The following is a 60948-nucleotide window of genomic DNA, read 5'->3' on the forward strand; positions in this document are numbered from 1 at the left end:
TGTCACCAAAAGCACTCACAAACGTCTACAGATGCACAATCGAGAGCATCCTGGCGGGCTGTATCACCGCCTGGTACGGCAACTGCTCTGCCCACAACCGTAAGGCTCTCCAGAGGGTAGTGAGGTCTGCACAACGCATCACCGGGGGCAAACTACCTGCCCTCCAGGACACCTACACCACCCGATGTTACAGGAAGGCCATAAAGATCATCAAGGACATCAACCACCCGAGCCACTGCCTGTTCACCCCGCTATCATCCAGAAGGCGAGGTCAGTACAGGTGCATCAAAGCTGGGACCGAGAGACTGAAAAACAGCTTCTATCTCAAGGCCATCAGACTGTTAAACAGCCACCACTAACATTGAGTGGCTGCTGCCAACACACTGACACTGACACTGACTCAACTCCAGCCACTTTAATAATGGGAATTGATGGGAAATGATGTAAATATATCACTAGCCACTTTAAACAATGCTACCTTATATAATGTTACTTACCCTACATTATTCATCTCATATGCATACGTATATACTGTACTCTATATCATCGACTGCATCCTTATGTAATACATGTATATCTAGCCACTTTAACTATGCCACTTTGTTTACATACTCACCTCATGTATATACTGTACTCAATACCATCTACTGTATCCTGCCTATGCTGCTCTGTACCATCACTCATTCATATATCCTTATGTACATATTCTTTATCCCCTTACACTGTGTATAAGACAGTAGTTTTGGAATTGTTAGTTAGATTACTTGTTGGTTATTACTGCATTGTCGGAACTAGAAGCACAAGCATTTCGCTACACTCGCATTAACATCTGCTAACCATGTGTATGTGACAAATAAAATTTGATTTGATTTGATTTGATAGCTACTATAAATTGGACAGTGCAGTTAGATTAACAAGAATTTCAGATAAGTCTATGTCCTGGGAAATGTTCTTGTTACTTACAACCTCATGCTAATCACTTTAGCCTACGTTAGCTCAACCATCACATGGGGAGCCAACGATCCTGAATAAGTTTTAAATAAAGTTGAAATATTTAAAAAAAAATAAAGTACCTTTGAACAGGGTATGATAGTAGGTGCCAGGTGCACCGGTTTGTGTCAAGAACTGCAACGCTTCTGGGTTTTTCACACTCAACAGTTTCCTGTGTGTATCGAGAATGGTGCACCAGCCAACTCGACACAACTGTGGGAAGCATTGGAGTCAACATGGGCCAGCATCCCTGTGGAACATTTTAGACACCTTGTAGAGGCCATATGCCGACGAATTGAGGCTGTTCTGAGGGCGAAAGGTGTGGGGGGGAGGGGGTGCAACTCAATATTATGAAGGTGTTCCTAATGTTTGATATACTCAGTGTATATGTCATTAGGTAATCTACTGGCATTTAAACAAGATGTAAAAGACTGATGACTGGACATACTTAATCAGGAGTGGACAATCTTGGGGGGGGGGGGGGGGCGTAGTGCAGTTAATGTGTGTGTTCGTAATGCAGTGTGAGTTGGCTAGGTGTCTGTAGCCAACTCCATTGCTGTCATTGTCAAGCCAAACCGTTGGCATCACCGTGAGTGACAAGGAGTTGGCAGGATGGCACAAACAGACTGGGAATCAGGCTAAGGTCTGCAGCAGCAAGGAATGTGTGTGAGAGTGTGTGTGTGTGTGTGTGGAAGAGCATGTTGTGGCTAGAACAGAACAGTGGAAGGTATCTCTCCTCCTCTTTGTTGCCATAACTTCTTGCCCCTCAGGGGAAATATTTCGGACTAGATTAAGAATTTCTACTCCCCGTCAGTCACATCACTGATTTATTTGACTAACCTCTTATGTTAGAGCAGTGACTCCCAACTCCAGTCCTCCAGTACCCCCAACAGCACACATTCTTGTTGCCCCGGACAAGCACACCTGACTCAACTGGTCAACTGATCATCAAGCCCTCAATGAGTTGAATCAAGTGAGTTTGTCCGGTGCTTCACCAACAATGTGTGCTGTTGGGGATACTTGAGAACTGGAGTTGGGAAACACTATCATCCAGAAGGTGAGGTCAGTACAGGTGCATGAAAGCTGGGACCGAGAGACTGAAAAACAGCTTCTATCTCAAGGCCATCCGACTGTTAAATAGCCATCACTAACCGGCATTGGCTAGTGATGAAGCAGGTTACGCAACCCTGCCCCATAAACATAGACTTGGAATCACTGACCACTTTAATAATGGAACACTAGTCACTTTAATAATGTTTACATACTGCTTTACTCATCTCATGTAAACACTGTATTCTATTCTACTGTATTTTAGTCAATGCCACTCCAACATTGCTCAATCTAATATTCATTGGATATTCAATACATTCATTGGACTATAAAGGTAAAAAACGGTGCCCACAAACTGTTCAAGCCTACATAAAGCTGCCCCAACAGCAGTGTCCCAACAGCAGTCCCAACACCTTACCACTGTTACACCTGGTTGGTGGAGTGCTGCAGATATGGATGTCCTTCTGGAAGTTTCTTCCATCACTACAGAGGAACTTTAGAGCTCTCAGAGTGACCGTCAGGTTCTTGGTCACCTCCCTGACCAAGGCCCTTCTCCCCCGATTGCTCAGTTTGGCCGAGCGGCTAGCTCTAGGAAGAGCCTTGGTGGTTATCAACTTCTTAATTTTATTTAAGAATTATGGAGGCCATTGTGTTCTTGGGGACCTTCAATGCTGCAGAGATTCTTTGGTACCCTTCCCCAGATGTTTTATAATTCATGCACACGTTTTAGTAATTTGTGAGCATGGTTTATAATTTGTGAGCTCGTTTTATAATTCATGCACACGTTTTAGTCATTTGTGAGCATGGTTTATAATTTGTGAGCTCGTTTTATAAATCATGAGCACGTTTTATAATTTGTGAGCTTGTTTTTAAAAAAAACATCTCAGTCAATGTCACCTCCAGGGCGCAGTACATCTCTCATTTATTAAATTATGTGTCTAATAAATGCTTCGTCGGTGAGTAAACTACTTGAAAGTAAACAACTTGGGAAAATATCACTGTGGTAATTTCTGCTATTTGAGATTAATATGTTCATAGACAAAGTAATATGCATTCAAACAAGAAATTACTGGAAAATGTACTTCCTACCATTGATTTCATTCAGAATCTCTTCCAAAAAGCCAATGTGTGAATTATTGCATCATACAATGATTACAGTGGTGTTAATGTATTACTGCTGATCACACGGTCTCACACACTTCTAAAGACAGGTTGGTCCCGTCATCTTTTCATCTTCAGGTGTGAGTGTGCACTGCCTCGTTTCTTGGGCCTTTCATCAGCAAATGCTGCAGCAACTGACCTTCCCCTCTGTTTCTTGTCTCACCTTAGAAGAGAGGATATAGGTCAACCTTATTTGGAAAGCATTCATTGACCAACAGAAATTAACTTTGACAAACACTAATAGTACATGACTATTCTGCCATGTCACTCATGTACGCTTTCAGTCTCCTACCTAAAAATATATATTAGTTGATTACACGGTCTCTTTTTGCAAAGCCCAGAATAAGTCAATTATTTCTGTATATTTAAAGTAAACCATATAAAATGAGAATACACATACATGTAGGATCTTAATTGGATCACAATGTTCTAGGAGAACGTGTAGTGTATTTTAGGTTTAAAAAGCCTTTCAGACTTTCCCTTACGAAAAACATATCAATCCCTACAAAAATGTCCATTAATTATAATGCAAATAATAATTCACATTTCCTGTTGCTGCAGGATTATTGTCCTGCTGTAGCAAACTGGCTCAAATTAAGATCCTACATCTGTACCATCCCAAAAGTCCTTGGCTCAGCCGTTTCCATGGTATCATTTACCTATGAAAGTTATTAAAAACCCTTCGGGCTGTTTTCCCACATCCCAGATTAAGCCTTCTGGACTAAAAAGCATGCTCATTAGAGAATCTATTGAAAGTGGTTTTTAGTCCAGGAACAGTGTTCATATGGAAGCCCAGTCTTTAGATGCCAATTATCACTGTAGATATTGTAGAATTGTTGGTCATCTCATCAGATTGATGAGAAGTAAAAGTAAAGATGTAAAATATAAATACATATATTGTGATTTTTGACATTCACCTGTGAATGCATTTTGAATAAAAACACAGCCATGTATGACTGTTAAACATAACAAGGCTTCTGTAAGTGGTTTCATTCTGTGTCGACAAAACAGACTAACTTCAACTGTAGGCATGTATGTCATTTATGACCAAACATGATAATTAAACTAAGAATAAACTACCTTTGGCCATTTGTTTAGCCTCTCTTGAATCTTTTTGATTGCTTTCCTATTGCGTTGACACTTCAGTAGTCCTTTGCTCTCATGGAAGAGACAGTCCACTGTGAGTATTTCATCACCTCTGGTCACTAGTCTGCTACTGTTAGGTACAGTGTAGTCTGGATCGAAGGTGTGATGCAGCACTACCAGGATGACAGGTTTACCAGCTGTCAAGAGAGAGGGGATAACAGTAACATTAATCACGTAAACATACCTGATTAATGATTCATTAACGTTTTGACAATATTCTTCATGGATATTGATTACCTGGAATCTGCTGCAGTGCTGCTTCAATATCAGTCCCAGCACGAGAGACGATGGGACAGAAAGCCAGGATGACATCACTCTCCTCTAGTGACATCACTTCGGTTAAGTGTCTTTTGGAAGCGAGACAATTAATTAATTTCTCATGAGACCCCAGGGTATTCCCAGTCAAAATAGAGAAGAATTTCTTCATCCTTGGTTCTACAGAAATAAAGGAAATGTCCATATTTTAGCTCAGTGGCTAATATGAACATAGACTGGATATTTTTGGGCGGGGACCCTCGATAGCAACTTTATAGCTGTGACACTCACACAAAGCCATGTATTGAATTGTCTAATTGTATTACTTTTTTCAACTTGGGTAACAAATGTATACATTTCAAAAGTATAATCACATAGAAAGTGAAATTAAAGACCTCACAGTGTATTATGTTGTTACATAACTAGTACTTTAGTAATTGCATTGTAATGGAGTTCTTACACAAGTAGTGTTCCTTACGCCACTTGTTTAACAACATAAACCCCTCAACTCCATTACTATGCAATAACAAAGTTATTGTAAAGAGAAAAAACAATTCTGTTTGAGTATGCAAGATTCATCGAGTCATTCAGACCAATAACGCAACTTTCATTCTTGCATATAAAATGCAAATCTAATGCAGTTGTATTGGAGCTGGTGGGCAGGCCCGTGAACTCTAGCCCCTGCCATATCTCTAACTCTGAGTTTTCTATAATCCTGGTCCAAGCCTCATCTGATTTTGATTGAACATTTTATGAATGCTAACTGCCTGTTTTGATAGAAAACATGTGGAACAACAACTTTATAGCTAGCTAGCGGTAACTGTGGTTAGAGGTTAGATTTTGTCTTTTGAATTGGAAATCATTTCACGTATATCCTACCAACGGGACGTTAAAAACTGTAATATCTTATGTTTCACTGAGTCGTGACTGAATGACGACATGGATAACATACAGCTGGCGGGTTTTACGCTGCATCGGCATTATAGAACAGCTGCCTCCGATAAGACAAGGGGTGGCGGTCTGTGTATATTTGTAAACAACAGCTGGTGCACAAAATCTAATAGTAAGGAAGTCTTGAGGTTTTGCTTGCCTGAGGTAGAGTATCTCATGATAAGCTGTAAACCACTATTTACCAAGAGTTTTTAGCTGTCTATTTACCACCACAAACCAATGCTGACACTAAGACCGCACACAATGAGCTGTATACGGCCATAAGCAAACAGGAAAACGCTCATCCAGAGGCGGCGTTCCTAGAGGCCGGGGACTTTAATGCATGGAAATAAATCAGTTTTACCTCATTTCTACCAACATGTTAAAATGTGCAACCAGAGGGGGGAAAAAACACTAAACCACCTTTACTCCACACACAGAGATGTGTACAAAGCTCTCCCTCACCTTCCATCTGGCAAATCTGACCATAATTCTATCTTTCTGATTTGTGCTTACAAGCAAAAACTAAAGCAGGAAGCACCAGTGACTCTGTCAATAAAGAAGTGGTCAGAAGACGCAGATGCTAAGCTGCAGGACTGTTTTGCTAGCAGACTGGAATATGTTACGGGATTCTCCCGATGGCATTGAGGAGTACACCACATCATTCACAGGCTTCATCAATAATTGCATCGATGACGTCGTCCCCACAGTGACTGTACGTACAAACCCCTACCAGAAGCCATGGATTACAGGAAACATCTGCACTGAGCTAAAGGGTAGAGCTGACGCTTTCAAGGAGAGGGACTCTAACCCGGAAGCTTATAAGAAATCCCGCTATGCCCTCTGACGAACCATCCAACAGACAAAGCGTCAATACAGGGCTAAGATTGAATCGTACTACACCTGCTGTTCCAGACGACTGTGTGATCGCGCTCTCCATAGCCGATGTGAGTAAGACCTTTAAACAGGTCAACATTCACAAGGCTGCAGCGCCAGATGGATTACCAGGACGTGTACTCCGAGCATGTGCTCACCAACTGGCAAGTGTCTTCACTGAAATGTTCAACCCAACTGAGTCTGTAATACGAACTTTCACACCTACTCCCGCTCTCCCTCGCTGGTGCCAGGCTGCCCTTCATTACGCACACCTGTCGCCATCTTTGGACTCACCTGGACTCCTTCCCTTTGTTGTATGCCCCCATCTATTACTGTCTGCTCCCCCGTTTGTTCCCTGTGTCAGCATGATGTAGTTATTTTTCCCCTGTCCAGATGCTGTTCCTGTCATGTTTCATGTCCGTGTTTCATTAAATGTTCACTCCCTGTACCGGTTTCTCGTCTCCAGCGTCGATCCTCACAGCAACATGTTTCAAGCAGACCACCATAGTCCCTGTGCCCAAGAACATTAAGGTAACCTGCTTAAATGACTACCGACCCATAGCACTTACATTTGTAACCATGAAGTGCTTTGAAAGGCTAGTCAGGGCTCACATCAACACCATTATCCCAGAAACCCTAGACCCACTACAATTTGCATACCGCCCCAACAGAGCCACAGATGATGCAATCTCTACTGCACTCCACACTGCCCTTTCCCACACCTATGTGAGAATGCTGTTTATTGACTACAGCTAGCGTTCAACACCATAGTGCCCACAAAGCTCATCACTAAGCTAAGGACCCTGGGACTAAACAACTGGATCCTGAACTTCCTGACGGGCCGTCCCCAGGTGGTAAGGGTAGATGACAACACATCCGCCACGCTGATCCTCAACACGGGGCCCCCTCAGGGGTGCGTGCACAGTCCCCTCCTGTACTCGCTGTTCACTCATGACTGCATGACCAGGCACGACTCATCATTAAGTTTGCCGATGACACAACAGTGATCACTGACAACGATGAGAGAGCCTACAGGGAGGTCAGAGACCTGGCCATGAGGTGCCAGGATAACAACCTCTCCCTCAACGTGATCAAGACAAAGGAGATGATTGTGGACTACGGGGAAAGGAGGACAGAGCATGCCCCCATTCTCATCAACGGGGCCGTAGTGGAGCAGGTTGAGAGCTTCAAGTTCTTTGGTGTCCACATCACCAACAAACTAACAACCTCGTGAAGAGGGCACAACAAAGCCTATTTGAAATGGGTCCTCAGATCCTCAAAAAGTTCTACAACTGCTCGGCCTCCGTCCGCAAGGCACTACAGAGGGTACATCCAGTACATCCATGGGACCAAGCTTCCTGCCACGCAGGACCTCTATACTAGGCATGTCAGAGGAAGGCCCTAAAAATTGTCAGACTACAGTCGGTGACTGTTCTCTCTGCTACCGCACGGAAAGCGGCACCGGAGCGCCAAGTCTAGATCCAAATGGCTTCTTAACAGCTTCTACCCGCAAGCCATAAGACTCCTGAACAGCTGATCAAATGGCTACCCAGACTATTTGCATTGTCCAACCACCCCCCGTATTTTACGTTGCTGCTACTCTCTATTTATTCTCTATGCATAGTCAGTCACTTTAAAACTTCTTTGGGATAGGGGGCGGTATTTTGACATCCGGATGAAAAGTGTGCCCAAAGTAAACTGCCTGCTACTCAGGCCCAGAAGCTAGGATACGCATATAATTGATAGATTTGGATAGAACACTGTAAAGTTTCTAAAACTATTAAAATAATCTCTGTGAGTATAACAGAACTGAAATGGCAGGCGAAATCCCAAGGACAAACCATCCCCAAAAAATCCTACCATCCTACCACTTTCAATGGCTGGCACTTTTAGAATAGGGCGAATTCGTGCCCGATTGCAGTTCCTAGGGCTTCCACTAGATGTCAACAGTGAAAGAGTGTCAGGCTGGTTTTTGGAAAAATGAGCCAACATTTGTAGTTTTTCTATGTGGCTCCCATTTTGGTTGTAGTGTTTCCAAGCGCGTCAATGAGGGGAAAACGAGTGGATTATTGACTGAAGCGCGCCAGCTAAACTTTGTTTTTATGGATATAAAGAAGGAGTTTATCGAACGAAAGGACCATTTGTAAGGTAACTGGGACCTTTTGGAGTGCCAACAGAAGAAGATTTTCAAAGTTAAGGCATATATTTTATCGCTATTTCTGACTTTCGTGTAGCAACTCCCTGGTTGAAAATAATTTGTTATGCATGTGTGTGCTGGGCGCTGTCCTCAGATAATCGCATGGCTTGCTTTCGCCATAAAGCCTTGTTGAAATCTGACACAGCGGCTGGATTAACATCAAGTTAAGCTTTATTTTGATGTACTGCACTTGTGATTTCATGAAAGTTTAATATTTCTAGTAATTTAATTTGAATTTAGTGCTCTGCAATTTCACCGGATGTTGGCCAGGTGGGACGTGTCCCACTGATCCGCAAGAAGTTAACTCTACCTACATGTACAGTTGAATTCTGAAGTGTACATACACCTTAGCCAAATACATTTAAACTCAGTTTCACAATTCCTGACATTTAATCCAAGTAAAAAAAATCCCTGTCTTAGGTCAGTTAGGAACACCGCTTTATTTTAATGTGAAATGTCAGAATAAGAGTAGAGAGAATGATTTAATTCAGCTTTTATTTCTTTCATCGCATTCCCAGTGGGTCAGAAGTTGACATACACTCAATTAGTATTTCGTAGCATTGCCTTAAATTGTTGAAAAAAATTGTTGAAAAAAGCCACAACATAGCTGATCACTGGTGCAAAAAAAGGTTGAGAAGCACCCATAGATAACCTTGCCAAATGTCCAAGCCTTATCTTAGGCTATCACGATAAAGACGTTACATGGTTTCTGTTATCTTGATTTGTTTCCTGAACACCCCACTTGATAGGCTACTTTAATGTAATTAAAAACAACTATGTATTTGAGTGAGCAGGCCATTGAACTGGTATTATTATACTGTTCTTTCTTGACCAGTACCGCATGAGAAGGGAACATATTTAGATAACATTCCAGCCACCTGTTTCCTAGTTAGACTATCTTGGCATTGACCTCAAACATTAGGCAACGTACTACATATTACATACTGTAGCGGGCCTGGTTTATAAGGGGGGAGATAGAATCTGCCACTGGAGCATGCTTTGGTGGCACTGTTGATTTCCGCGGGGCCACGGGCCAGAAGGTGGAGGGTTCTCTACCCGTTTCATTACACTGGGTCATTACAATACTATTACACGTACAGTTGAAGTCGGAAGTTTACATACACTTAGGTTGGAGTCATTAAAACTCATTTTTCAACCACTTTACATACTATGTTGACTATGCCTTTATACAGCTTGGAAAATTTCAGAAAATTGTCATGTCTTTAGAAGCTTCTGATTGACTCAAATGATGTTAATTAGCCTATTGAAGGTGTACCTGTGGATGTATTTCAAGGCCTACCTTCAAACTCAGTGCCTCTTTGCTTGACATCATGGGAAAATCAAAAGAAATCAGCCAAGACCGCAGAAAAAAATTGTAGACCTCCACAAGTCTGGTTCATCCTTGGGAGCAATTTCCAAACGCCTGAAGGTACCACGTTCATCTGTACAAACAATGATACGCAAGTATAAACACCATAGGACCACGCAGCCGTCATACCGCTCAGGAAGGAGACTCGTTCTGTCTCCTAGAGATTAACATACTTTGGTGCAAAAAGTGCAAATCAATCCCAGAACAACAGCAAAGGACCTTGTGAAGATGTTGGAGGAAACAGGTGCAAAAGTATCTATATCCACAGTAAAACAAGTCCTATATTGACACAACCTGAAAGGCCGCTCAGCAAGGAAGAAGCCACTGCTCCCAAACCCCCATAAAAAAGCCAGACTACGGTTTGCAACTGCACATGGTGACAAAGATCGTACTTTTTGGAGAAATGTCCTCTGGTCTGATAAAACAAAAATAGAACTGTTTGGCCATAATGACCATCGTTGTTTAGAGGAAAAAGGGGGAGGCTTGCAAGCCGAAGAACATCATCCCAACCGTGAAGCACAGGGGTGGCAGCATCATGTTGTGGGGATGCTTTGCTGCAGGAGGGACTGGTGCACTTCACAAAATCGCTGGCATCATGAGGATGGAAAATTGTGTGGATATACTGAAGCAACATCTCAAGACATCAGTCAGGAAGATAAACTTGGTTGCAAATGGGTCTTCCAAATGGACAATGACCACAAGCATACTTTCAAAGTTGTGGCAAAATGGCTTAAGGACAACAAAGTCAAGGTATTGGAGTGGCCATCACAAAGCCCTGACCTCAATCCTATAGAACATTTGTGGGCAGAACTGAAAAAACATGTGCGAGCAAGGAGGCCTACAAACCTGACTTGGTTACACCAGCACGGTCAGAAGGAATGGGCCAAAATTCACCCAACTCATTGTGGGAAGCTTGTGGAAGGCTCCCCAAATCGTTTGACCCAAGTTAAACAATTTAAAGGCAATGCTACCAAACACTCAATTGGTATATGTAAACTTCTGACCCACTGGGAATGTGATGAAATAATTACAAGCTGAAATAAATCATTCTCTCTACTATTATTCTGTCACATTCTTAAAATAAAGTGGTGATCCTAACTGACCTAGGACAGGGTATTTTTACTAGGATTAATTGTCAAGAATTGTGAAACTGAGTTTAAATGTATTTGGCTAAGGTGTATGTAAACTTCTGACTTCAACGGTATTGGTTAGTAGTATAAATGACTGAATTATTACATTAAATGATGTACTGTTAAATTACCTCTGTTTCATCGTGGTGGTGTAGGAAAAAATAAACAAATATAAATAAAGTGTTCGTTTTTGCATAACAACCAGTGATTGTTTCTGTGTGACTGTTTCCAACTAGAATCTTTCACTTTCACTTTTAGGACTAATCGTAAAAGCAATATAATTTTAGATCCAATTTAGCCTCTTATCTAGGAATTAATGTATTTATATTTCAACGCCAAACTTCAACATTACTTCTTTACAAATGTTTAATTTTTGGAACAGTTCCACGAATAAAAAAATGAATGTTGGATGTTTGAAGGATGTCCACCCGCTTAAAAAAATGTATAAACATTGAACCATAGTCTAATTGAATCGACATTTCCCAGGCCAGTATAACCTGCCAACAACCCTAGACACAGCCTAATGTTTAATAATTGCAGTAACTTTTATATTAATCACTTAGCTAAATATAAATTGGCGGAGTGTTTGAGAAAATGAACATCACTTGCCTTGCAGCTGTTCTTGCCAGTTGATCTGTTTGATAATAAGCGAAACCAACAGCAAGCGTGAGGGAGGAGCTGAGTAGCCAGGGCGACGTTGATTTCATTGCATTCGGAGTAATCTCAAACACACGATTAGACTACAATCAACCCATTAAAAGGTGGAAATAATTTTACCAGTCAAGCCATTCATATGTGTGGTCTTCCTCTCGCCGCATATGTGGTACGTCATTCATTTTGAATGGCGATTCTGAACCACACGCCATACTGTGATTTTTATTTTTTTTACTGAGTGCCCATGTTCACCATAGAAGCCAAAACCAAAATACACTGCTCAAAAAAATAAAGGGAACACTTAAACAACACAATGTAACTCCAAGTCAATCACACTTCTGTGAAATCAAACTGTCCACTTAGGAAGCAACACTGATTGACAATAATTGTCACATGCTGTTGTGCAAATGGATTAGACAACAGGTGGAAATTATAGGCAATTAGCAAGACACCTCCAATAAAGGAGTGGTTCTGCAGGTGGTGACCACAGACCTCTTCTCAGTTCCTATGCTTCCTGGCTGATGTTTTGGTCACTTTTGAATGCTGGCGGTGCTTTCACTCTAGTGGTAGCACGAGACGGAGTCTACAACCCACACAAGTGGCTCAGGTAGTGCAGCTCATCCAGGATGGGACATCAATGCGAGCTGTGGCAAGAAGGTTTGCTGTGTCTGTCAGCGTAGTGTCCAGAGCATGGAGGCGCTACAAGGAGACAGGCCAGTACATCAGGAGATGTGGAGTGGCATTTCTTTGGGGGGCCGCACAGCCCTCCATGTGCCTGACTGCCATTAGGTACCGAGATGAGATCCTCAGACCCCTTGTGAGACCATATGCTGGTGCATTTGGCCCTCGGTTCCTCCTAATGCAAGACAATGCTAGACATCATGTGGCTGGAGTGTGTCAGCAGTTCCTGCAAGAGGAAGGCATTGATGCTATGGACCGCCCGTTCCCCAGACCTGAATCCAATTGAGCACATCTGGGACATCATGTCTCGCTCCATCCACCAACGCCACGTTGCACCACAGACTGTCAAGGAGTTGGCGGATGCTTTAGTTCAGGTCTGGGAGGAAGTCCCTCAGGAGACCATCCGCCACCTCATCAGGAGCATGCCCAGACGTTGTAGGGAGGTCATACAGGCACGTGGAGGCCACACACACTACTGAGCCTCATTTTGACTTGTTTCAAGGACATTACATCAAAGTTGGATCAGCCTGTAGTGTGGTTTTCCACTTTAATTTTGAGTGTGACTCCAAATCCAGACCTCCATGGGTTGATAAATTTTATTTACATTGATCATTTTTGTGTTATTTTGTTGTCAGCACATTCAACTATGTAAAGAAAAAAGTATTTAATAATAATATTTCATTCATTCAGATCTAGGATGTGTTATTTTAGTGTTCCCTTTATCTTTTTGAGCAGTGTATTTCGCATGAGGTTTTAGTTGAAATTCCTGTGTTTCGCAGAAAATAGATTTTTGAGCTTTTGAACGGCAGTGTACTGTGTTCTATTTACAGGCAAGGAAAGTTATTCTAACAACTTAAATATGGCATTGGCAAGTATAGTCTATTTTCGTAGTATTACGTCTTAGCATGATTCTTATAAAAGCCTGCTTGAATTATAACTGACACTTTTCAGGACACTGAAGGACATCTTACATTAAAAGTAAAATCAAATGATTAATCAACAGTGCAAAAATCTAAACTATCACAAATAAAAAGAACCAGACAAAACAGGACAGATAAAAAGAGGATACAAACCCGGTTTAGGGTAAGGGTTTTGTTTAGGGTGTTAGGAATAGGATACGGACCCGGGTTTGGGTTGGGGGGACACATAGGATAGATCATAGGCATACTGGGAACACCGAATGGGGGATAGGACCACCAAACTGAGGCTTCCTGGAAGAGGTGTGTTTTCAGGTTTTTGAGTGAGATGATGTATGTATGGGGGGAGTGCATTCCAGAACCTGTGTGCCAAGCAGCTAAAAGCCTGGGCACCTATGGTGACGAGGCAGAATAAGGGGTGATAAGGAGACCAGGAGAGGGGGAGTGTGAGGGGGCATAGGCAGAGAGGTCAGAGAGGTAGGTGGGGGCCAAATTGTGGAGGGCTTTCTAGGTGGGGAGCAGTATCTTAAAGTTAATAGGGGATTGCACAGGGAGCCAGTGTAGATTGAGGAGGATTGGTGTGATGTGTTCAGTTGATCTGGTGCAGGGGAGGATTCTGGCAGCACGGTTCTGGACCAGTTGGAGTCTATTGATGAGTTGTGGGGATCTGATGAGTCTTACATTAGTCAAGTCTGGAAGTGACGAAGGCATGGATCAGGGTTTCGGTGCTGGAGTGTGACAGTAAGGGGCGGAGCCTGGAGATATTCCGTAGGTAGAAGAATGCTGTCCGGGTGATGGTTTTTATGTGGGAGTCGAATGAGAGGGAACTGTCCAGGTTGACACCGAGGCTTTTGACTTGTCTTGACAGAAGGACTGGGAAACCATCTATGATAATGCTGAGGTTGTGCTGTTTGGAGGGAGTGCATTTGGAGCCGATGAGCATGACCTCTGTCTTGTTGAGTTTGAGGATGTTCATGCTCAATCAGCTCTGGATGTCATGAAGGCAGCTGATGAGGGAGTGGTAGGTTTGGTGGAGAGGTAGAGCTGGGTTCATCAGCATAGCGGTCGGTGGAAGTGACCTTTGATGTCACATGATCTTGCCCAGGGGTAGGAGGTATATGGATTCTTCTGACAATTAGCATTCATTGTTGAGGAAGGTTTTTTCAAATGCATCTGTGATTTACAGGAATGAGGTCCATGGTTTGAATCATAAGTGAAAAGTATTCCGAAATATATTACTTAAAACTATGCGGTTCACTACAAATCACTTATCAATCCATAATCATTCAGCAGCTGTGAGATGAATACCTTATGTCAGTAGAAATGACAGTATATCTACTCACTGTAAATCAAGCTACCCTCAAACCTATATAACTAGTACACAGTAATAAATACAGTATCAACATTGTTCTGTAACATGTTCGCTGGAGTTGTTGTGTTATCTAACAACCAATGCTGTAATTGCATAGCAGTTCTTATCTAAGCACAAAGGGATATCATGTTTCCTAATTAGTTTCCCAGAAAACAGTACAATTTGTTTTTATTCAGCCCAGCATTATCACACATGAGTTGACTGGCCAACAATTCACAAAGTTGTATCTGATGTGCCTGATACAGATTGCAAATAAGACCGCTGATTTATTTTCTGAAGCGCCAATATTTTTCAGTGCCACTATTTGAGATTCACAAATCAATAATCGCCATTGGAGCGCTCAGCAATAATATCACACAATCTTCAGCGCTCATACAATGATCCTATTACCACAATATAGGTATTACCATTCAGTCTCGAATAGAAACAGCAATACATACAAAGTGCATAGCTTTAGGAAGACGAGCCCAGGAAGAACGAGAGCTGTTCCTGGCTGGACATCATACTTTTGCCATACTTACGATTCCACTTACAGGCTGCCATTACTGGAAATCTGGTCTAAGGAACATTCACTGCTCTTGTCCTCTCGAGCCATGCCAACTTTAGCAAATAATGGGAATCTTCTGGGCATCTTCTAAGTCGCTTAAAAGTATCTGACAATTTATATTACTTGTTGTGTGCTATTTTGGGGGGCTTGCACGGCTAAAAGCACTGTCTCCCATAGAGTGGAGCCTGGTGAAACGGATGCTGAGGAGACCAGTGTCAGAGGAGTACAGTGAGCAGGTCGGTATGTAGGGGTGCAGGAGGTGTAAGGTGTGTGGGCGCCAGTCCATTGACTGCTTTGCAGGTGAGCATGAGCAGTTTGATTGTGATCCTGTATTGATCAAGTAAGCCAATAGCTCACGACACTTGTCACCACGACAATATCCTCTTTTATGGTTGACATCAGTATACAATATTGTCATCTCAGGTGACGTGACAACCCTCAGTGGCAGTTGGGGGAGTTTAGGTGAGATGGCGAGGAGGAGATTCCAGAAGATGGCTGAGGAGTTAAGAGATTCAAGGGTTAAAGGACAGATGACTGAAGGCGTTAGGGCAAGAAGAGTATGACTACATAAAGTCGGCACTACTTTTGAGTTTATAAGTGTTTCATAGGTAGTTAATTGGACCCTTGTTATGTATTCAGCAACCCTCCTGCCATTGCCTGGCAGCCGGGGATTGAACCAGTGATCTTGCTCTTACGGCTACAGATTAGTGCCTGATAAGTGTGGGCTTAAATAAAGTGTTAGTTTTACAAATTCCCATGGGGTAAGGCAGGAAGGATGAAAGAAGAGAATAGTAAAATAAAGGTTCAGAGATGAGTTAGACAGAATTATTATGTGTTACAGAAGTTAGTCATTTGTTTTCAGTATAAAAAGTGTACAATTTACTATTTCTTATAAAATAAATAACGTTTGGTTCCTCCTTATGTAGTTTAATACATTTCCTATTAAGTTGTCACATTTTCGAGGACCTGGGGTGGAGGCTGTTGTCCACATCTTGAAGAAACATGGTGAAGAAAAGGAGGTGCAGCATCTGGCCACGAGTGGAGTGCAACAGTTTGTCATGAGGACAGGTAAAGTATTATTGTAAAGCATATTACAAGCCAGTCATTATAATGCATGTTTCACAAGATCTTGGCAAGACCATGTGGTTGCTGTGTTGCTTGTTTTCCTAAGCATATTTTCCATACATGCCAATAATAATATGGGTGCTTATACTTGTTCTAATGGATGTTAAGTTGCATGTCATTCTGCACCATGTTCTTTTAAATGTTCATAGGTGTGAACACAACTGGACCAGAGGAGGGTCGGAGGAGCTGAGCAGATCAAATTCAGGAGGTTAAAGATGTCTTCAATTCTCAATTTGATATGTTTAAAGTGTTTTCCTTTCTCACAATAGCAAACAGCAGAGAAATGTATGCACAATCAATAGATTACAGACTAAATGTACATTTGTTGTTTAGTGTTACCTGTAATGTAGTACATAACGTTTGATTTATACAGTATGTATGGCGATAGGTAGCCTAGTGGGTAAGAGTGTTGGCCCAGTAACCGAAAGGTCACCGGTTCGAATCCTGAAGCCAGCAAGGTAGAAAAATCTGCTGTTCTGCCCTTGGGCAAGGCAGTTAACCCCCAATAATTGCACCCCCGGGTGCTGATGACATGGACGTTGATTACGGCAGCCTCCCGCACCTCTCTGACTCAGAGGGGTTGGGTTAAATGCAGAAGACACATTTCAGTTGAATGTGCAACTAACTAGGCGTCCCATGCCAAGATCTCTCTCTTCCATGTTAGATGAATCTGGTGCCAAGGGTTGGTTCCCCTACTGTTCTTTTCAGGACGGGACCATCATCATTAGATGTCTGGGGCATGAGTTAACCATCAAGATACCGTCATCTTTTGGAATCAAACAGCTGGAAGACATACTGGCCAAGGCAGTGGACTTTAAATTTGAAATTAGTAGTTGTAAATTAATTGTCTTTGTCTCATTCTATCTTGTTATTGATACATTTTCCAATATCCAATTAAATTATTACTTGAGATGACTGAATAGAGATTGTAAGCCAGCCCAGCCCCCGAAATGACTCTTAACAACTATGCAAGACATTTTATTGTGTGAAAAAGAAGGGAAGTGCTGCACAATAATAGATATTTGTAGATAGAAGGTGCTCTTTTGATAAAGGGGTTACTGTCACTCTCCCTCTTTGATCATGCCTATAATATCAATGGCAGTAAAGTCCTGTAACTTGTGGTTTTGCCTTGTTATTCAATGTTCACCTTGGATATTCATCTTTCAGACCTTTCTTGATAGTTGTACCTTTTTTTGATAGTTGTAACTCAACAATAGTCCTCTTGCACATTGCTCCGGTCCCCCCAGAAGTGGCGAGGGCCAGCTGGGCCTCAAGGGACATCCGGGGCCCCCCCAGACCCCTAGTTCAATCTTCAGCTGATCGGACGGTGGGTCTACATTCTCCCCAATCATTTGATGGCCATTTTCAAAAGTCTGTCCAAAATATGCTTCTGCAACCACATTACAACTAGCGAAGACCCCCAACAAAAACTGGGTTATTGACACAAATGTTCAGTTGAGACAAATCATATTTCAGCTACTTTACTGAGGGGTTGAGGGGGCTGAACTACAATGTCGTAGCACCTGCCTGTGAATGCATGGGGAAACGCTATGGGCTATATAACTGCTATGATGTACAATTAGAAATTTCACATTCTTTGTTTCTTTGTGGTTTCTTCTGGGTATCCTGCCTTAATGACTTTTCTGGTGGGTCCATTACTCTTCACACCACTGATAAACAAAAAGGCCATAGTTTTCCTCATCATCCTTGCTGGTTCAGCTAGTAGTCCACTACACCTGTCACTCATATAAACAACCCTGAACCCATTACAGCTCTTTGTATTCCTCTGACCAAACCTTTACTGAAGTAGCACTTGAAGTCACTTTGCGTGTAAAGAATTTGCTGATGTCGAACTGTAACATTTTATTTCTGTATTTTGTCTAACCTAGGAGTTAATATGTTCCTTTTTTTTACCCCTTTTTCTTCCCAATTTCGTGGTATGGAACTGTTTTAGTAGCTACTATCTTGTCACATCGCTACAACTCCCTTACGGGCTTGGGAGAGACGAAGGTTGAAAGTCATGCGTCCTCCGATACACAACCCAACCAAGACGCACTGCTTCTTAACACAGTGCGCATCCAACCCGGAAGCCAGCCGCACCAATGTGTCGGAGGAAACACAGTGCACCTGGCAACCTTGGTTAGTGTGCACCTCGCCCGGCCCCGCCACAGGAGTCGCTGGTGCGCGAAGAGACAATGACATCCCTACCAGCCAAGCCCTCCCTAACCCGGGCGACCGGTTACGACAGAGCCTGGGCGCGAGAAGAAACTATTTTTACGCACTTCAGCACTGCCAGTCCCGTTCTGTGAGTTTGTGTGGCCTACCACTTCGCGGCTTAGCAGTTGTTGCTCCTAGACGTTTCCAATAACAGCCCTTAAAGTTGACCAGGGCACCTCTAGCAGTGCAAAAATATGACAAACTGACTTGCTGGAAAGGTGGCATCCTATGACGGTGCCATGTTGAAAGTCACTGAGCTCTTCAGTAAGGTCAATGTTTGTCTATGGAGATTGCATGGCTGGGGGCTCGATTTTATACACCTGTCAGCAACGGTTGTGGCTAAAATAGCCGAATCCACTAATTTGAAGGGGTGTCCACATATTTTTGTATATATAGTGTACATATTTCCACCCACAACTTACTTATTTTCACCAGGTTATGCTTTTTAGCCATTGCCAAATCAAACCCAAACTCTTATCCAGAAGGAGCCTGCCATTTGCTTTCGAATGGCACTGGAGGCGGAGAGAAGGCCATAAATGCTCACTCTACCACAGTAAACTTTTGAGGGTTTTTGATGACTTTAGTAAGTAAAAAAGCATGTGTTTGTAATATCATAATAGTTTTTGAAATGAGAAAGGGGTGGATGTGGTTTTGCAACTGAAGTCAAAGTCTGCTTACACATATTCTGTTTAGTGTGTTTTTCTTAGAGGCATCAACATTGACCCCCCATAACAGTTTTCTTCAATTTTAAGAGCATGTAGATTCAGATTAAAATCACTTCATTGGTCAATTGCACCCAACACAACTGACTGGCTAAAACGCATTCAGAAGGAAAGAAATTCCACAAACGAACTATTAACAAGGTACACCTGTTAATTGAAATGCATTCCAAGTGACTGCCTTATGAATCTGATTGAGAGAATGCCAAGAGTGTGCAAAGCTGTCATCAAGGCACAGGGTGGCAACTTTGAAGAATATAAATATAAAATATTTTTTTGATTTGTTTAACACTTTTTTTTGGTTACTATATGATTCCATATTTGTTATTTCACAGTTCATAGCTACAGTGTAGCAAATAGTAAAAAGAAAGAAAAGCCCTTGAAAGGTGTGTCCAAAATGTTGACTGGTCCTGAACACAGATTCTTGGAGAGGTGTCTTGGGGCTGCCACACTGGGTAACATTGCTGTGGGAGGGGTTAAGGGCCTTGTTCAAGGGCACAATGGCAGGCAGGTTTGATTGATTTTTTTCCAATCAGACCTGGGATTCGAACTCGCCTTTCTAACTGCTAGATTTCCTGCCACACGTACCGTAGATATTGAACATATGCTGTATATATGGGATTGGCATCTAGCCCCCTTTTTAAAGGCCCTCGGTTGAATTTCCCAGTCAGGAACTCTTTTCTGAATAGAATAGTAAAATACACAAGGTGCAATTTTGAAATGTGGTTGTCCATCAGCAGTTTTTCTCTTGTTATGTCAGTCACTGATAGTCACTCAATTAGCCCATGTCAGCTAAAAAAATGTTTGATTGGTAAGTTAGTCTAATGGCCAGCTATCTAAACATGTAGTAATCATGGTCAAATTACCGACCGGGTGCGCTCCCATTGACTTTGTTAGTCACTCTCACTCAGGCCAATTTTTTATTAAGCGAATGGTCAGGGGGCCGTAGCATAATTACAAATGATTTGTAGACTGCAAATTGACCATAAGAAGCCCAAACATATATAATATTTGACTAAAACATAATCATTTCAAACCTTGCCTACATTTGGTTACGGATAAATCTCTCTATTATGCTTGGGATTACTTTGGAACAGTTTTCCAAAATTAAAATCACTGGGAGCTGATTTGCTGGTGTTTTTACAGTCTTTTATGTCCAACAAAAAAAATGTATATACCCCTGGGCAGCGGCAATTTTAGCATGTAAATTTTGGTGGAGCAAAAAAAAATGAAAAGTGGGATGCATGCCAGCAAAGCCACTACACAACACAACACTAAACAATACATTAATTGCACTATAATGTTGACAAATGGTGCCCTTAAACTGTTGGTGCCTACATAAAACTGTCCCAACAGCAGTCCCAATATCTTACCATTGCTACACCTGGCTACCAGCGGAGCCTTGTCTGGCAGCAAAACAATTAATTCAGCCTCATTTACTGCCTTTTAAAAAACATAGCTGACATTGCTGACTTGCTTAAACAAATGTGGTTTCTACTGACAATTAAGATGTACAAACTATGGCATAAGGGGACGATAAGAGGCAATCCGTAATTTCGATTAAGACATTAATGAGCAAGCTAGGACAGACGTAGTCAATATAACTATTTGTTCTGCACTTTTGAAATGTACAGCGACAGAATTCAGAACAGGGGCAGTTCTTACAGTGATCTCCCTGTACACCAAGTCAGAACCGTAAAATAAATAAAGGGGGCATATGAAAGCTCTTACAATATTTGATGATTACATTTCTCAAAATAAAATAAAATACAAAATGGCGTAGCAGTGCAGACGTTGTTTGTCGTTCTCCCATGTACACCCACCGTCACCCAACGTGATATGGATCTGATATTTTTAGACCTTATAGCCAGAACATCAGAAGCTAGCCATCAGAAGCTAACTAGATACCAGCTATTTAGTCATTGTTAGCCAATGCTAGCGGCCTTTACCTTTAGCACAGACTACTGCCAATTTTTGCCTGGTTTTTCTCCACTACAACACAGGATACCTGCCGTAAGCCCTGGACCATTACTTTGGATCATCGCAGCTAGCTAGCTGCTACCGAGTTGCCCAGCCCCGAAGCTAGCCTTGAGCCAAGCCCATCTCCCGGCCTGCTCAGTGGACCCAATGATCACTCGGCTACACAGCTGATGCCTCCCGGACTCTTCACTAACACGGCTAGAATCCACTACATAACCAGATTCTTGCCGCAAGCTCTGGACCTTTGCATCGGATCATTGCAGCTAGCAAGCGACTACCGAGTGGCTATAGTGGCTAACGCCCTTGTCCCAAAGCTAGCACCAGTTGCCTCGAGCCAGGCACATCTCCCGGCTAGCAAACAAAATGACTCCAGCTACAATACCTCTTTTGCCAACTGGCCTGGTCCCTTTCTCGACACGGAGCCCCACCGATTCCATCACGAATGATCTGCCGACGTAACTCCATCTGTTGTGCCCTCAACCGGCCTTTGCCGGACCTCAGTGAAGACACTTCTACTAGCCCCGGCCTGCTAACTTTCTTGAACGCCGTTTCTCCTGCTTACTAGCATAGTAATGACTACCTAGCGGCTTCCCTGTTTCATCTATTGCTGTTCGCTCGACCCTATGATCACTTGGCTACATAGCTGATGCCTGCTAGACTGTAAATTAATCACTGTACTCCATTTTGTTTATTTTGTTTATCTGTCGGCCCCAGCCTTGAACCCAGGCCCTGTGTGAAGTTAACTGACCCTCTCTGCCCATTCATCACCATTTTACCTGTTGTTGTTGTCTTAGCTGATTAGCTGTTGTTGTCTTACCCGATGTTGTCTTAGCTAGCTCTCTCAATCAACACTTGTGATTGCTTTATGCCTTGCGTTATGTCTCTAATGTCAATATGCCTTACATACTGTTGTTTAGGATAGTTATTATTGTTTTAGTTTACTGTGGAGCCCGTAGTCCCACTCAACATGCCTCAGATTCCTCTTTTGTCCCACCTCCCACACATGTGGTGACCTCACCCAGCATAACTAGTGTAGTGCGTCCAGAGATGCAACCTCTCTTATTGTCACTCAATGCATGGGTTTATCTCCACTGTACCCGCACCCTACCATACCTCTGTCTGTACATTATGCCATGAATCTACCATGCCCAGAAATCTGCTCCTTTTATTCTCTGTCCCCAACGCATTAGACGGCCAGATTTAATAGCCTTTAGCCATACTCTCATCCTACTCCTCCTCTGTTCCTCAGGTGATGTAGAGGTTAACCCAGGCCCTGTGTGTCCCAAGGCGCTCTCATTTGTGACTTCTGTAACCGTAAAAGCCTTGGTATCATTCATGTTAACATCAGAAACCTCCTCCCGAAGTTTGTTTTACTCACTGCTTTAGCACACTCCGCCAACCCTAATGTCCTAGCCGTGTCTGAATCCTGGCTTTGGAAGGCCACAAAAATGTTGAGACTTCCCTCCCCGACTACAACATTTTCCGTCAAGATAGAACTGCCAAAGGGGGAGGAGTTGCAATCTAATGCAGAGATAGCCTGCAAAGTTCTGTCATATTTTCCAGGTCTATGCCCGAACAGTTAGAGCTTCTAATTTAAAAAATTAATCTCTCCAGAAATAAGTCTCTCACTGTTGCCGACTGTTACAGACCCCACTCAGCTCCCAGCTATGCCCTGGACACCATATGTGAATTGATCGCCCCCCATCTATCTTCAGTTTGTTCTGTTAGGTGAACTAAACTGGGATATAACACCCCGGCAGTCCTACAATCTAAGATAGATTCCCTCAATCTCACACAAATTAACAAGGAACACTCCAGGTACAACCCTAAATCCATAAACATTGGCACCCTCACAGATATTATCCTGACCAACCTACCCTCCAAATTCACCTCTGCTGTTTTCAATCAGGATCTCAGTGATCACTGCCTCATTGCCTGCAGTCGCTATGGGTCCGCGGTCAAATGACCACCCCTCATCACTGTCAAACATTCCCTAAAACACTTCTGTGAGCAGGCCTTCCTAATCGACCTGGCCCGGGTATCCTGGAAGGATATTGACCTCATCCCGTCAGTAGAGGATGCCTGGTTGTTCTTTAAAAGTAATTTCCTCACCATCTTAAATAAGCATGCCCCTTTCAAAAAATGTAGAACTAAGAACAGATAGAGCCCTTGATTCACTTCAGACCTGACTGCCCCCGACCAGCACAAAAACATCCTGTGGCGGACTGCACTAGCATCGATTAGTCCACGCGATATGTAACTTTTCAGGGAAGTCAGGAACCAATACACAAAGTCAGTTAGGAAAGCAAAGGCTAGCTTTTTCAAACAGAAATTTGCATCTTGTAGCTCTAACTCCAAAAGGTTTTGGGACACTGTAAAGTCCATGGAGAATAAGAGCACCTCCTCCCAGCTGCCCACTGCAATGAGGCTAGGAAACACTGTCACCACCGATAAATCCACGATAATCGAGAATTTCAATAAGCATTTTTCTACGGCTGGCCATGCTTTCCTCCTGGCTAGCCCAACCTCGGCCAACAGCTCCGCACCCCCTGTAGCTACTTGCCCTGCAATTTCTTGCCCAAGCCTCCCCAGCTTCTCCACCCAAATCCAGATAGCAGATGTTCTGAAAGAGCGTACAAATCAGCTGGGCTAGACAATCTGGACCCTCTATTTCTAAAATGATCTGTCGCCATTGTTGCAACCCCTATTACCAGTCTGTTCAACCTCTCTTTCGTATCGTCCGAGATTCCTAAAGATTGGAAAGCTACCGCGGTCATCCCCCTCTTCAAAGGGGGTGACACTCTAGACCCAAACTGTTAGACGTATATCCATCCTGCCCTGCCTTTCTAAAGTCTTCGAAAGCCAAGTTAACAAACAGATCACTGACCATTTTGAATCCCACCGTACCTTCTCCGCTGTGCAATCCGGTTTCCGAGCTCGTCACGGGTGCACCTCAGCCACGCTCAAGGTACTAAACAATATCATAACCGCCATCGATAAAAGACAGTACTGTGCAGCTGTATTCATCGACCTGGCCAGGGCTTTCGACTCTGTCTATCACCGTATTCTTGTCGGCAGACTCAACAGCCTTGGTTTCTCAAATGACTGCCTCGCCTGGTTCTCCAACTACTTTACAGATAGAGTTTAGTGTGTCAAATCGGGGGGCCTGTTGTTCGGACCTCTGGCAGTCTCTATAGGGGTACCACGGGGTTCAATTCTCAGACCGACTCTTTTCTCTATACATCAATGATGTCGCTCTTGCTGCGGGTGATTCCTTGATCCACCTCTATGCAGACGACACCATTCTGTATACATCTGTCCCTATTTTGGAAAACCTCCAAACAAGCTTCGATGCCATATAACCCTCCTTCTTGTGGCCTCCAACTGCTCTTAAACGCTAGTAAAACTAAATGCATGCTCTTCAACCGATCGCTGCCCGCACCCGCCCACCCAACTAACATCACTACTCTGGATGGTTCTGACTTAGAATATGTGGACAACTACAAATACCTAGGTGTTTGGATAGACTGTAAACTCTCCTTCCAGACTCATATTAAACATCGTTCCAAAATGAAATCCAGAATCAGCTTCCTATTTCGCAACAATGCCTCCTTCACTCATGCTGCCAAAAATACCCTCGTAAAACTGACTATCTTACCGATCCTCGACTTTGGCTATGTCCTTTACAAAATAGCCTCCAACACTCTACTCAGCAAACTGGATGCAGTATATCACAGTGCCATCCGTTTTGTCACCAACGCCCCATATACCACCCACCACTGCGACCTGTGTGCTCTCGTCGGCTGGCCCTCGCTACTTATTCGTCGCCAGACTCACTATCTCCAGGTCATCTATAAGTCTTTGCTAGGTAAAGCTCTGCCTTATCTCAGCTCACTGATCACCATAACAACACCCATCCGTAGCACGCGCTCCAGAAGGTATATCTCACTGGTCATCCCCAAAGCCAACTCCTCTTTTGCCGCCTTTCCTTCCAGTTCTCTGCTGCCAATGACTGGAACGAATTGCAAAAATCGCTGAAGTTGAAGACTTATATCTCCCTCACTAACTTTAAGCATCAGCTATCTGAGCAGTTTACCGATCGCTGCAGCTGTACACAGCCCATCTGTAAATAGCCCATCCAACTACCTACCTCATCACCATATTGTTTTTATTTACTTTTTGCTCTTTTGCACACCAGTATTTCTACTTGCACATCATCATCTGCACATCTATCGCCCCAGTGTTAATTTGCTAACTTGTAATTACTACGCTGCTATGGCCTATTTATTGCTTACCTCCTTACGCCTTTTGCACACACTGTATATAGACTTTTTATATTGTGTTATTGACTGTACATTTGTTTATTCCATATGTAACTCTGTATTGTTGTTTGTGTTGCATTGCTTTGCTTTATCTTGGCCAGGTTGCAGTTGTAAATGAGAACGTGTTCTCAACTGGCCTTCCTGGTTAAATAAAGGTGAAATTAAATTAAATAAAAAAAACTGATTATAGGCTACATAAACAGTAGGTGAAATTAATAAGAGGTGAAAATGGACCAAATTGTTAGGGTGAGGCACATGGGCTACAAACAGCTTACTACAGAACATACACTTAGTATTACTTTCTTAGCTACAGTATACATATCTCCCTGGCATATTACATAACTTATGCAGCAGCATACAAGACATTTTTGGACTCACCTCAATTTAACAGGAAGGTGGCGTGGCGGTCCTTCGTTGGAAAATTGTGTCATCAAACTTTCTCATCAAAGTCTGGCATTCTCTGGATTTTTATTTATGGTGCATTCAAGACAACTGGGCACTCTGAAAAAAAAGGTTGAATCATGATGACGTCAGTGATCTTCAGGTCGTAGCTCTAGAAAGAGGCCTGAGTTCCCGATTTACAATTTCAAGTAGGATGAAAGTTCAAAACGTATTTTCCGAGTTGTAACTTATTTTTCCCGAGTTCCCAGATGTCTTAAACTCACTAAAGTCCGTTTTTGCCGTTCCAAGTTAACAGTTGTTTTGAGCGCGGCACAAATCATGCTTCACTGGCTGCATGGCCAATGTTGAATGTTTATCATTTTAAACTAGGAAAAGAGACCCTTAATCTTAGACTTGGGACTGCACGGCCACTCCACTGAATGATTTCCTTCAATGCTTGCAGTTAGCCAATGATTCCTTCCAAACCACTCATTGTTTTAATTATATTTTATTTTTTTATTTAACTAAGCAAGTCAGTTCAGAACAAATTCTTATTTACATTGACGGCCTACTCCGGTCAAACCCAGACAACGCTGGGCCAATTGTGCACTGCCCTATGGGACTCCCAATCATGGCCAGATGTGATACAGCCTGGTTTCAAATTAGGTACTATAGTGTCGCCTCTTGCACCGAGATGCAGTGCCTTAGACCTCTACGCCACTCAGGAGCCCAAATCGTTGAATTTGCGATTTCCAACTTGTAATGTTTATGTCCATTGGCAGATGAGCACTGATACGTTTTATCTAGAATTTCTCTTCATTATTTCTCTTCATATAACAAGGATTGTCAACTTTATTCATTATGATGACTGCTACCTATGATTTTGAAAGTATGATGTTGACATGATCAGTCCAATCAAAGCTACTGTAGATATAATGTGATTTGATTTTTTCTGTGGCCATTGACCTTGAGCCTTCTTGGATGGGCACTTCTAATGTAACCCTATGGCAGCATCCAGGTGGCTTGAATCTTCGAGCTCTACCATTAGACTTGGCATTGACGTAGTGTCCCCATGAGTAACAGAACACTGAGCCGATCACGGCGCAGCGCTCCGTATTCTCTGCTGGCTTGCCCCACCACCACAGAAAGGTGAGCTAGGCTGAAACACCTGCATTTTGGAGCTCCCTTACTCAAGAAAACAAAAAAGAGACCATGTTTGTATTCAACTTTATTAACTCAGTTATATATATATATTATTTTTACATTGTTTGCAAAGTGATATGTGACACATTTAATGCCAAAATAACATGCAAAACAGGCAAGCAAAAAATGTGGGGCTCTGCTGCACCTGCCCTGAATGACAGGTCGCCACTGCCCCTGGGCCAAATTCGTCCTGCAGGTCGCCAGTTGGGGAACCATGTCTTAGAGATACTGGACTTGATGAGAAGGGGGAAAATGCTGGGGAAGGTTCTCTTCTGGCTGTTCAACCAATCCAGTAAATGTGGAGGAGGATTTAAGATGGATGTTGCCTTGGTCGTGTTCGAGAGAATAAAATAAACTGCAGGCAACTGCTGACTGACTGATATACAAATCACCTTGCATCATAAATAAAAACTCTTTATTATTTGTAGATCAGTCAGTCAGTCACAATTTACACATGATACATTGGGGTTTTGAGCCTCTCGAAGACGGTCAATTTGGACGTCCAAACCCGGAAGTCGCGGCACAGGCTTTCTTTCCATTTCCCCTGAAAACCGGAACATACGGTTGTTGTGGACTCGGCCCGACTCCGCAGAGGCTATAGTCACAGATATAACAATGAGCCAGATGTTTAATTTTATATATACTGCTGAAGCATCCGGTTGGCGTTTCCACTCATCACCAAATATGGTGATAAGAGGAAGCTCAGTAGCCGGCAGTGGTAGAAGATGGAGCGAGATGGATTTAGCTAATTTTCTCATTGATGAAACATTTGATCTCAATACAGTATTCTTCAATACAGTTTTCTGTTTTCAAAACTAGAATCCCTTACGAACAGAATTGACAAAGTTTTGTAGACTCGACCCTTTGCCAAAGTTTAAAAAAAATGCTTTGTTTAGGAGTGCAAAGGCGAGTTAACGTATTGCACATGCGCACTTCAAATAGCAAATGTTCCCTAACGGAAATATGCAAACACGTGCTAAAACGCGCCAATAGGATCTCGCTAGCTCGTGCTTGTCACTGCCCACCTCATTGCTTGTTCTGCCCACTATGATCAATTTGCTCCCGGTGGAAACGACAGGCTGTTGTCTATCTTGGGTTAGTTATAAAAAAATCTTTGCTCCAGTCGTGGTGAATAAGATGGGAATCTCATTTGTTGTCTCCGCAAAGAGGGCGTTTCGGGAATGAAGTAATCTCGTGTAGGGTATGGAATATAGATAATTGATACTGTACTGTTTGTCTAGTCAATATTTTTCACAAGTAGATAGCCTATTGAAATTTTCAGCATAGCCATCTATTCGAATAACCGAGTCGATGCAAAGACTTGTTAGGCGGGTCGTTGTCGGGGAAAATGACAGGGGGGGACTAAAACAGGGAGGAATGGCAGCTAACCTTGCTAATGGGAGTGTACTGTACGGGTAGACATTTCACAATGTGAGTGTATCAAACAAAATCAGTAGCTAGCCATTGTAGCCAAGTTGTTTGAGCGCATGTAGTGCACGGTTATAATGCTTACATTGTATCAGCATCCAGAGTGTAGATTTGCTGCAAGGCAAGCGTTTCCCTTTTTTTGTGTGGCTATCCGTGGTGGACAATGATGGTGGCTGGGACTCCGATCACACACTGTTACTGCTACACTGCTCGAGTAGGCTACAATGTTGCACTGCTGAGCTGAATCAAACAGAATCAAGGAGTTCATATTACCTTTGGATTAACACACGGGCTAATCCTGTGTCCATAAGGGTTGGTATGCCACGTCATTTTTTATTCTATGTGCACGTCAAAATACAGTGGCCTACTACCAGAAAAGATGTTCTCCAGACTAAATAATATTGAAGCCCTTTTGACAATGATGTGATAGGGATTATGTATTTTTCATGCACTATATGTCTTTGAATAATTCAGGCCTGGTGTTGTGTTATGTGTTGCAGTACTGATCAGCGAGGTCTGCTGCAATTATGGATGATCATCATCATCACCATCATCATCATCAACTTCACCATCACACACAGGGAAGCATGTCACCATCATATGTTCCAAGGAAGAGGAAGGCTTCACAGCCAAAACAAAAAAGTGGTGTTCCACTACCAGGTAAATGTCACTAAATTATCACTAGATGTTTGACAAATTGTCAGTTTACTGAGCAAACTTTAGAGCTAAATGACATGCTAAATGACATGCTAAATGACATTCTGTCCAAGTCTGTCTCTGGCCAGTTGCAATTTCCAATGTCTTTAATCTAGATTATTATTGCCTGTGTAGTCTCCATTTATGTTTTCCATGCATATTGTCTCGGAAACTCTCTTTTTATAGTGTTTTGTCGGAAAAGAGATGAACTAATGAAAATGTGCCCATCCAACAGCTATCCAGAGGATGTCAGATATGAGTGTGATGAGTATGATTGGTGCTCCACCTAAGGTAAGAATAAATACCCTAGTCAAAAAAATCCTTTTGGATTAGTCATTTTTCCGACAGAATCCTATAGGATTCTCACAATTCTATAGGATTTTGTGTCACCTCTATCAGAATGTAATTGGACTACTTTTTCCCTTTTGGAAAACAAAATCAATCCTATTGGATCCTATAGGTTTTTGATGAATCTTGTAGGATTTTGTCAACCCAATCAGAAGCCTATTATTTAAAAATAAATCTTAATTGAACCTATTAAAGTATAGTTTGATGTAATTTGTTCCAGTACTATGCTACATTAAGTACAACATTTTCGTTGATCGGAAACAGCAGTTCTATATTAATTTTGGTTTTATTCACCACCACAATATGGGAGTGATTCAAGGCTGCGTGTTCATTTGCAGTAAGACCACCAGTACAGTACACTTTTTTTTTTAAATAACTCACTTGAGTTATTTGATTTGATTCTTTTATTTATTTTTTTTTTTTAAATTTACCCCTTTTTCTCCCCAATTTCGTGGTATCCAATTGTTGTAGTAGCTACTATCTTGTCTCATCGCTACAACTCCCGTACAGGCTCGGGAGAGACGAAGGTTGGATGTCATGCGTCCTCCGATACACAACCCAACCAGCCGCACTGCTTCTTAACACAGCGCGCATCCAACCCGGAAGCCAGCCGCACCAATGTGTCGGAGGCTACACCGTGCACCCGGCAACCTTGGTTAGCGCGCACTGCGCCCGGCCCGCCACAGGAGTGTTGGGATGTCCTTGAGACAAGGACATCCCTACCGACCAAGCCCTCCCTAACTCGGATGACGCTAGGCCAATTGTGCGTCGCCCCACGGACCTCCCGGTCGCGGCCGGTTACGACAGAGCCAGGGACTCTGATGGCACAGCTGGCGCTGCAGTACAGCGCCCTTAACCACTGCGCCACCCGGGAGGCCTGATTTGATTCTTATTCATTCAACTTCCTGTCTTTGAATTTGACATTACAATATGACATACAATGCTATATACAGTTTTACAATAACACAACATTTTAGGGAGTTTCCCCCTTAGAATGCACAGCATCTTTACATTTGCTTATATGCAATTAAAAAGTAGAAGGAAAATACATTTTTAGGTACAGTAACATTTACATTTTAGTCATTTAGCAGATGCTCTTATCCAGAGTGACTTACAGTAGTCATACTGGAACCTCGTGGGAATCAAACCCACAATCCTGGCTTTGCAAGTGCCACGCTATACACGGGGCACAAATATATGAGCATTTCTTTACTTTGATATATAATCGTCAGCTATGCATACAAAACAGAGAATGTTCCCTTGACATTTTTATGTTGGGAAATGAAAAGAAAAACAAACATTAAAGGGGACCCCCCCAACTCCTTCGCTCCCAGGGTTGTACCTTTTATTGCGACTCCATAGTCCCAAATATATTGCTCACCATATGTCTGCTGCAGAGAGACAGAGCCATGAGAAAATGAGTTTAGATCAGTCATGGAAATAAAAGTGCCGAAAACAAATTGGCTCCCTATTTAAAAAGGAGATGGAGAACAAGCTATGAATGAGCTGGAGGGTTGGTGCTCCATATGTTAAGCAGCCAAGTTAGCTATAGTGTAAATCAAATATAGCCAAGTTTTGAGGATAATCCTTTAGAATGTAATGTACATATCTATACAATTCCTTCTACAAAATGTATAGAAATCCTATAGGAGACAAAAACATTTATATCCTATAGAATTCTAATACAAGGATCCAATTAGAATCTAATAGAAAAATCATATCAGATGTTGGAACCAGTTCTATTGAACTCCTATAGGATTATGTCCTCCGTCGACTGTGTCTTTAACCACTCTCTACCACTCTCTATATCTGTCTCCATATATGTACATGCATATGTCCTATAAAAAAAATAATCATATAAAATAAAAAATGTACCCTAGTCAAAAAATCATACAGGGTTCCAATAAATAAATCCTATTAGAATCCAATAGAATATCCTATCAGATTTTGGAACCAGTCCTATTGAAATCCTATAGGATTTGTTCCAAAATCTGATAGTATTTTCTATTGGATTCTAATAGGATTTATTTATTGGAACCCTGTAGGATTTTTTGACTAGGATAATACAGTATTTTGTTTCAGTTCTACTTGGTCATTATGGGTGTTCTGGCCAAAGAATGGGTGCACTATTCCAGTCCTCAATATGAAACTGAAATAACGACAATCATATGATGATCGACAAATGATTGAGCATTAAGCACTTCTACATTAACTTCCAGTACGATGGTCCTTATTGCAGTTTTCACAATACAACCATGTAAGGTACTGTAGGACACTGGGTATCTGCTTTACAGTTCTCTAATTGAATATTCTAGAATGATGACCCCCATGCCCAGGTGACTCAAAAAATGAAAAGAACATATGGCAGAAAAAGGTAAATGAGTTTCCTTTTTTTTTTTTTTTTTGTCCTTTTCTGTCAATTGTCCCACCCATCAGTGTAATGAAATCAACTCCTACCTTTTCAATCCTCTAGGTATGAGGATCTGCAGAATGTCTCCCTGGGCTCTGGTGTGGAGGATTCAACCAGTGAGACGTCCTGCTGCTCCGTGGTGTCTTCCAGCCTGGCTGTAGCCAACGGGGAGCTGCCTCCCCCTCCACCTCCCTCTGCCAGACTGCCTCACAGGCTGGTGGCTAAAGACTGTTGGCCCAACCAAGCTCCAGACACAGGCAGGGCCCAGGGCCGGGGTCAGGAACCACCTCCACCCTCCGATTTTGCCATGAAGAAAATGCGAAGAGTGGAGGTGGACAGCGGAGCACCTTCTGTTACAAATTTCCCTCCGGAAGTGAGACACACAGGTAGTTATTGTATCTTGCAACCATCAATCTCTTATTTTATGACTCTTTCTCTTACATACAGGTATTCAAGTTTTAGTTCATGCTGAATGTTTCCTTTGATGCAGTTCCAGTTCCTGTTGGAGGTGGACATGTCCATAGCCATGTCCATAGCGGTCACTCAGTCGGAGGTGGACATGTCCATAGCCATGTCCAAAGTGGTCACTCAGTCGGAGGTGGACATGTCCATAGCCATGTCCAAAGTGGTCACTCGGTTGGAGGTGGACATGTCCATAGCCATGTCCAAAGTGGTCACTCGGTTGGAGGTGGACATGTCCATAGCCATGTCCAAAGTGGTCACTTACATGGAGGTGGACATGTCCATAGCCATGTCCAAAGTGGTCACTTGGTTGGAGGTGGACATGTCCATAGCCACATCCACAGCGGTCACTTGCATGGAGGTGGACATGTCCATAGCTATGTCCAAAGCGATCACTCGGTTGGAGGTGGACATGTCCAAAGCGGTCACTCGATTGGAGGTGGACATGTCCAGTGCAATCACTCAATTGGATGTGGACATCTCCAGAGCAGTTACCCTATTGGAGGTGGACTTGTCCAGAGCAGTTACTCTGTTGTAGGTGGACATGTCCATAGCAGTCACTCTATTGGAGGTGTAGCTATCCAGAGCAGTCACAGTCACCCAGCAGAGCCGTCCGAGGAAGAGAAATCTAAAGTCTTCACCTTCACAACCAAGAAAGAACCTCCTGTCTACCCCCCAGGTGAGAGGACAAAGGATTAGCAAATACAATGTCACCATAGATATCATCTCTGGCAACACTTTAGTTGTTGATCATATGCTTGTGGAATAACACTGTAATTACTCTAGTAAAAATGTCGTGTTAGCATGATACGTTTTTCTTTGAGAATTGCATAGTAATGGAGTAGGGATTGTTCCTTATCCTATGTTAAAAAAAATGTTTTAACTACTTCCTGTGTGGAACAGGAAGTCAAGAGGAGAGGTGGCAGCTGATGATCCTGGGAAAAGGGCGAGTCACGTGCCCCAAGTGTAAAAGTGTGAGCAGGAAGACTGTGGAGGGACTGAAGAAACATATGGAGAACTGCCGAGTGGTCAGTCTGCACCATCCTCACAATAACAGCCTCTCATGTTGCACTCACATTGGTTCAACTGAATTTCAAAAACTAAACAAATATGTTTTTTGTAGAATCCCTTCACGTGTCAGCAATGCGGGAAACAACTGAAATCTTCCACTGGAATGAAGTACCACATCATGGCAGACCACAATAACCTGGTAAGGCCATTCTCCCATCTGAAGCTGGTTTTGGTGTGTTTCATGTTGACATTGGTGTTAACTGTCTTGTTTTTCCAGCCCTCGCCAGATGACATAAATGGCCTGGATGACCAGTCCATGAAGGAAAAACTGAGGAAGGTGCTGAAACGGATGGGCAAATTAAAATGCTCGAAAGAGGTATGATTCCTTGCTGGCGTCTGTATCTGAAATTGTAGTACAGATTTCACCTTAACCCATTGTTGGTAGTCTTCCTAGGCAGATGGGTTGCCTCCCACAATCTTCTAATGGGTCAGGGATTTCTGAGACTACATTGTTGGTGCAGGGGAACTAAAGATTTTGTTCCATTCTAAAGACTGTATGTTACATTACAGGGCTGTACTGGTAGTTTCACCAGCATCATGGGTTACCTGTACCACATGAAGAAGTGTGGGAAGGAGGAGTCTGAGCTGGAGAAGCTGCTTCTCAACTGCCAACACTGTGGCAAGGTCTACAAGTCTAAGGCAGGCCTGGAGTACCACCTCAAGTCAGAGCACGCACCAGTGAGTCTCCATTGCACTGTGTTTACAGTATACACTTCTCCACTAGTAAGACAGTTGGTCTTTCAAGGTTACAATTCACTGGGAGACATTCCATCACACAACATGCCATTGTGCATACAATCTGTAGCAGTTACATCCTTGCAACTTCAATGTCACATTGTTCTCAGTATATCCGCCCTCTCATTCTCCCAGAAGACCCCATTCCTTTGAGGATCTTTTTAGTCTAATTTATTTGAACTTTGCTTGAGTGGGAAATGATAGACAGTTGTCTCCTTCTCCCCCGCAGGTGCCCCAGAATGTGGAGGAGGATGAGGTGAAGGCCCAGAGAGAGCCCAACCCTGAGAGGACACCCAGCGGCCGGGTCAAACGCATGTCAGCCCAGGTGGCTGTTTTCCACCTACAAGAGATTGCTAATGACGAGCTGGCCAAGGAGTGGCCCAAGAGGAAGGTCATCGGGGACCTGGTCCCCGACGATAAGAAGGCGAGGGATCTTCAATACTAAGATGGTCTTAGAGCTGTGCTCATGTATCTATTCCTGTGTGAACATTGACCTCCAGATGAACCATTATTTCTCTTGGGTTCCACAGCTGAGATATGCCCGCCCAGGGCTGCCTGCCTTCAGTCAGGAGGTTCTTCGGAAGTGGAAAAATGAAGTGAAGCTGCAAAAGAAAGTGCAGTGCCCAAACCTGGTACGAACCTTACGTTTCTAAATGATCTTTCATCCCATATTGCCTATAGTAGAGATTTTACTCTCTGTACTATACTTTGCTTATATTGTGACTGGGAAGCTTTCTGGTTTCCCTCAGGGCTGTGGCTCGGTGTACACCAGCGTGTCTGGACTGAAGGCTCACCTTGGGCTCTGCGGAAGGGTAACGGAATAGATTTCCCCACACTGCTCCCCTCTCTTTCACTTCCAAGTACTGCAACGTATCCAGAATACTGTGAAAATTATTCAGCTGAAACCGAGTCAATTCTTATGTTTTATTTTAGCATTCAAACCTAATTTTGGTAGAAATGTAACCCATTATTAAGCATCTAATTCGACCAAATTTTGTCTCTCTCGATGCAGGGGGACTTTGAAGCAGGGAAATATAAATGCCTGATCTGTAAGAAAGAGTTCAACTCTGAGAGTGGGGTGAAGTACCACATCAACTCTGTCCACTCCCAGGTCAGAAATTAATTTAGGACTTTTCACCACCTTGATGACCTACTATCATATGAATTTATAATTTTTTGCCATATGAATACAGTATTGCAAAAATATATTGTAGTGATTTTTGGTGGCACACAATACTAATTTCCTTTGTCCTGTGTTTTCTTAGGACTGGTTTGCGGTGACCTCAAAATCCAAGAACTTTAAGGTTCTGAAGGCCAAGACCAAGGAGAACAACACCGTGGACGACCCCATTGTCCAGCACCAGACCCTCCATGTCTTCACCCCTGTCCTGGAGCCCTGGCAGGACATGCCGATTGGACCTCCACCAGCGGTGCCCGAGCCAGCCCTGCAGGCCAACCCTGAGGCAGCAGAGGGAAAGAGGAGGGGGAAGGGGAGAGGGAAGGAGAAGGACTGCTATGACTTCACTGGCAGTGACCACTCCAGCAGTAGCAGCAGCGGCAGCTCCAGCAGCGATTCAGAGACAGAGGAGCTTGATGGCCAGAGACACGACGTTGACCAATGGGCACTGCAGAGACCCAGTATCATCGAGACCCACCCCGATGTCGCCAAGCAACACAGAAGCAACCCCTAGTTCGTCCAATCACCTGACTTCAGATCAGGGGTCTGTTCAGGAGGGTGCAACGTTACAGAACATTCAGATAGAAGTGCATTGGTCCTGGGATGTGTAGTCTGTGTTTCAACTGTAACTATGAGGTCATCTTAGCCAACGTTTAATGTGTTTTATTATTTTAATAAGTTTGATAACTCTTTGTTTTCTGACATGCTTACTTAGACTAATCTTTTAACCCCTATTTTGACAAGTGCTTATGTGTTGGCTTGTGCTCCTCGATTCAGACTGTGCCTAGTGTATGGATCTATTATTTCATACAACTCCTTTATTATACCTTACTTGTTATCAGACCTCTTCTTTACAATGCATATTTAACCAATAGCATGTGGTGTTAATGTAGTGTGTATTTTATATATTGGATAGTGATATGATAACACAGGATACATTTGAGAGACAGTGGTTGTCGGTTATAGTGGTCCGTGATGTTTTTTAACGCTGAATTGTTTGTTGATGTACACAGTCCAGATGGAAATAAGTGCAGTTGTCATTTCATTTACTTCCTGTGTGGCCCTGTACTGTTTCTGCAGATGTATGAATGTATTTTGTTTATTCTTCTGTTGATATTTCTGTCAGTGCACGCACTTCTGTTCAAGCTAGGTTTTGAGTAGATTCATATCTATTTTATTTAGTATTGAATAATGAACTGGCCCTTGGACATTTTAAGTGATCCCTAACACATGATGTTAACGATAGGTTTTCTCTATTTGATGCCTTTTGAAATCGACTAAGATAAGTTAGACAACCAATGCCTTTCAGTTCAAAGGTTCTGCTCAGGTCCATGATTCCTGTGACCAAAACAAGAGGCATTACGCATGCACTTTTATATTGAATGAAATTAAGTGCTCAGTCTAACGATAGGCATTCCCATAACCCAACCTTGTGAAGGGTGACACGTGTGCCCTAATTTGTTGTCTGGCATTAGACTGCTTCTTGAGTCTACCGGCCAATATCGTGTTCAGTCTTCACTGTTTTGAACCAACTGTTGTTTGTCAAAAAATGAAAAATATTACACTTCAATTCCACATTTGTGTACATTTGTATTCATGGAAAATCTATTGTTTCAAGTTTTAGAAAACAAAATGCATTATACCTTTTTTTTTAGAAGTACTGTAGGCCTAATTCGCTGCTATTTTTAACTACCAGGAGTGTTCGCTATATCAACAGGTGAAATAAAATATTAACATAATGCTACTCATTTTCGCCCTTCTTGCCTTACACAGTAAACAGTGTTCTACTAATGCCTGCATGTGTTGAATGCGCTCTGGTTGTATCCACTTCGGCACTTCGGGCCCCACCTGTGGCAGGAAAGGTGTACCGCAGCCATGCACCAAGGCAATATTTAGTTTCGAACAGAAGGGGGCAGCAGTCTACCGGCCAATATCGTCACAACAAATAAGGCGGTCTTCCAGCTAGATCCACGCTCTACAGAATACCGATTGAGAATATTACAGATGAAGTACGTTATTATTGCTGTTGGCGGAAATAAGGACTTTGAAGAAGGTTTAATCGGTAACTATAGTTTCTAATTTATGTCACCGTATATCTGTATTCCATCGTAACCTAACCATATTGGCACGGACATGGGGACTCGAACCGGGGGTTAGAGTAGAGGCGCGAGTCAGGCCAACTGGGAAACGAGGTCTACAAACCATGAGCCACGGGATAGTATAGACCCTTGGAAGAAATGTCCGATGTCTTTTGTGTTGTACAAGTCTGCGCGGTTAGCTCATTTTTACCACAGACGCTGTCCTAGTCGGTATTATGACCGACGTCTCAAGAAAATCTATGTACAGTAGGTAGCTACATAGCTAGCTATCGTGTAGCATATTGACATTAGCTAGCTAACTAGCTAACGCCGGACACTTCCTACATAAACTTGCTGTAGCAAGTGTGTAAGTAGCAACTGTAGCTAGTTATGCCATAAAAGTCTAGTTCGCTAACGTTAGCTTTGTCATCACTAACAATTTGTCCGTTTTTTTTTACAACTTTTAGTCGATTATCGGTTTGAATCAATCAACCAGTCAATGCAAATCAGTCAGTGGCCCATTCTCCCACATTTGGGTAGGCTAGTTGGCTACTACATGTGCCCTCGAGTCATCTGCCAAATATGAGTGGTGTGATTAACTAGCCAATAGCCAGTTTAGCTAACTAGCAAGAAATTGTATCATGCAATATACACTGCAGTCATTCTGTGAAATTTGCAAATAAACTACGGTATCTACTGTCCCATGTTTCAACTGGTGAAGTCTCTCCCTCCCTCTCTCTCTCTCTCTCTCTCAGGTATACTGTAGGACGTATGCCTGTGACAGAGAGTTGCACAGTTAGGCTGTTGAGGCTGCCTCTCACCAAGAAGAGTTGCTCAGTAAACTTGTCTAGGCTTTCTGTGATAAAGAAGAGGTGCTCAGTAAGGCTGTCAAGGCTTCTTGTGACAGATAATTGGTGCTCCGTAAGGTTGTGTAGGCTACCTGTGACAAAGAGGTGCTCAGTAAAGTTATCTACTCTGCCTGTGACGCAAAAGCGTTGCTCAGTAAGGTTGTCTAGGCTGTTGATGGCAACCATTGCCCAGAAGTTGGGCAAACAGGGTAGCGAATCCATGGGCTTACCCCATGGAGAGGAGACAGAGCAGCAGACTGATCCACACAAAAAACCTCAGGCAGAGGCGCAGACCAATCCACATGAAAAACCACAGGACACCAATGGGGAGGCTGTCGGTGTTTCATCTGAACAAGGTAAGCAGCAGAGAGAGAGTGACACTGTTTAATAAAGTGAAGTGTCCCAGGACTCCCTAAAAACAGGCCACTTCAATACAGCTATTAGCAGAAGTGACGTTTCACTAACCCTTTAACTAACCTTGACCTAATTCTCTTAACCTGCAACAATAATTCACCTAACCTGCTGTGCAAGTTCTCCTAACCTACTACAAGAACAGTCACTTCCTGTCATATTTGTATCAAAGTGGTGTGTTTTTAGGGAATTTTGCGTTCCATACTACATGTAGTGGAGTACAGACCCCACCATGTTCCTATGTTTTCCCAGGCCAGGATGTGCCTCCAGAAGAGCTTCCTGTACCATCTTCCACCCCGGGAAATCGTCTACAGAGAAAAAGAGTCCCTAATCCGAAATATCAGAGAGAACCAGACACGACCAACCGTGAGTGTCTGAACTTAAATAAACTGGTTATTAATATTGTGTACTAGCAGTAGCCTAATATATGCCTAGATGATAACGCAAACCAACTTGCCTCTTTTGTTGCTCTGATTTTATATTTTGGTACATTTTTTCTGCATAGTACAATGTCCTGACTCAACAAAAAAGCCAAGGAAAAAGATGGGCCTGAAAATATCCGTAGTCTCTAACACAGAAACTGACCAGCAGGAGCCTGATAAAAAGACCCCAAAACCGAAACCCCCCAAAAAGACACCTGCCAAAAAGACACCACAGAAAAAGCCAGTGGTCTCGAGCATAGACAGTGACAAGGGGCTTATCAAACAGATCCCTGCCAAGAAGACCTCTGCCAAGAAGATACAAAAGGAAACACCACAGGTCAACTCCACGCCCGCCCCTGCAGTCCCGGAACTGAGGGAGACCCCAGAGGAGCCTGAAACCACCCCTAGTGGCAGACCCAAGCGGAGGGCAGCAAAAGCGTATGTGACATCATCTAGTCCCCCATCATTTTGATTCTGTTACAGCAAGTAAGCAGTCTTTGATGGTAACGAGATGATCCTATACAGTATGCCTATTAGTGGGGATTTCAGTGAATGAGCAGTAGTATTATTCTTGTTTGGCCTGTGTTTTATACAGCTACCTTTGACTCCCTATGCTTTTTCAATATCTCATCCACGTTTGATTGTCATGATTATAAAACAATCAGAAATGGCCATCAAATCAAACTTTATCTCTTCATATCAAAGGCAATTTCAGTTTGGAAAAGGTCATGCTCAATTGACCCATTGTTGTATGTTTCTGTTCCATCTCAGTGCATTGCAGTACCTCCATACCCTGGCCAAGGAGGTATACAACCAACCTGACAATGGTACTAAGAACGACTGGGAGTCTAGCCCAGTCCCCAGCCCCAGCTCAACCCAGCCCCAGAAACGAACCAGAGGCAAGGGCAAGAAGAGGAAGGCCCCTGATTTTGACAGTGACAACGCCGCAGAGGATGTGGACTTTGTTCCAGAAAATCAAGACACCGAGGAGGAAAGTGAGGCTGAAGATACTCAAGAAGACTTAGACTTGGAGAAGAGGCACACACCACTGAAAGACCTTAGATCCAGACGCATTTCCAGAGGTCTTGTGAGTGGCATTTTTATTTTTTACAGTAGATTGTGATAAATGGACTAGCAGACAGAGAGATATTGTGAGGGATTTTGCCCACTAGGCGACCACAGGCTGAGACCAATGACAAGCTAAATTAAGACTTTTGTGTTACCGTTGTCATGTTCTATTTTTTTGTCACTCAGTCAAGTCAAGTTCGATACCATGGTAATTCCCCCAATGGACTGTCCAACAACATGATGGGACCCATCTGGATGTGCACCAAAACCACCAAGACCTTGTAAGTTGCTCACCTGTCTTCTATGTAGCAATAAAAAAAAAAAACTAGGTTTTATTGCTTACTGCCAGTAGGGGGTGCTCAATGCATTACATTATTCACTCCTGGGTCTTTGGTCCTGGCTCTTTCTGTGTGTTTGACAGCCGTGATGAACACTGTAACGAATGGGTCTTTGCTGAGTGGATGCCTTCAGAGAAGGATTGGCATTGCTTGTCGGACAGGTAGAAATATCATTACAAATTTGATTATTACATTATACTTGATCTTCCAGGGAAAAATATTACATGCATCTCACATACCGAGTAACCCAGGAATACATCAAATGTTTGGTATGCGTTTCCCCTCCCAGTGAGGCTGAGAAGTATCTACCGCAGGAGATGATGTCAACAGCCTTCACCTTCTCAAGAGAGGGCATCAGGGAGGAGACTCCTCTGCACAGAATGAAGAGGTAGATCCTTTGTAGCGCAATTTGCAGTTGTGCTTGCAACACCAAGGTCTTGATCAAGGCCTTGAGATATGTGTATATATATATATATATATATATATATAAGTATCTTACTATTGTTTATTGTCCAGGTTTGAGTGCCTGCCACCCCACCCTGAGCGCTGGGACATGCTATTCTATACGGGCGGGCCGGTGTGGGCCATGGACTGGTGCCCCTCCCCCGATGGCGCCCCTGCCAGCCAGTACGCTGCCATCTACTGCCACAGGAACCTGGACGACCAACACAGGATGAACGAGTTGTACACCAAACCTGGACTCATCCAGATTTGGGACCTGGGACAACTCCAGTACAACACCAGGTAGGAACCATGGCAATGGCCAGCTAATGGGGATCAGTGTAATATCAGTCTTTCTCTATCTACCGCTACAATCGTCTTGATCTTTCTACCTTTCTCTGGGCTATATCCCCCCCAACATCTCTCTGCTCCATCCCTTCACTCTCACCCTCCTCATCTCTCCCCAGTCCCCAGTCCTCTCCACGGCTGGCCTATGGTATTGCCCAGGATAAAGGCTTTGTGTGGAACCTGAAGTGGTGTCCAGGAGGAGCCTGGGAGCTGCCCACCACTAACAGGAAGGTAGGAACAGCAGCACACAGAAATACTGATGTGTTAAATCAACATCAGTAATGTCAGTAATGCATAATGGCTCCACATGACTGTAAAAGAGAACTGTATAAAACACACGCAAAAAATAGAAAAATGTACGACTCCCTCTGTCCCTCTCTCTTTGTCTCTCTCTTTCCTTCTCTCCTCTCTCTCTGGCAGGCCCCTCATATGCCCAGACTGGGTCTCCTGGCTGCCTCCACATCAGATGGTCACATCACTATCTACAGCCTGCCTCACCCCGACACACTAATGGCCCGCAGGAAACACACCGCTAAAGGTTAGCATGCTCGTTTAAAGTGGAACTGACAGCGTTTTAACTACATTGCAGATATGAAACAAACAGACAATCATACTATAAGTTTAACAAAAAAAATCTAATTCCCAGTTTATTCTATTTGGCATCGATCAAATGGGTGGACAGGCAGGCAAGTTCCCATTCAGTTGTCAAAACGTGGGTTGGGACAAGCATGCATTGGCAGGCAAGCTGCCGAAGAACGAGCAGGATACTACTCCCCATCGTTTATCAGTGGAATTTGTACGACCAACTACAAGCTGAAAATGTTTGAGGGTTCATCTACTGTTCCCTTGTTAGATTTTAGCTCATCTCGCTCTGGCTAGCATTAGTTGTTGATCTTGTGCATAGGCAACTGAGGGAGAGAGCCTACCTTTTCATGGTTGTCTATGCCTGCGACGAACCATCAAACAAGCAAAGCGTCGATACAGGGCTAAGATTGAGTCATACTACACCGGCTCTGACGCCTGTCTTATGTGGCAGGGCTTGTAAACTATTACAGACTACAAAGGGAAGCATAGCACGAACTAAATCACTTCTATGCTCACTTCGAGGCAAGCAACACTGAGGCATGCATGAGAGCATCAGCTGTTCCGAACGACTGTGGGATCACGCTCTCTGTAGCCGACGTGAGTAAGACCTTGAAACAGGTCAACATACACAAGGCTACAGGGCCAGACGGATCCTGGGACTAAACACCTCCCTCTGCAACTGGATCCTGGACTTCCTGACGGGTCGCCCCCAGGTGGTGAGGGTAGGTAGCAACATATCTGCCACGCTGATCCTCAACACTGGAGCCCCCCAGGGGTGCGTGCTCAGTCCCCTCCTGTACACCCTGTTCACCCACGACTGCATGACCAGGCACGACTCCAACACCATCATTAAGTTTGCAGACGAAACAACAGTGGTAGGCCTGATCACTGACAACGAAGAGACAGCCTATAGGCAGGAGGTCAGAGGCCTGGCTGGGTGGTGCCAGAATAACAACCTATCCCTTAACGTAACCAAGACTAAGGAGATGATTGTGGACTACAGGAAAAGGAGGACCGAGTACGCCCCCATTCTCATCAACGGGGCTGTAGTTGAGAGCTTCAAGTTCCTTGATGTCCACATCACCAACAAACTAGCATGGTCCAAACACACCAAGACAGTCGTGAAGAGGGCCTATTCCCCCTCAGGAAACTAAAAAGATTTGGCATGGGTCCTCAGATCCGCAAAAGGTTTTACAGCTCCAACACTGGTTGCTTCACTGCCTGGTACAGCAATTGCTTGGCCTTCGACCGCAAGGCACTACAGAGGGTAGTGCGTACGGCCCAGTACATCACTGGAGCTAAGCTGCCTGCCATCCAGGACCTCTACACCAGGCGGTGTCAGAGGAAGGCCCTAAAAATTGTCAAATACCCTAGCCACCCCAGTCATAGACTGTTCTCTCTACTACCGCATGGCAAGCGGTACCGGAGTGCCAAGTCTAGGACAAAAAGGCTTCTCAACAGTTTTTACCCCCAAGCCACACGACTCCTGAACAGGTAATCAAATGGCTACCCGGACTATTTGCATTGTGTGTCTCCCCCCCCCCCCAACCCCTATTTTACGCTGCTGCTACTCTCTGTTTATCATATATGCACAGTCACTTTAACTATACATTCATTTATTCGTTCATACATACATTACTACCTCAATTGGCCCGACCAACCAGTGCTCCCGCACATTGGCTAACCGGGTTGTCTGCGTTGTGTCCCGCCACCCGCCAACCCCTCTTTACGGTACTGCTACTCTCTGTTCATCATATAAGCATAGTCACTTTAACCATATCTACATGTACATACTACCTCAATCAGCCTGACTAACCGGTGTCTGTATGTAGTCTTGCTACTTTTATAGCATCGCTACTGTATATAGCCTGTCTTTTTACTGTTGTTTTATTTCTTTACTTACCTATTGTTCACCTAATACCTTTTTTTCACTATTGGTTAGATCTTGTAAGTAAGCATTTTACTGTAAGGTTGTATTCGGCGCATGTGACAAATAAACTTTGATTTGATCAATAGGACTGTAAAGTTCCCAAAACGTGGTATTTATATATTTGCATTCAGGTGTATTTTGTGCCTTTTGGAAAATGCTTTCTACCGATCTAAAGTCGCGCTGTTGCTGCTGCCTGTAAACACACAGTAGGGCCTGTGTAAGCAGCTGAATTTGTCACTAGAATCGTTTACCAAAAAAGTCACTGGAAGAGTCTGAATACTCACAAAATATTTTGGGCAACACTGCCTTGTGGCAAATGGCTTATTGGCATAAAGGCCTACTGCAGCTCTGATTGGCTATGGTGCACCGGTCTGTGTAGAGGGTAGGCACAACACATCTGCCACGCGTATTCTTGCCCCTTAGGGGTGCTTGTTTAGTCCCCTCCTGTACTCCCTATTCACTCATGAATGCGTGGCCAAGCACGACTCCAACACCATCATTAAGTTTGCAGACGACACAACAGTGGTAGGCCTGATCACCGACAACGATGAGACAGCCTATAGGGAGGAGGTCAGAGACCTGGCAGTGTGGTGCCATGACAACAACCTCTCGTTCAATGTGAACAAGACAAAGGAGCTGATTGTGGACTACAGGAAAAGGAGGGCTGAACATGCCCCCATTAACATCTACGGGCTGTAGTGGAGTGAGTTGAGAGTTTCAAGTTCTTTGATGTCCACATCACCAACAAACTATCATGGTCCAAACATACCAAGACAGTCATGAAGAGGGCACGCCAACACCTTTTCCCCCTCAGGAGACTGAAAAGATTTGGCACGGAGCAAGCAAAGCTGTCATCAAGGCAAAGGGTGGCTACTTTGAAGAATCTGAAATATGAAATATATTTTGATTTGTTTAACACTAATGAAAAACCCTTGAATGAGTAGGTGTGTCCAAACTTTTGACTGGTACTGTATATACTAGGCGTTGTCAGAGGAAGGCCCAAAAATTTGTCAACTTGTCGACTCCAGTCACCCAAGTCATAGACTGCTCTCTCTACTACCACGCGGCAAGCGGTACCGGAGCACCAAGTCGAGGTCCAAAATGCTCCTTAACAGCTTCTACCCCCAAGCCGTAAGACTCCTGAACATTCGGGGGCCGAATACTTTCGCAAGGCACTGTATTTACATTGACCCCCCCCCCTTTGTTTCCACACTGCTGATACTCGCTGTTTATCATCTATCCATAGTCACTATATATATATAGCTATAGAATTTTCACTAATGACTTACTCTGTCATTCCCAAACATTCTATGAAATGTGAAAATGATCGCTTGTAAAAAATATTTAAAAAGGCATAGAATAGAAGATTTAATGTTGCTAAAACGCTGTCAGTTCCACATTAACACACGATAGGACCAAAGCAACTGACAATTAAGACATATATTAGTCATTTGTGATAGATATATTATAACAGTAATCCGTGTCGGAATCGAACCTACTCTGGTGTTGTGGTTGTATGTGCTGTTCCAGAAGGGAGCAGTATTGTCATTCAACAGCCTGAACTTGGTCCTGCAGAACAGTCTTTATAAAATCCGTTTTCATGCTGCTCATTGAAGTGGCCATTTTTTTTTGTTGCCAAGTCACATAAGTACATATTCACTTCATTTTTGTTATTTTTTTATGTAAGGGCACATAAACATCATGTTATTATTAAATCATATGCCTTAGGATATTTACCATAAAAATCTATATCTATCTTCCGTAATAGGTGTGCGTGTGTGTGTGTATATGTTTTCGTGTCTGAGCGCATGTTTTAATTTTCCTTGTATGGCCCTACACATTTCTGTCCCCCTCTTCCTGACTCTCCAAATCTCCCTTGGGATCACATGATCTTTGACCAAGTTAATAGTCCCTCTGCTGGGGCTGGGGCTGGGCTCCCCCCCCCTCCCCCCCACTGCATTATTCTCCCATTGTTCTGCTGATGCATGGACTGTCCACACCACGAACACTGCATCCTCAGACAACCAACACTGTGTGTCCTTTTGCTTCCGTATGTTTGTGTGAGCGTGTGCTCATCCTTCTATTCATCTCTGCAGTAGGTCGAGAGAGAGATGGAGGGAGGTGATAGAAGGAATGGAGGGGATGGTAGGGTGTATAGGGGCAGACAGGGTGAGAGAAAAAAGAGAGAGTTGCTTGCCTGGAGTCATCCTTCACGGATTCAGCTCTCTTACAGTCTGGCAGTAAGTGCTCCCATTTCCCCTTCTTTCACATTGTACTGGAGTGTACAAATCTGTTTACAAGGTAATGCACTCCAACGTGCCATCGACATAGCAGTATCAAACTCTGCATTACAGTGCGTTTATCACAGTGACCTATATATGAATGGACAAAGCCATGGATCACGTGACACCATTCATTGTGAAGACTCCATAGCGAATTAAAGCCAAATTAAATCCAGGCAGTTTGAACTCCAGGAAGTGACGTGGCAGGCTAGCTCAGGGATGCCCCCTCATTGAGTAACTTGAGTTGAAGGTGATTGTCTTCTAAAAGTGTGTTTTATTTACACGAAGATTAAGCATAAAAATGGCACTTTTCCCATTTGCTTAAACACCATAGTCCTACTGTGTAAACAGTGGTAGATTTCGTTGTAGGAAGTCTCGCTTGAAGTGCGTGTTCTAATAGCAGCCAGCTGTCTAATTTAGCAGCAATATGTTGCGGTTCAGACAAAAGTTGTATTCTGACGTTCCTAGAAGTTACACATGTGCTTTTCTTTGTAGGAAACGTTTTTTTTGTGTGAAACCGGCTATATTGTGGTATGGTTATTTTCCGTCACCAAACACCAGAACAATGCCCAACCAATACACAGACTCCCAATGTTGTGTCCTAAAGCTAGGGGATCCTGTTTTCTTTTCTTTTTTTTCTTTTGTTGAATTTTTCTCCCCAATTTCGTGGTATCCAATTGTTTAGTAGCTACTATCTTGTCTCAATGCTACAACTCCTGTACGGGCTCGGGAGAGACAAAGGTCGAAAGTCATGCGTCCTCCGATACACAACCCAACCAAGCCGCACTGCTTCTTAACACAGCGCGCATCCAACCCAGAAGCCAGCCGCACCAATGTGTTGGAGGAAACACCGTGCACCTGGCAACCTTGGTTAGCGCACACTGCGCCGGCCAGCCACAGGAGTCGCTGGTGCGCGATGAGCCAAGGATATCCCTACCAGCAACCCCTCCCTAACCCGGACGACGCTAGGCCAATTGTGCGTCGCCCCACGGACCTCCCGGTCGCGGCCGGTTACGACAGAGCCTGGGCGCGAACCCGGAGTCTCTGGTGGCACAGCAAGCGCCCTTAACCACTGCGCCACCCGGGAGGACAGGGATCCTGTTTTCTGATAACAATACCTGCAGTACTGCGGTCTGCCATGACCTTCCGTGGCTTCAATGAGAGAGGCAGTCTTTCTCTGGTTTATCATGAGGCGCATACTTTTAATGAGACATCGATATCCACTCCCATCATAATGGATTCACAGGGTTTTAAAGATGAAAGGACTTAACCCACAACATTCTAATTCTGAAGACTTTTACACCTCAGTGACTGGAGCTGTAGACGTTTTAGTAGTGTGTAGCAACAGTGAGCGCTTGGCAGTTAAAACAGATACCGATAGATCAGCTGTATAATATGGTTACAATGTATAACTAAGCAATAATATACCACAGCTAACGCAAGGCGGAGCGCCTGGATACAGCCCTTAGCCGTGGTATATTGGCCATAAGAGGCGGCAGGTAGCCTAGTGGTTAGAGCATTGGGCCAGTAACCAGCAGGTAGCCTAGTGGTTAGAGCATTGGGCCAGTAACCAAAAGGGTGCTGGATCGAATCCCCGAGTTGACAAGGTAAAAATCTGTCGTTCTGCCCCTGAACATGGCAGGTAACTGTTCCCTGGTAGGCCGTCATTGTAAATAAGAATTTGTTCTTAACTGACTTGCCTAGTTAAATTTAAAAAAAATATATATAAGCCGATAAGGTGCCTTAATTGTATTCTAAATGGTTTAACAATGTAATTAGACCAGTAACCTTTTGCTATTATAAACTGGTTACCAATGTAATTAGAGCAGTTAAAATACATGTTTTCTCATACCCGTGGTATACAGTCTAATATATCACGGCTGTCAGCCAATCAGCATTCAGGGCTCGAGCCACCCAGTTTATTATATACCATAGACTGTAAGGAGTGACTTGACGTAGCATTGGAGAGGTAAATGTCTGAGTGTTTTGCTGTATCTCTTACAGATGGCACTACACTGTCCTGTTAAGATTAAGCTCACAACATTGGTCAAATGCATATGCATACAGATACAAGTTGTTTTGGAGAGGTGCCATGCTGGGCGCTGTCATGATTTGATAGCAGCAACCATCCGGTTGACAGCTCACTCCCCAACAGACTTTTCCCATGTGACTCGGGATTCGAACTGGCTACCCTCCAGTTGTTGACTCGCTTCTCTAACCGCTTGGCTACCTGCCATACAGTCTCCTCCCCTATGAGGCTCAACAGCCTTGGGGGTGATGTGATAAAGACTATGGTCATTAGGTTGATGATGTTTATCTGGCCCATCCATCATTTACACTAGAAAATACCTGCTGCATCCCTCATAGTTGTGCCAATTTGAAGTTAACTTGAATGTTTTTCAAAGCAAAACCAAATGAACCATATCAGCAGGATACACTCATACACTCATAACTGCACATATGCCTATATATATATATGACACACAGACACAGGGTAGCCAGCCAGGCAGGGCAGGGCTCACTCCAGGAGATAAGAGCAGCACTGCAGAGAGGGTCTGATTCATGGACCTGTATAGCGTCAGGACCTTGCGTTTTTAGCCTTGTTCTTTCTATAGCACCGGTCTTAATTTATCACTCTGCCTCAAAGGTTTTATATTTATAGAGTCACAGCTTGTAAGTGTCTGTCGGCCCTATACAGGCAGTTCAGAAAGCTGGAGTCATTCACTATGGGGTCAGAATGCTCCCTTCAGTATATCAGGTTGGGGCCAAATTTTACGGTGCTCCTTTTGAGCAGTTTGTGGATGCAGCATTGTTTTTTTTTTTCAGAGCCCAAAATCACTGACTGTTCTTTTCCTCTTTTAGTGCCCTTTCTATCAGTTAATTGTTGTCATGCCCCATTGTACACAGTTCCACAGCAGCCTCTCCCCATCCCCCAGGTTTCCGAGCTGGGGGATGAAAGGTTACAGTTTATGGTCAGTGCCCTGAGAAGTTACATTTCGGTTTTTGGACTGTTGAGAGGGAACGCTGGGCCCTGGCTAGTTGTTCTTCATGTCCTGCCAAGAGCTAGTCTGGGAGAGCTGGGTCACTACACTGAACTATGAAACCCTCAGAGTCACAGCAGGACGGGACAGCCACACCTGTGACGAGTGACATTTAGGGCACCTTGTGCTGCCTTTCTGGAGGGCCGGGTGTGAGGCTAGGAGAGGTAATGTAGTGAGTTGTCTACATTTAGCCATGGAGCTAGAGAGATGGGGGGGGGGGCTTTTAACAGACTGATAGAAAACGCGCCACATCGGCTGGATGAAATGCAAATTAGATCATCAAATACCCATTCTGTAATGCCGTCGCTGTAATTTAGCATTAATGTGAGCCAGCCTGGTCTCTGTTCAGAAGTGACAGGGTTAAGGGATCAGATGCTTGTGCGTGTGCGCTCACTATCTGCGAGACTGTTTGGGGCAGATAATTACAAATAGCTTTTGGTGCCCGTAAAAAACCTGCCGGGTAAAACAAAAAGGGCCTATCTCCTCCTTGCTCAATGAAGATAATTTACTAGCTCGTTCCATCAGACAAGGATCTATAATTGAAATGACAAAGAAGATGCATCGCTACGCAGTTGTTAGTGTTGGAAGCCATGAATTTCAGCCTAGTACCCGACACCTTTCTCCCCCAAACCTGTCACTCACACAGGCCTCAATCAGCCTATGGGGAAGGGAGGCTTCTGTGTTTGGGTGGAGGGGGTCGAAGATTGGGTGGGGGGGGGGCAGTGAGGCGTGATGCTGTATCGACCCCCATCGACCTGTAGGGGGTGGAAGAGGTGGGTTAGAGAGGAATGAGACCACAGGAGAGGTAGCTGGACCTGAAATCCTCCACAGACTAACACTACTCTGTCAGACACCCAACCTTTGCCGTATGCCTCCTGTTAGATATAAAGTGTTGTGAACATTCCAGTATTGTACATATTCCAACGCCATGTTGTTATTACAGCCTTTTGTAATAAATAAATACATCTTCAGCCACAAATGCCTCGGTATCAGGCTAGTTTAAGTGGCTGAGCTAATAGACCGACAGACGCAGGATCCTAACAGTAGCCAGATCTCAGACACATCCAGGGAAGGAGACTGGTTCTCTGTGTCTGGGCCAGCAGAGTGGCCAGTCAGATCTGGTGTAATGCCAGGAGAAGAAGGTTCAGACTCTTGAGTGTCTGCTTCTATTGAAAAACAGTAGTCAGATGGACAGTCAGTGCCATGTCCAGTCAGTGATTGAATGGCCCCGGGACACATCCATCTGGGGTGGCAGGGTAGCCTAGTGGTTAGAGCATTGGACTAGTAACTTAAAGGTTGCAAGTTCATATCCCTGAGCTGACAAGGTACAAATCTGTTGTTCTGCTCCTGAGCAGGCAGTTAACCCACTGTTCCTAGGCCGTCATTGAAAATAAGAATTTGTTCCTAACTGACTTGCCTAGTTAAATAAAGGTAAAATAAATCTCGCAGAGCAGATAGACATGGCCTGGGATTCTGACGGTTTTTAACACCATACTGTCTTTGGAGAGGGACTGTGATTGCTCAGCTCCTTGTCTGTGTTGTCTGACTGCACTGATCGCAGGGTGAATGAGATTGTTGATTTAAGTGTGTGTTCACACTCCACAGCCCAGTTTGTTAAATTACAATCCGTAATAAATCTGTGTTCATGTATTGAGTTCCCATTAATAATCAATGAGTTTATAAATAATATTCATGTGTTTCCCAATAGGTGGAGCCTGCCCAACACTGATGATCTGCCAGGTAGGCTAATATCTGATCTCACCTCTTCGTAGAAAAGCATTTTAATTTAGCCCATCTTCAACTCTCAGCAATTATGAGAAAGAGAAAACACTGTCCACACACAAAATGTTTTATTTGAAATCTTTTGAGATGCTTGTCCTGCTGGTGTGTACAAATCTAATTGTCATTTGTCCGTGTGTGTGTGTAGGTACAGGGTGTGATCACTCTGAAGCGGGGCTCCTTCAAGACCAACCACGATGAAAAGAATAACCAGGTTCTCTCCATGGACTGGCTGCCTGTCAAACCTCACAATATCCTGGCTGCTGGCTTCTATGATGGTATGACGACAACACATCATAGTCCAGGATGCCAATGAGGTGTCACCTGTGAAACGGGCGTCCTGTGGTGTGACTGTCACCGTTGCCCTTGTTCTTGAGCCTACAGACTCTACCCCACAGACTCATATCCATGTCCTGCTGTCTTCCCCCTGCAGGTACGGTGGCCCTGTGGAACCTGTCCAGTAAGTCTATTCTGCAGCGGGTGCGTGCTCCAGACCGCTCCTTCACCCTCTACCCCTACCACTGCTTCATCGCCCATGACAACGCCACCCGCGCCCTCAGTTTCTGCCACGCATCCAGGTAAGCAGCCGATCAGAGCGGAGGATTCAAGGGCCCGTCTCCAACCACTAGGTTCTGAAAGCTCAGCATCACGACCAACTGCACCAAAGCTGTAGGAAAAAACACCATGCAGTATGACTTCAATCCGTAGTATGAGACTGCATCAAGCTCAGAGACCAGAGCCACCATTACCATTCTGAGCATGTAGGATGTAATAAGCAGTGACCTTTTGGCAGTGAGCTCCGCGCTGCGCCATGCGGCTGTCTGAGTCTGCTGGAAGGTAAGCAGCAAAGTTGGTTTTCCTAGCTGGCTGGGTCAGGGAGGGAGGGAGGAAGGGAGAGCAGGAACAGTGGGTGGTGGATGAAGCCAAGTGTAAAGCTCACGTCGCATCTCGCTACCTCTCCGGATTTCTAATAAACACTCTCTCTGCTAAAACACATTCCCATTATTGGAGGATGGAGGGGGAGCGGAGAGGTACACCAATGGTGGATCTGCAGGCAGAGAGGAGGGGAAGGAAGATGTTACGCTCTGTGATGTCGCGACTCGTGTAAACATATCGACGTGTGAGGGTGGAGGTAGGGAGGGGAGAGGGGCACACAGCTGTCAATCCTGCCCCACTCCAGATGCTATGTCGGGTATAGACTCTAGAGGGTACGTCCTTTTGGCCAGGGGCCTACGATCCTGGTCATATAGTCTCATGAAGGCAGTGGCAGCACACAAACTGAGCTCCAGAAATCCGCCATACAAGACAGCCTCTGGAAGTTTCACACCTATCATGGACGAAAGGGATGGGATCTACCCCTGGTCTGGTCCCAAACAATACCACTCAGTTTACTGGCAGTGCCTACCCCTCCCTCTCATTAGCACCGCCCTGTAGTAAGGTGTAGAAGAAGCGTAGCCTCCCAGGCCATGCATCTCCTGTGTAACAGAGCAGAGAAATCAAATTGGCTACCTAGTAGAGTATGACGGCAAGGTGTTCCTCTTATTTCACTCCTCAGTCGGCTGCATACTGAACAACCACCAGCGGCTTCTAAACCAGGTTTATTAGAAAGCTGTAAAGATCTGCAGCAGTATCATGAGTCACGGGTTAGCGTGCAACATTGATACACCGTAGCAGCGGGTTATTCTCCAGTCTATGGGCTGGCGTTATGGAGACACTCGGGGGGGCCCCGCTGGGTTGTTTGGTAGGGGACAGACTGCAGGCATCCATATTATCTGGCTGGCTGGCTGGGTTTTAATGAGGGATAATGAAGAGCTACTGTACAGGACACTGGGCTGGCTGACTGGAGCTGTCCCCTCCCACGTTTCTTCCACCTCCATTTCCCTCTCTTTTGTGGTGAGACTGTCTGCCATCTTCTCTCTGCCTTTTCTACTCTCCATCAGCTCCGCTGTCTTCCCTGTCCTCCCTCCTGCTGTTCTTTCCTCTCCTTATCCCCTCCTCTCATCTCGTCTCCTCTCTCCTCCCTCTCCTCTGCCCTTCCTCCTAGAGACCTCATGGTGACGGCGGGTGATGACAGGCTGGTGAAGATGTGGGACCTGAGGAGGACCTGGGAGCCCTGCCAGTCCTTCAAGCGCTTCCTCTCCACCGAGGCGGCCTGGCCCCTGCACTGGGCTGGAGTCTTCATCTCTCAGGAGAGCACCTACGCCACGTGAGTCCCTCTCTCCTCTCCTCCTTCCAATTCAATCGACATCTTACCTCTCCATTGTCGTCTCCTATTCCCATCATTCCCCTGTCTTGTGTAATCAATACCTTGTGCTTGTGAAGGGTGTTCTATTGTATCGCGCTTTGTTTTTGGTCTGTTTTGTCAGGGGACCTGTTTAATTTTTCGTGTCCTCCTTCAGGTTTGGCCAACATGGACTCAATTACTTTGACTCAGGGTATCTGGGCTTCAAGCCACTCTTTCTGGTGCCACGGAAAGGGACCATGTGGGTAGGTGGGGAAACTGGGACAGAAACCAATTCCACTGTAGTCCCTACCACTATTCACTTCTGTAGACTGCTTATACCTCTCAAATCCTTTCATATCTGTTTTAGTGTAGAGGGACGAGGGGTTGAGAGGATTTTTGGGCTGCACACCATTTCTTGGTCCAACCCCCTTCCTCGTGTTGATTGGTCCATCTTGGTATTTCTGCAGAGCCTGTCGATCTCTGATTGGCTGAACACAGCTGTGACGGCGGACTCGGTGGGAGACGTGATCATGGTCCTAATACCCAACCTGTTCAACAACCCCTGCTACCTCAAACGATCCATCGATCGCAGATTCGTAAGTACCCTGTCCAGGCCGGCCTCGCACCACACACAGATATCTCCAAAATTAGCATTTCTAAAGTCGCCATTACCAACCGGGTGGTTCTAGCCCTGAATGCAGATTTGGCTGAAAGCCGTTTTATATCAGACAGTATACCACAGGTATGACCAAACATATATTTTTACTGTTCTAATTATGTTGGTAACCAGTTTATAATAGCACCTAAGGCACCTCGGGGGGCTAAGGGCTGTATCAGGCATTCCGCGTTGTGTCGTGCCGTAGAATATTGGCCATATACCGTAAACCCCCGAGGTGCCTTATTACTTAATTATACACATATTTCATGACATTGACTTACACATTAAAGACTGCAGTATGAATGTTAATCGAAATGGGTCCATCTTTTCTCTTCAATCACATTTGTTCTATTCTTTCAGCCGGTGTTCAGAACCGAAATGGTCCAATTGAAAGAAGAAGTTGAGGAGAATGAGGGAGGAGTTGGAGAGAAAGGAAGTGGTTCCACCAGTAACGGAACATCCCATCATACACCTCAGACCTACAGAGAGACAGCCCAGAAGTACTACCTCCACTACCACGACATGGACATGGTGGGTTAGGGTTAATACAGAGGAAGGAGATGTTTACGCACAAACACATTCGGCTGTTTGAGTGTGTTAAATCTCTCTAAGCACAAGACTGCCTGAGCTCTGCATTGTAGGGGATTGTGTGTTTGTGTGTCAGGACCAGACTGCAGTCCATGAGCATCTGATGATATAAACCTGCCCGGTGTGTTTATGCACAGAGCACATGTGGTCTGCTAGACCCAATAGGTTTATTAGATGTGTTGTATCTGACACACCTGGGGGAACCGAAGGGCCCAGGGCGCATCTGCAAAACGCCATCCCTGCTCACACGCTGGTGCCGTCGGTTTCTACAACAACCCAGAAGTGCACCTAGTTGTGGCCCTTAGCGACGGCCGACTCCTGGGTTAGGACTTGATTAAGTGTTGCACCCTTCATTAATTTATACCGCACCCTCCTTCCCCCTCTCCCTCGCCACCGCTCCTCTCTAGGGCTCCTCCATCTGTTCCCCTGCCTTCCGCTCCACCGGCCCTGTCACTGCCCTGCACACACACCACCCCGAGTCGCCGTGGCCTAAGCACGTCCATTACCCATCGGGCCACGGCCCACTTACCTTTGACGTATGTCACCTGACTAGGGCCTTTTGTTAGGGAGGGAGGGGCGGGGGATGTCATGGCCAGGGCAGTGGAGTTTATTCTTGCTGCTTGACATAACGCTCCACTTACTCAACCCCTGAGAGAAGCGCTCTCTTGGCCTCAATCTGTCTCCCTGGCTGTCCAGTGTGGGAAACAACATGCTAGGGTTGACTCTTTGAGGGTTCAGAGGGCTGTGGCATTTTACCATGGGCCACTGCTACAGCATAGGTCAGTGGAGATGAGGAGCATTTGGTATTTTATTAGGATCCCCATTGGCTGTTGCAAAAGCAGCATCTGCTCTTCCTGGGTTCCACACAAAACATGAAACATAATACAGAATGACATAATACAGAACATCAATAGACAAGGACAGAACTACATAATTTTTTTTTAAAGGCACACTTAGCCTACATATCAATGCATACACACAAACTATCTAGGTCCAATAGGGGAGAGGCGTTGTGCCGTGAGGTGTTGCTTTATCTGTTTTTTGAAACCAGGTTTGCTGGTCATTTGAGCCATATGAGTTGGGAGTTCCATGCAATAAGGGCTCTATATAATACTGTACGCTTTCTTGATTTTGTTCTGGATTTGGGGACTGTGAAAAGATCCCTGGTGGCATGTCTGGTGGGGTAAGTGTGTGTGTGTCAGAGCTGTGTGTAAGTGACTATGCAAACAATTTGGGATTTTCAACACATTAATGTTTCTTATAAAAAGAACATAAAAAAACATCAACACAGAGATAGAAGAAATGGTCAAAAAAAATGCATATCTAAATTCATCTTAATTTGTGATACAGTGACTATTGTTTGATAGCTCTGTATTTGGGTGTGTCCGTTTTGTGGTGTTTTAGCTTGTAATCAGACGATTGAACTCTTTCTCTTCCAGAGAACGTTTAAGAATGCCCAGAGCCGATCTCCGTGGAAGCACATGCAGGTTGCAGAGGCCAAAGGGGGACCGTGTCTGGACCTAATGCCTTTGGCTTCACTAACTAAGGTATGTCTAAGAGTACAAAACATGATTCTCTGACTGCATTCCACCTTCAGCAGCTCTTCCGTAGTTAATGTTTTTACTTGCTGGAGCAGCCAAGCTGAAAGCTGTGTGAATGTGATCTCTTCTGACGGAAGTTATCATCAGAACCCCCCCCCCCCCACAGTCTGCATTAGGCCCAGCTGGGACAGAGTGAGAGACTCTGATGGCCAGGCAGCGATAAAGACAGAAAGTAATGAGCTGTAAAATGAGGAATGTGTCACCCCGGGTTTGATTGGAGGGATGCGAGGAGAAGAGTGCCATAGGGATGATCTGTCGTTTCACTATGGAGTGATGGAAACGGGTGGGATTCTCCCAGGTGACACGGAGGAGAACCGGAGGCCACTATTCATCATGGCAAAGTCACTTCTTAAACCAGCCTGTTGTACCACTGAGCCTTTAGTCTTATTTGAAATGCATTTTCTTGTGCCTTTCTCATATGTTCAGTAAAGTAAAAGTTTTAGGCAACTATTTGAACTTAGAACTATTGGTTATTCACAGAAATCGCTTTTCGAGGGCCACAGCGACTCGTTGACAAACATTTCCAATTGAGGCACTATGCTATAACAGTGATAGCAGCCCATGGATTGGTCATGGAGCCAGGCAGTGACTCTAGATTAGTGCTAATAGAAATATCAGTAGTGTTGTTATCTAGTCTAATGATGCTGGCCAGGCAGGATTAAGCTGTGGATTGAGCAGATCTCCTGATTGGGAATTGATCAGCTGGGTAAAGAGTTGCATTGGAGCTCAACGCTGATGTCAGAGTGCATTAGCCCTCTCTTAACAGGGCTCCTGAATAGCACTGCGGTCTAAGGCGCTGCATCTCGGTGCAAGAGGTGTCATTACAGACCCTGGTTCGATCCCGGGCGTCGTCCGGGTTAGGGGAGGGTTTGGCCGGGGTAGGCCGTCATTGTAAAATAAGAATTTGTTCTTCACTGACTTGCTTAGTAAGTAATGGCAGCCATGGCTTCAGAGAGCATTTGGTCGAGTTAAAGTAGCTGTCCAGTGTCTCTGATTTCTATGAAATATAACCTATAATTTAATTACTCTATGAGTTAAATAGTTTTCCATCCCCAAAATTGTGATTAATAAGTATGTTAAAAAGCGTACTTTCTGTGTTGGAATGGTGTGGGCGTATACTGGTCATAAAGAAATATTCATGAGTATACCGCTGATTGGCCAGCTCGTTCTCCTCAGTAGGATGATATCCTAATTTTGAGGTGTTTTTTAATTTTTTAAGTGTTCTCCAATTTATGCTTGGGCTACAAAAACAGCATAGGATGAGTCCACAACATAATATGGGTATGAGTTAACACAATATGACAATTTTCACTGGACAGATTTTCACTGGACAGTTGTTTTAACAGCAGACTTACTCAATCTCCACTGTCTCAAGTACAAGCACTGTTATTTATTGGTTGACAGGCTCACCTTATTCCCTCATCCTTGCCGATTCCCTTTAAACATGTCATGTATGTTTTATTGGGAGAGGGATTTTTCTAGTTTTGGATGTGTGACTGTTGAGTTGAGGACATGAACATAAAACATAACATGTTCATTTGTATCCAGTTAGTTGCACATGCAGGAATCAAACCTACATGTCTGGTGTCTCAAACACCATGCTTCAAACATCTGAGCCATCTGTAAATAATCCTAAACCATCATCTGTGTTCTCTGACTGTTCCCACCCTGTTCTCCTTCTCTTCTTTGTAGGTCCGTTTCAACCCCAACCTGTGTGCCCAGAGCTGGGTGTTGTCTGGGGGCCAGGCGGGCCTGGTAAGAGCCCACTGCCTCAGGGCCATGAACAGCTCTCACATTAACAAGATGGTGCAGGAGAGCCAGGCCCAGTTCAGCACCATGTTCCCCCAGGACACGACAGACCGCCAGGGGGACGCCAGTGCCGTCAGACACACCACAGAAAAGCTGTAGGTGTAGGTTCCTGGAGGTCTGCTCCCTGTAGCGCTCCCTCAGTGTACTGCAGTGTACACCACTCCCAACTTCCTAAAGACTCAAATTAGGGCTTCGTTCTAACTTTGGATCCACCCATAGAACATCCATGTCAAAATGAGATTTTCATGGAAGTTTGAGTTACAGGAGTGGATCTCATGGTAGGATCCAGCTCCCAATGAATGTGATTGGCTGCTTTGTTTGGACAGTAAGCCCACTGTGTTTTTATCTTCTGCAAGACCACAATGTTTTTATATTTAACTTATTTCAAGACGGAAAAAATTCATGCTATTTTGCTAGAACTTGTAAATGTTTTACTATTATTTTTATATAAACATTTTTGTTGTTGTTGGTGTGAATACATTGTGAACTGAGGACTGACTTGAAGGGTTCTTATAGAACCCAGACTTGGCGTCATTGCAAAGCTATAGCACTTTAGGGTTTTTCTGTTCATTCATTCTGATTATATTCTGCCTTTCTTGCCGCTGTTCCTTTTCTATCACACACTTTCAGGTCCATGACTTCTGTATATCAGGTATAAACCATGTTTTAGATGTATTTGTCTCTGAGCCAATGAGTCTCTAAGTATTTTGTCTGTCAATGTCTGTTTATTAAAATTATAATTTCAGTCTTTTCTAAATCTCATATTCCCCGTTTTTTTTCCCCAAGTCTCAAGGCCTCCTGTAGTTAGTAAATGTACTGAAAGTCTGTTAAGCGGGGACTTGGTTACTGTGATAAAAGCCTGATATGTGTAACTAATCGTGGGTTATCGCTGCAGTGATCCATCCCTGTGTGATAGAGGCTCCATTCTATGTGACTTATACCTTATTTAAGAGCTGATGATGGCGGAAAATAGTCCAGGGAGGATGGGACCCGGCGGTAAGAAGGCAGCAGCAGTAAAAGACTATTAGCAGTACTGCCTTATCGACTGCAGCATATCAGCGGTGAAGCATTGATCTGTTCTCAGCGGATAGAATGGAGACTCAATGTTCTTTAGTTTACCATACTAGTGTTGTGAAAATGTTGATGAATTTGACCACTTTTAAAGTGGACCTGCATCAATGATTTCAAAGTCACTACATGAATTACAATTGAAAAACCCATTTCATGAAGCTACAAACTGAACTATATTTAGTAACTTTCTTTGGAGAGATGGTGATTGGGTATAAATTGGCATTTGGTGGTCTAAATTCTGTCTTTAATTGCCATTTCCTGAAAGTCACTTCCCACACGCCAACTCATTTTTTTCAGCTTCAGAATCATCTGCATTCACCACATTTTGTATGGTTATTCTTAGATACACTCACCAGTCAGTTTTTTAGGTACATCCATCTAGTACCGGCTCGAACTCCCCTTTGCCTCCAAAACAGCCTGAATCCTCCGAGGCATGGATTCTACAAGGTGAGAGAAAAGTTTGTTTTGCTCGATTGGTATCAAGGGACCTAACGTGTGCCAGAAAAAACATTCCCCACAACATTATACCACCGCCACCAACCTGTACCAGGCAGGATGGTTCCATGGACTCATGCTGCTTACGCCAAATCCTGGGATTTGTCGGACCAGACAGTGTTTTTCCAGTCCTCAATTGTTCAGTGTTGGTGATCGCATGCCCACTGGAGCCACTTCTTGTTTTTATCTGATTGGAGTGTAATTCCGTGTGGTCATCTGTTGCAATAGACCATCTGTCACAAGGATTGGCGAGTTGTGCGTTCTGAAATGCCATTCTGCACACCCCTGTTGTACTGTGTCGTTATTTGTCTGTTTGTGGCCCGCCTTTTAGCTTGCATGAGTCTTGCCATTCTCCGTTTTCGCCCACAGGACTGCCACTGATACAATGTATTTTTTTTTTTTTTTGCACCATTCTCAGTAAACCCTAGACACTGTTGTGTGTGAAGCCCAGGAAGGCGGACGTTTTAAAGATACTGGATCTGGCACCAACGATCATACCACGCTCAAAGTCTCTTAGGTCCCTCATTTTGGCCATTTTAACATTCACGCGGACAGTAACTGGATGCCTGTCTGCCTGCTTTATATACAGCACATTCGGAAGGTATTCAGACCCCTTGACTTTTTCCACATTTTGTTATGTTACAGCCTTATTCTAAAAAGGATTGAATTGTTTTTTTCCTCATCAATCTACACACAATACTCCTTAATGACAAAGCAAAAACTACTCTTTTGACATTTTTGCAAATGTATTACAAATAAAAACATACCTTATTTATATAAGTATTCAGACCCTTTTGCTATGAAACTCGAAATTGAGCTCCGGTGCATCCTGTTTCCATTGATCATCCTTGAGATGTTTCTAGAACTTGATTGGCCATAAATAGACAGGTGTGTGCCTTTTCAAGGTCTCACATTTGGCAGTGCATGTCAGAGCAAAAACCAAGCCATGAGGTCGAAGGAATTGTCCGTAGAGCTCCAAGACAGGATTGTGTCGCGGCACAGAGCTGGGGAAGGATACCAAAACATTTCTGCAGCATTGAAGGTCCCCAAGAACACAGTGGCCTCCACTGTGAAAGAATTTTGGAACCTCCAAGATTCTTCCTAGTGCTGGCCGCCCGGCCAAACTGAGCAATCGAGGAGAAGGTCCTTGGTCAGGGAGGTGACCAAGAACCCGATGGTCACTCTGCAGAGCTCCAGATATCCTCTGGAAATGGGAGAACCTTTCAGAAGGACAACCATCTCTGCAGCACTCCACCAATCAGGCCGTTTTTGGTAGAGTGGCCAGACGGAAGCCACTCCTCAGTAAAAGGCACATGACAGCCCGCTTGTTTGCCAAATGGCACCTAAAGGACTCTCAAACCATGAAACAAGATTATCTGGTC

At 44.0% G+C, this 60948-nt stretch overlaps 2 protein-coding genes and 1 long non-coding RNA gene across 10 annotated transcripts; 2 read left to right on the forward strand and 1 right to left on the reverse strand.

The window, feature by feature from the left end:
- Positions 1-4329: 4329 nt before the first annotated feature.
- LOC139407796 (uncharacterized) lies at positions 4330-11782 on the reverse strand. Its single transcript, XR_011634127.1, has 3 exons — positions 11714-11782; positions 4585-4782; positions 4330-4484 (listed from the first exon to the last, which is right to left on the reverse strand). It is a non-coding gene; the product is annotated as an uncharacterized lncRNA (long non-coding RNA).
- A 16484-nt stretch (positions 11783-28266) lies between these two features.
- On the forward strand, positions 28267-37291 carry LOC139407153 (zinc finger protein 512). Of its 7 annotated transcripts, none has more exons than XM_071150642.1 (15): positions 28267-28423; positions 29151-29310; positions 29582-29637; positions 32010-32068; positions 32168-32490; positions 32595-33245; positions 33470-33594; positions 33690-33776; positions 33855-33953; positions 34148-34315; positions 34602-34796; positions 34903-35004; positions 35122-35184; positions 35385-35483; positions 35638-37291. In XM_071150642.1, exons 2-15 carry the CDS (start codon positions 29178-29180, stop codon positions 36061-36063), a joined length of 2586 nt encoding a protein of 861 aa, XP_071006743.1. In that variant the 5' UTR covers positions 28267-28423; positions 29151-29177; the 3' UTR covers positions 36064-37291. The 7 variants fall into 7 exon arrangements, with proteins under 7 accessions (XP_071006743.1, XP_071006747.1, XP_071006748.1 ...); XM_071150646.1 differs by having other exon boundaries at positions 33105-33245; XM_071150647.1 differs by having other exon boundaries at positions 28321-28962; positions 33105-33245.
- A 180-nt stretch (positions 37292-37471) lies between these two features.
- LOC139407156 (general transcription factor IIIC, polypeptide 2, beta) lies at positions 37472-58751 on the forward strand. 2 transcript variants are annotated; one of them, XM_071150650.1, is made up of 20 exons: positions 37472-37611; positions 38383-38831; positions 39139-39252; positions 39392-39746; positions 40080-40395; positions 40563-40657; positions 40798-40875; positions 41004-41102; positions 41231-41458; positions 41623-41734; positions 41924-42041; positions 51050-51081; positions 51269-51398; positions 51554-51698; positions 53165-53326; positions 53520-53607; positions 53812-53940; positions 54363-54533; positions 56030-56137; positions 57884-58751. In XM_071150650.1, exons 2-20 carry the CDS (start codon positions 38399-38401, stop codon positions 58097-58099), a joined length of 3129 nt encoding a protein of 1042 aa, XP_071006751.1. In that variant the 5' UTR covers positions 37472-37611; positions 38383-38398; the 3' UTR covers positions 58100-58751. The 2 variants fall into 2 exon arrangements, with proteins under 2 accessions (XP_071006751.1, XP_071006750.1); XM_071150649.1 differs by having other exon boundaries at positions 37517-37558.
- Positions 58752-60948: the final 2197 nt, after the last annotated feature.

The sequence above is a fragment of the Oncorhynchus clarkii genome, chromosome 4 (genome assembly GCF_045791955.1).
Source record: "Oncorhynchus clarkii lewisi isolate Uvic-CL-2024 chromosome 4, UVic_Ocla_1.0, whole genome shotgun sequence".
Taxonomy (NCBI): domain Eukaryota; kingdom Metazoa; phylum Chordata; class Actinopteri; order Salmoniformes; family Salmonidae; genus Oncorhynchus; species Oncorhynchus clarkii.

Bases quoted from the DNA above. Each gene is read 5' to 3' on its own strand.
- LOC139407153 (XM_071150642.1), top strand. From the start codon at position 29,178: ATGGATGATCATCATCATCACCATCATCATCATCAACTTCACCATCAC. The intron at 33,246-33,469 runs GTGAGAGGACAA...TGTGTGGAACAG, and splicing joins ACCTCCTGTCTACCCCCCAG to GAAGTCAAGAGGAGAGGTGG. The intron at 35,185-35,384 runs GTAACGGAATAG...CTCTCGATGCAG, and splicing joins ACCTTGGGCTCTGCGGAAGG to GGGGACTTTGAAGCAGGGAA.
- LOC139407156 (XM_071150649.1), top strand. The intron at 40,658-40,797 runs GTAAGTTGCTCA...TGTGTTTGACAG, and splicing joins ACCAAAACCACCAAGACCTT to CCGTGATGAACACTGTAACG. The intron at 53,327-53,519 runs GTGAGTCCCTCT...GTCCTCCTTCAG, and splicing joins CAGGAGAGCACCTACGCCAC to GTTTGGCCAACATGGACTCA.